The sequence below is a fragment of the Microtus pennsylvanicus genome, chromosome 13 (assembly GCF_037038515.1).
Source record: "Microtus pennsylvanicus isolate mMicPen1 chromosome 13, mMicPen1.hap1, whole genome shotgun sequence".
Classification (NCBI taxonomy): Eukaryota; Metazoa; Chordata; class Mammalia; order Rodentia; family Cricetidae; genus Microtus; species Microtus pennsylvanicus.
Window position 1 is genome coordinate 9165873 of NC_134591.1, and position 72089 is coordinate 9237961.

General features: G+C 41.2%; 1 pseudogene; it reads left to right on the top strand.

Moving 5' to 3' along the window:
* The first annotated feature begins 19698 nt into the window (after window positions 1-19698).
* On the top strand, window positions 19699-20183 carry LOC142834139 (large ribosomal subunit protein eL21 pseudogene; annotated as a pseudogene).
* Window positions 20184-72089: the final 51906 nt, after the last annotated feature.

Below are 72089 nucleotides of genomic sequence, written 5' to 3' on the forward strand. Positions count from 1 at the left end.
ATAGTGTCGTGCACAATGTGATAGTTGAAATTATGAGCTCTGGTTGGATTATGGTATATTCTGAAAGTCAAACCAGTAGGCGATGATCAGTTGTCAGCAGGGTATGAAAGAAAGAGTGGAGCTAAAGCTGTCCCCCAAAGTGTTTGATACAAATCAGGGAGATATTGTCACTACAGCCTCAGACCCAACTAGGTGGAACTTCTCAGCTACACTTCTCAGGAAAAAGCCCTCAGACATACCCAGGAATCTGACTCCTGGACAATTCTAAAATTCAGTCAATATGGCAATGAAGCTTAAGCATCATAAGGACAATGAGAACTGGCTAAAGTATCATGGGTGACCTTGATAAAGCCAGGTTTGATGGAGTGATAAGAACAGAAGCCCAACTAGAATATTACAAGGAGAAAGTGTACGAAAAAGGATGAATCAGTAGTAAAAATAGGTCTTCTCAGAATTTTTTCATGAAGTGGCATCTGAAAGGAGAGAAATTCAGTTGTTTATTTGGGACACCTCTTGACATATTTGTGCCCGATGTGAAGGGACCAGGAAAGAGAGAACACATATGACATCTGTGAGGGAGTAAGGGTGCTGGTCCTTGGATGGACTGTAGAGGAGAGGAGCTTTCTGAAGGACAGGGGCAGTGCAGGTATCATTGGTAGCTAAAAACTAGGTCCTGGAGTGAGAAGGAAGGAAGGGGAGAGGAATTAGAGGTTGGAGGTTGTAGTAGCAGGCTGCTTGTTCTCCCAGCCACCCAGAACTATATTAATTAAATCACTTCTTAACCCATTAGCTCTAGCTTCTTATTGGCTAACTCTTACATATTAATTTAACCCATCTCCATTAATCTGTGTACTTCCATGTGGCTGTGGCTCACCAGGTAAATTTCCCAGCATCTGTCTCAGGTGGGCTTCATGACTTCTCTCTGGCTCCTCCTTCTTTATCCCAGCATTCAGTTTAGTTTTCCCTGCCTAGCTCTGTTTCTTGCCTAGCTCTGTTTCTTGCCTAGCTCTGTAGCTCAGCTACAGGCCCAAAGCTGTTCCTTTATTACCCAATGGTATTCACAGCATACAGAGGGGAATCCCACACAAGATAAAAGATGATATTTAAAGCATCCATGATGAAGAGAGAGAATAGCCCAGAGAAATAAGTCCTGGTTTTCAGACAGCTCGAAAGCCTAGGAGAGTCTGTGAGAGACCCATAATGCTGCATCAGGGAATTCATTCCCTGGATGCACAGTCAGATTCAGCTGTTAATGGGGGAGAAGCAGCACTGAGTAGGCAGAGTTTCGTGTGTGGTTATAGACCTGAGAAGGACTGGAGTAAAGGATTTAGGTTTTGAAGACAAGATACTTGCTTACAAACTCTTGATCCACCACTCACTAGCTGTGCAACCTTGAACCAATTACCTAAACTCTCTGTGCTTCATATTCTTCATCAGGGTCCTAAACAAAAATAACTGTTAAATGGATACAGATGAGATGCTAACTATTTGCATTTGAACATAATAGATTGTGTATATACAGATTTGGGAAGTATGCTGTATATGTGTAAATACTATGTCACAGATAAATTTTTAAATTAAGTAGTCAAATATATACAATGTTTGGACTAGTGTCTGATCAATTACAACTCTCTGTGTTTTTGAGGGAGCCTATTAAGAAAGAAAAGGGAAAAGGAAGGGGAGGAATAGAGAAAATAATCCATGAAGTGTAGCATTTAGAAATAGTAAGAAATCAATACATTTCAAAGAAATCTCATCTGACCCATTTTGGTTGGATACATCATCAGATTTGTATGTCTAATTTATTTTTAGTTTTTTATTCATAGAAAAAATTGCATGTTGGGGTCAAATATCATTTCCATTTTTCTACATTTCTGCTGTCACAGCTGGAACAACTAAAAGTTGGTCCCAAAACTCCCCTTCTCATTGTCACGCTATGTTGCGGTTATGTCCCACAACAGACCACTGTACTTTGAGAGTTGCTTACTGACACACCCTGTGATTGTTACTATTCATTCTCAACTTGACTGAATGCGTGATCAACTAAGAGGCAAACTGGCGAGAACTCCTTTAAGGGATTTTCTTCATCAGATCACCCGGTGGGGATTTGCACCCTAAATATGAATGGCACTTTCTGGAAAAGGAAGGAAGAAGGAAGCTTTGGTTTTTGCCTGCTTGCCTTCACTCTCATTGACAAGTTCACACATCTTGTTGCTGCTACTGCTGCACTCCTTTGCAGATAGTAGTATCCAGTTGTAGGTTTCCAAGGTGGGCAGAAGACTGAAGCACTCTTAAGATGACCTGAAACTCTCTAGGCCTTCAGTCCCAGACTGGAACTGCTTAAGCCCTGTAGACCAAGGAGCTATGAGATTCTATGCTTTCTGTTCTGAGACAATCATTGTTAGACTACCAAACCATACCATGCAAGCCAATCTGATAAATCACCTTTTAATAAACACCTATCTTGTCAGTTCTGTTTCTCTACAGAATCCTGGCTAATGCAAAACCTGAGTATCAATTAGGAGGACGAAATCCTGGTCAAGGAGTGCTGTGCAGAGCTGATTTGTGTAGGAGATTTTTGTTACTACAATTTCACTTTAAAATTAATTTAAGAGGGCAAAGGATGTGGCTCAGTTGATAGAGTCCTTGCCTAGCATGAAGGAGACCTTGAGTTCCACCAAGTATAAGATAAAAGTTACATGGCAGCATATGCCTGTAATCTCAGCACTTTGGGAAACAAAGGCCAGAGAATTAGGAGTTCTAAATTAGCACTACGTACACAGTAGGTCTGAGGGCAGTCTGGTCTACATGAGACCTTGTCTCGAAAAAAACAAAAATGCTTGCAACTCAACTGTGGCCAGACACTTGGAGTTCCAGGAATACTTCACATAGTAGTTAACGAGAGTCCTGTATTTGTTTCCTGGAATCTCTAGGACACCGACTCTGAAGTAGATGTATCCAGTTTCCTCTATTCTATATTGTGAAGCTTGAAACTGGATCCCAGCAGCTGGATGCTCACAGTGGTGCCAGTCATTTTCCAAGATGGTGGGTGCATTCTGGGTAGCATCTGAGCCCACAGCCCTCATAGGGTCTTATGGCCCTTTAGCTGATGGTACCGATTGCTCTCACAGATGGGATTTTACACTAGATAGTAAAACAATGCTATCAGAACAGTGACATATGGGGTTTTGTGTGGACTCATGCCCTTGCAGGTCTGAGAGCCACCTGCCCATTTAACTTTCTCTTCCCACACAACAGTCAAATACTCAAAGACAGATGGAACCTCTTTTGATTGGTCTTACCCAATCAAAACCTATAAATTAGAAAAAGGGATAGAAAAACAGAAGCAACAAAGCTTTTCAAAAGAACTAAGAGATTGCCTCTTCCACTGTCTACACCTCTTTCAGTGCTCTCTGACCCAGCATCAGGCTCTTTTCCACTCAGCATGAGAATGGCCTCATAGCCTTCTACAGTACTGGATAGCAGCTAGTTGTAAGCAGCATCACAAAAACAGGCTTTGAGAAAGGTGCTTACGCATCCTGGCAGTAGCAGTTAGGATGCAAGGTGACAGGACTTCTATTCCGGTGCTCTTCCTACTGAGCAGAATCAGTGTTGTAGAATATTAGTGGTAGACTGGGTGGAGAAAGAGGGAATGAAATGTTTTCCTATGGAAAGAACACTGCCTAGGCAGGTGACATGCCTGCATGCGGTACTTAGGTGTTCCATGTCCTTGAGCAAGTAAGTAGCTTCACTATTTCTGGTCTTGTTTCCCCTCCCACAAAATGGACACAGTGATTCCTACTTTGTAGAGCCCTTGTGATGTTCAGATGAGATGGTGCCTAGTGCATTGTCCTTACAGACTTGGCAAAGACTATGTATTCTGAATATTGACTTTGAATACTGGGCTTCTGTTGTCTGATACTTCACACCTAGCTTCCTCCTGTGCCAAACCACCTCCTGTTTTCTAGATTGACAAAGATGATAGATGACATTTTTATTTCTATGGTTGGACAAACATGTATATTGAACAGATGAAATTCCTTTGCCTGTGGGTTTCTGTTAGCAGTTGGTGAGATCTGAGGCCATAGAAGCTGCAACACTAAAGAATCTGCACTCTCAAGTCAGGAGAGTAATCAGGATGTTCTCAGAACTAGAAGACTCCATGTGTCTATTTCTAGTAGGGTAGTATGGTTTTCAGGAAACTATACAAGTAGGCAATGTCAAGATTCTAAAGGAAAAATAGTGCCGAGACTTCAGAGGCTCTTCTGGTCCTTCTACTAGCTCATAAGCTCCCCGGGGGAGGGCCAGGTATCATTCAGTTCTACATCGCTGGATCCAAGTGTGTTGGCATGTAGTAGGTGCTCTCTAATTCTACCACATCTGTTATCTCATAACTTTGCAATGCTCTTTCACTTTATGCCAGATATAACATCCAACCTCAGGCCTGGCCATGTGTGTTAATCAACGTTTCCTCCCTGTAACAAAAGTAACTGAGGCAGAGAACTTAGAAAACGAAATGGTTTTGTGTTGGCTCCTGGCTTTGTAAGCTCCAAACCAAGATCACAAGTCTCTCTTGCTTCCGTGGGAAGCATGTGGCAGGCAAGTTCCTCATGGCAGAAGACTGGAAGCAATGAGAGAACAGAAGGAGACTGAGGCCCTACAATTATCCCAAAGCACAGGTGCTCACAACAATACACCTTTCTCATTGCAAACTTTCTGTCAGCCAGTGTGAGGGACTGTGTACTAAAGCATCACTGTAAGCAAGGTGAGACTGCTGAGGCACTCATGGGTGGGGCTAGCCTAGAGCACAACTGCTCAGTGCAACCCAAGCAGAAGCAGATGACTCGGCAGAAAGTCACGGAGGTTTTGTGGGAGACAGGGACAAAGCAAAAGTTCGTGGCACCAGAAGCACTAAACATTATTAACTGACGGCGGGGGTCTGAAGAAATGGCTCCATGAGTAAGAAAGAGTGTGTGTTTAAACTCATAGGGGCCTGAGTTTAAATCCCAACATCCACAGGGAAGAAAAAACTGGGCATGATGATGCTAGCACCTGTAAACATAGCACTGTAAGGGCAGAGACAGGAGAATTATCTGGGCACGCTGGCTGCTAGTGTAGCTCCAGACTCATTTATTCCATTTCAAAGGAATAAGGCAGGCAAAGAAAGATATCAGTGTCCTCTTCTGACCTCCACATGTCCCACCTGTGCACAATAACATGCAAACACTTATATGTGCATGTGCCATACATACACACGCAAATAATAATAATAACTGACTTCACATCTCTGTCTCCTCGTCTACAAAAAACATAACAATATTTGTATCTTCCAGAGCCATTTGAAAAGCTAAGTGACTTAGTACTTCCAAAATAATTAAAATAGATCCCATTGTATAATAACCAATTATGAGTGCTTTTTAGATTAACGTAACCAGTCAATAATGATTAACCAATGTGTTTTCTGGTTGTCTCATTCACTTTTCACACCAGTCTTATCGTGTTGGTACTAGACCATTTTTATTCTCAAAATGAAGCCAGGCAGTGGTGGCGCTCGCCTTTAATCCCGGCACGCGGGAGGCAGTGGCAGGCAGATCTCTGTGTGTTGGAGGCCAGCCTGGTCTATAAGAGCTAGTTCCAGGAAAGGCTCCAAAGTTACTGAGAAATCCTGTCTCAAAAAACAAAACAAAACAAAATTGAAACTTAATATGTTTAAAAAAATGTGCACAGTTGTAAAGGGAATGTCTTCATCTAAGCTGTCCCCTAGGGCTCAGGGAACTCTATGGAAGAGGAGACAAAAAAAAAGTGTAAAAGCCTGTGATGGCTTGAATGTAATTAGCCCCCATACCTTCATAGGGACTGGCGCTATTAAGAGGTGTGGTCTAACAGTACTGGAGTAGGTAAGGCCTTATGGGAAGAAGTGAGTCACTGTAGAGATGGGCTTTGAGATCTCCTATGCTCAAGCTACACTCGGTATCTCAGTTTAGTTCCTATTGCCTGTAGAACAAGATGTAGGGCCCTCAACTCTTTCTTCAGCACTAGTCTGCCTGCATGCTGCTATGTCCCACCATGAGGAAAATGGACTTATGTCCTGAAACTTTAAGTCACCCAATTAAATGTTTTCCTTTAAAAGAATTCCAGGATCATGATATTTCTTCACAGAAATAGAAACCAAACAAAGAAAGAGCCGCTGGGAATGGAGGATACCAAGGAAACAAGGTCTTTTAGATACAAGATCAGTGCATATATGAACTAATGGAGACTGGAAGCATCCATAGGCCCTGCATGGGTCTTCCCTAGATGGGGTCTCAGCACTGAGAGAGTGGATATGGCTCCCCATCCCTAACACAGAAGCTATCTCCGATTGATAACCACTCCCATAGGAAACATTAGCTTTCGCTAATGGAGTCAAATTGGGTATAAAAACCATGCTTATGGGCAGGCACCATTGCAGCGGTAAAAGGTCAACACAAAATGAGCTCAACAGTACTTCAGGAGGCTTTTTTTTTTCTACAATGCTTTATCTGTATATTTTTTAAACTTACACATCTTTTGTTTATGTATTATGGTTTCAATTTTGCTTTTTTGAGTTTTCTATGTGTGTAAATGTGTGTCTCGGCATCTATATGTGTTTCTTGTGCTTTTCTTTGGCTTCTTTTCTCCTGATTTTTTTTAATTTAAGTTTTGTCCTATTCTTATTTTTTCTTTTCTATTATTATTATTAGGTGCTTGGTTGTAGTCTACTGAAAGAAATAGAATTGAATGGGTAGAAAAGTAGAGAAGAGCTGGGGGAGGAGAAACCATAACCAAATATATTATACGAAAAAAAAGTATCTCCTTTTAACTTAAAATCATATAAAAATGTGTCCATATATGCAGCATGTAAGTGGAAAGTCAGGATCTGAATTCATGATCAGTTAAATAAAATCCAAGTCAAGAAAGCCAAAAGACCACAGTCACAGCAAAGAGGTAAGAAGTGTAACAAGAGATAAATATGGGTGACTGAGCTATCTCAGGATGAAGACTGTGAAGTCAGGCAGGAGACAAGTCATTCCCTTTTCATTGGTGCTTTATAGGATCATAAAGGGTGAGTCAAGTTTGAAAGACCAGACATGTTGAAGGAAAAGAGAAGTCTGAAAAGATACAATTTCAAACCATATAGGTCACTGAAAATAGAAACTGATATTTTAATATGACCTGAGGAACTATATCACCTAGGTGGAAATTCAGGACCAATGGAATTTAAGGAAGAACTAAATAAGAATTCCACCTCTTGCTGGGCGGTGGTGGTGCACACCTTTAATCCCAGCACTTGGGGGGAAGCAGAGACAGGCAGATCTCGGTGAGTTTGAGGCCAGTTTGGTCTACAAGAGCTAGTTCCAGGACAGCTAGGACTATGACACAGAGAAACACTGTCTCAAAAAACAAAAATCCAATGCCTGAAAGGAAAGGACTCCTATACCCATACTAGAAGATTCTGGAAAATCACATACCAAGGATGATAAAGATAGAGTCCTACTCTGGGCAATAACTCCAATTATTTACCTTTTGAAATCTCTTCCAGCTTACAGCTGATACTTTGAAGAAAACAAATGCATGTATGGATACAGAGTCAAAACCTTCCTGATGAGTGAAATGTCACCTGGTTTATTTCTGACTCCATGGCAGAAAACAAGAACAATTGATGGTAAAACCCTATTTCTTCAGGTAACAAAGATGGACTATGCAGCTGACCACAACTCAAAGGGGTAAAGCACATCATAAAAAAAGGTGATAGTCCTCCATAGATCATGCAAACGACATAAGCTGTCCTAGAACTGACCAGAGAGACTATCTTGTTCCCCCACTTAGACAAGACCTAAATCTCCAAGTGAAACCTCCCTTGCTTCTCTACCTGGCTGTTTCAAAGCTCATCACTCTGGCACTATTAAGCTTGGTCTGGCTACTCTTCCCTATGCCTAACTTTATCTGGTATCTCTATCTTTTCTTCTTGATGTTCTCCAATGGCTACAGTCCCTGCTCTCCTCTCACACAGTCATGGAAGTCAGAACTTTTTCCAGCTCTTTATTTCACTCTATACATCTCATGTGTGTCCCCAGATATCCCTGTGAGGTCTGAGCCACTAAGATGCCAGCAGTTCCTCCATCCCAGGCTGTAGCAAGGCTCTCTCCTGGGACCACAAAGCTTCATATCCCCTCTACCCAAAGGAGGCCCCTGATGATGGAACTTACAAAATAATCCCAGAATTAAGTATTTAAAAAGTTGTTTATTTAAGGATAGATTCATAGATCACAGTCCTGGTTCACATTCCTCTGTACAAATGGGGAACAGGAACAAAATCCTGGAGCAGGAAGCAAGAGAGCTAATGCATGCTTTTGTTCTGCATTTATAATAGAAAATTCCATGCCCAAGTGGGCTGGTATCTTAAAGGCTATTGGCTGAAGGGGCTCCTACAGCACCCCCCACAGCCACACAACTGGGCATCTCTGACTTGACCATTCCTAAACTTACTCTACCTTTTAGCACAATCAGTCACCCTTCTTGGTTGGCACCAAATTCTGGTCCTGTGTAACTTCCTCATCTTCTATGGCATCCAGGATTTCCATCTGTGAAACAATGAAGTCTAAGTACATTACTTTCAAAGTCAGTTCACGAAGATTCTATGATTTTTAATGTTTCTCAAGTTCTATGGTAAAATAATAAAAACATTAATAATAATCAAATTTTATTGAACATTGCATGTGGTAGAACTTTCTATGATGGATTGCTGTAAGTTGCCTCCATAAGGAACTCCCTCCATCATTGTAGAAGATCATGAAACAGGCTAAGAGAGGTTAGGTTGATCAAAGGTATACTGTGAAGTGGTCATACAAGTTTCAAGCCTTCATAACCCAATTCACAGCCTTGGGCTCCAGATAAGAGTCAATCTTGAGTTTTAACCTTGGTTTTTAGTCTTATGACCTCTGTATCCTTGAAAAAAGCTTTGCCCTTTTATAAAAAATGGGAGGTATGATAACAGATACTCTTTAACTTGAGTACAGACTTGTAGGACTGAGGTGATGCCTCAAATACAGTCTGAAGATTTCCCACCCAGATTTGCTTATTCCTCACAATGCTTAATCTTCTTGTGGGAAGACAGCTTCACCACTGCAGGAAAGAGCTATCTGATCAGAATACAGAAAAAAGATTGAAAAGTCAGACTCCAAGGGAACCAGGATATAAGTAGTTATTTGTAGAAAACAGTGTTGAATCAGAGCACATTTTCCTGTCCGCAAGTATAAGAAAAAATTTCTAAGAAGCAATAAGTAGCTGGATTGGGCCTTTTCTGAAAAGGGGCTTCCATCCTTCCCATCTGCCTATCTTTGTTCAGTAAGGGAGAGGAAGACGGCAAAAATTCAAGGGAAGTTCTTAGATACAGACAAAGAGGAGCCTTTGTCCCAACTCCAGCTCAGTAAACATCTCTGCAGTGGTAGCTGAGTTTCAGAGGTCAGAGACCACCTTCAGCAGTGTTTGTTCCCAAGAAGCATTAGTAATTACAGAGAGTCCCTGTGCCAAGAAATCAGAACATGACTAAGAATACCATAGAAGGTCTTTCAATCAGGACAAATGGGGCAGACAGTGACTCACAGTGACCTTCCAGTGGGCCACAACTTATCCTGCATCCATCAGTATCAATAGATGAACCACATCTGGTCAGAGATGCCTACAGTTTCGCTTATTCTGGGACTCCTAGCACTCAGACTCAACAGTATGGTGGGACGCAAATGGATGAAAGGTTGTCTTCTGCTATTCAACAAACTGGGAGTTCAAAACAATGAGCTAAAAGAAGAGGGTGATGTTGACACTCTTATCTGCTTGAGTTTGTGACTTGGAATCAAGACAACTTCATATATGAAGCAGCCCACCTGACCCCAGCACAGGTTTCCTCTGTTGCCCTACTTGCGCTGGTATAACTTCCTCTCCATATCACATGCCCCTTATTGGTCCTCATGTCTACTTAATAACAATATGGGGAGATGAAATACATCTGCTCTCCACTCTGCACCCACAAACATCTTCTATCCAGCTCCTAGAGTGAAAAATCACTTTTCTCTCTTCCCACCTGCAGATGCTGGTTAATATGGATGAAAATGAAATAGTCAACTAGAGAAGACTTTATCCTAGAACTCAGCCCACAGTGTATCTATCTGTTCATTTGTTAATCAGATTGTTTACTTAGTGACCTCCAGACTCCACCAGAACAGATGGAATAGAAAACCAACAAGAGTCATGCTTTGCAAACCTCACAGAACAGACACATCACCTAGGGATCTCGTTAAAATGGAGCCTCTGATTCAAAGGTCTAGGAAGAAGCCCTGGGCTCTACAGGCCTAACAAGCTCCCAGCTGCTATAATCCTGGTGATTCCAGAACTGCACCAAGGCTCCAGTTAGACATGCTAGCTTCAAATCTTGAGTCTGACTCTCAGTAACCGTGTGACCTTGGGGTAGGCTAATTAACATTTTTTGAGCTTCCATGTCATCATTTGTGAGAGGAAAATACATGATTTCTTACTGAAAGTTTGTATAGATGATGATTAAAGATAATTCAACAGAGTTATGGCATGTCATGGGCATTCAGCAAGCAGTAGGGCGAGTGCCTTGGCCAGCATGGTCTCATTACTGCTAAATATGGTGGTGTATCTTTATACCAGATCCCTAGGCGACAGTATGTGAAAAGATAATAGCTTCAGATGGCAGCCACCTATGGGGATCTTATGGAGGTGTTGGACTCTTCTGCTACACCCACTTTGGGACATCTTACTGTCAAAATGGAATCTGCCCACTGCCTGGGATGGTGCCCTTCTCTATGCTCTTCTGAGTTTCTACCCCAACTTGGGAGTCATCTTTATTCACTGTATATTGCAATTAGAATGGAGAGTAATTCCCAGGTAGATCCACCCCTATATGGCAGCCTTAGTGTCTCTCTGTGAAGTTCCCAGAGTTGGTGGCAGCTTTGCAGGATCTAACTATGGAAATTATATATCAGCTGCTAGAAATTAGATTATATTTTATTATGTGGAAGACAAAGGAAAGATGACAACAACCAAGGGCTTGGTGGAAGAGACATGGGTGCATCAGACTGAGATTCAGAAATGAAGCAGCTACTCTGAAAGTTTGCCTTACCAGCCTTAAGGAGCCAAAGAGGACAGTGATCCAGCTCAAGTGCTATCTATCCCTGCTGGCTCTCACTTCTGGGAGGCAAGACAAGGCTCTGAAAACAAGCTACCCCTCACTGGGGACCTCCAGACTCAGATCAAGATTTACCCTTCTGAGATACAGTACAAAACAAAAATTAGTACAAGATCCAGGAGCAGATGGTTGCAAATAGAGTACTTCCTTTTCAGGTAACAACTTGTCTGTGGATAGTAGTCACCCATGTTTTACAGATGAGGAAAGTAAATTTCAAGCAAACTCCTTTAAGACTTGACTGTGTGGAATAGTCAGAAAATGATAGTTAGCTAGCTTCAACTGTCCCATCCCACTAGAAAATATTATTCTATTATAAAACCACTAGAGACCACTCAAGATAAACTCATGACCACTAAAATGTTCTGCCCCTGTTGGCTTTAGCTGTCAACTTGACACAAACTAGAGGCAACTGGGAACGGGAACTCTCAGTTAAGAAACTGCACAGATCAGATTGGTCTGTGGGTATGTCTATGGGAATTGTCTTCTTTGATGATTGATGTGGGATGGCCCAGCTCCCTCTGGACAGCACCATCCCTAGAGAGTTGGGCCTGGGCTGTATAAGAAAACTGGCTGAGCTTAGGCTTTGGGACATGAGTTAGAGACCAACCCAGTAACAGCATTCCTCCACGGTTTCTGCTTCAGTTTCTGCCCTGACTTCCTTCAGTGAAATATGGTGACCTAGAAGAATATGCTGACAGAAACCCTTCCTCCCCTAAGCTGCTTTTGATCATGGAGTTTACCACAACAACAGAAAGACAACTAGAATAGCTTCCAAACAGAAACTTGAAATATAAACCTCTGATATGTTTGTTTATATAAAGGCTGTCCTTCCTTCCATACTGGGTACACTAACTAGAACAGAATCTTCCTTTCTGACTCTATTCCCCTCCACTATTCAAACCATAGCAGTCCTCACAAAAATCCTTTGTGTAACTAGCCTTGTATTACAGTAACTGAGAACATCTTTAACAGGTAAAAGTGAACGAAAAGTTTACCAAAAGAAAATAAAAACAGAGACTTAAATAAATACTGTATCCTCATGTGTATCGCAGCATGATTCCCGACAGCCAAATGGTGGAAGCCGTTCAAACACTTACCCATTTGTGAGTGATAAGGAAAAAGCGTATGCAGTCAGTAGAATGTCACTATTAGAAGGTGTGGCTTTGTTGGCGTAGATGTGGCCTTGCTGGAGGAAGTGTGTCACTGTCGGGGTGTGCTTTGAGGTCTCCTATGCTCAAGCTATGCTAGTATCACAGCTCACTTCCTACTGCCTGTGGATCAAGATGGAGAACGCTCAGCTCCGTCTTCAGCACCTTGTCTGCCTGGATACTGCCATGTCCCACCATGATGATAATGTACTAAACCTCTGAAATTAAATGATTTCCACCCCATTTAAATGATTTCCTTTCTAAATGTTGCTATATTCCAAATGGATGGAACTAGAAAAAAACATTTTGAGTGATGTAGTCCAGACCCAGAAAGACAAACATGGTATGTACTCACTCATAAGTGAGTATTAGATGTAAGGCAAAGGATAGCCAGGCTATAAACCACAACAGAGAAGCAAGATAAAAAGGGGGACCCTAAGAGAGACACACATGGAGGGCCCCAGGAAGAAAAATAGTTAAGATTTCCTAAGTAAACTAGGAGGAAGGGGATAGGACAGAAGGGTTGAGATGGAGATATGAGAGATCAAGAAGATGTCCTATCATACAACAAAAGTATATGCTCAACTATGTTCATAGCAGCATTGTTTGTAATAGCCAGAACCTGTAAACAACCTAGATGCCTTTCAATGGAAGAATGGATGAAGAAAGTATGGAATATATACATATATACATATTAGGGTACTACTCAGCAGTAAAAAACAAGGACTTCTTGAATTTTGCATGCAAATGGATGGAAATAGAAAACACTATCCTGAGTGAGGTATCCCAGACCCAAAAAGAGGAACATGGGATGTACTCACTCATATTTGGTTTCTAGCCAAAAATAAAGGACATTGAGCCTATAATTCGTGATCCTAGAGAAGCTAAATAAGAAGATGAACCCAAAGAAAAACATATAGTCATCCTCCTGGATATTAACCTTCATCAGGCGATGAAAGGAGACTGTGACAGAGTCCCACATTGGAGCACCGGACTACAACCCCAAGGTCCAAATCAGGAGCAGAAGGAGAGAGAGCACGAGCAAAAAACTCAGGACCGCAAGGGGTGCACCCACACACTGAGACAATGGGGATGATCTATCGGGAACTCACCAAGGCCAGCTGGACTGGGTCTGAAAAAGCATGGGATAGAACCAGACTCGCCGAACAGAGTGGACAATGAGGACTGCAGAGCAGTCAAGAACAATGGCACTGGGTTTTGATCCTACTGCATGCACTGGCTTTGTGTTCACCTTACTAGACCTGGAAGGAGGTGGGAGGTTCCCACAGGGCAGGGAACTCGGTCTGCTCTTCGGGCTGATGAGAGAGGGGGAATTGATTGGGGGAGGGGGAGGGATATGGGAGGCGGTGGCGTGGAAGAGACAGAAATCTTTAATAACTAAATAAATAAGTAAATAAATAAAAGAGATATCTTGACAGAGGGAGCCATTATGGGGTTAGGGAGAAACCTGGCATTGGAGCAATTCTCAGGAATCTACAAGGACGACCCCAGCTAAGACTCTTAGCAATAGTGGAGAAGGTGTCTGAAATGGCCTTCCCTCTTAATCAGATTAGTGACTACCCTAATTGTCATCATAGAACTGAATGTCATACATTCAGTAACTGATGGAAGTAGATGCAGTCATCCACAGCAAGCACTGGGCTGAGCTACTAGAGTTTAGTTGAAGAGAGGAAGGAGGGATCATATGAACAAGTGGGGTCAAGAGCATGATGGGAAACCCATAGAGACAGCTGACCCAAGCTAGTGGGAGCTTACAGATTATGGATTGACAGCTGGGAACCTGCAAGGGACAGAACTAGATCCTCTGAATGTGGGCGATACCTGTGGCTTGATCTGTTAGGGGAGGGGGACTGGCTGGCAGTGGCACCAGGACCTATCCCACATGCATGAACTGGTTTTTGATAGACCATTCCCTATGGTGGGATACCTTGTTCAACCCTGATAAGGGGTGTGACAAGAGCTTGGTCCTACCTCAAGTTGGCATGCGAAACTGTTGACTTCCCAAGGAATGCCTTACACTCTCTGAAGAGTGGAAGGGGAAGGAGGGGCAGGGGGCAACTGAGGTTGATATGTAAAATGTAAAGTAAATTTTTCTAATAAAAAAATTCAGAAAAGAGTTGCTGTGGTCATGGTGTCTCTTCATAGCAACATAAATCCTAACTAAGACAAATGGTAAAATAGAATTGTATGAAAACGGCCATTTCAATCGTTTTTAAGCTGAAAGCTCAGTGTCATCATGCATGTTTGCATGCATGTTTGCCAACACCATTGTCTGTAGAAACCTTCACTGAAATTATGTACTCTGCAATAACTGCTAACTCTCACATGACTCAGTCCTTGATAACCATGTCCCACTTTCTGTGTCTATAAATTTGATAAGTCTAGGTACTTCATCAAGCAGACTCAATGTTTATCCTTCTTTTATAGCTTATTTCACTTAGCATAATGTCCTTTAGCTTCTTCCATGCTATATCATACATCAGAATTTCATACCATTTTTATGATAGACAAACATTCTACTGACAAGGTATGCTTTTTTTTAATCCACTCACAGATGGATAAGTTTGTATTGTTTCCACCATTTGGGAAACTGCTGGGAATCATACTGCTATATACATGAGTATACAGAATCTATTTAAGTATCTGCTTTCATTTTCTAGAGCATATCAACAAGAAGCAGAGTTGCTGAGTCATGCTGCATTTTACATTCCAATCAGTGATGCGCATTGATTTCAGCTTGCCCAGATCCTTACCAATAATTATATTCAAAGTTGTTTTTATAATAGCTGCTTCCATTTACATATTGGATGTTCTCCAAAGACCTGTATATTAAAATCTTGGCACTCAGAATCATTCTGTCAGAATGTGCTGCAACTGTTAGGTAAGACCTAGTCAGAGGTCTTTGGCTCATTGGTGGTATTATCGCAGAGATTTTGGAACCCTGATCCCTTTCTGTTCCTCTCTGAATCTGCCATGTATTCTTGCCTTACCATGCTTCCATTCTGTGGGCTCAAAGCAGCAGAAACTAACCTATCAGGTTCTGGAGCTTCCCAACCTGAGAGCAGAAGTAAATGATTTCTATTTACAAATTGATTATTTTGGTGTTTTATTAGATTACCAAAAAGACTAATTAACACAGTGACCATGGTGATGAGTGTGAAAAGGCATCAGGATTTATTGCATTTTCTTGGTTTCTAGTCAAAGTAAACTTCCTTTCATTTTTTTCCATTTGTATGTTTTCTTTGGGGAAAGTCTATTCAAATGTTCTGTAAGTTAATTAATTAGCTGTGTGTGTGTGTGTGTGTGTGTGTGTGTGTGTGTGTGTGTGTGTTGTTTGTGTGGTCATGTACATGCAACGGCACATATGTGGAAGTTAGAGGACAATTTTCAGAAATGAGTTCTTGCCTTCTGTATTAATCCATGCTAACTGATACATGTGTTTCCAACCAATTCTTCTACCACCGTGTGCCATCTTATAGCAAGAAGTGCTGGAATTACAGATGTCAGGTCATCAGATTTACTCATTAATCTTCTAGGTTCTCTTTTATATATTTTTGAGTTATGTTGTTTCTTTTGTTCTTTGGCTATATGATTTATTTATAAATACTGAATATTAAATCTTGTAAGATATATAGTTGCAAGATTTTCTCTTTTTTGTGAATTATTTTTTCTCTTTTGAAATGTAATTGTCACAATGTTTGTGCACAATTATGGGGCACAGTGCAAGGTTTCAACACATATATTCATTGTATAATAGTGAAGTCAGGATTTTTGACCTATCCCTTCAACCATGTAACATTGCTTTGTGGCAAGAACATTCAAAATTTTTTTACAAAACAGGCATGGTGACTTGTACCTATAATCTGAGCACTTGGGAGGCTGAGGCAGGAGAACTAGCATGAGTTTGAGGCCAACCTGTTTTCACAGCAAGTACCCGGCAAGACTAAAACATACAGCAAGACCTTTTCTCAGAAAAGCAAATCCTCTCCTCTAGCTCTCTTGAGATATATAATGTTATGTGTTGAACTTAAGACCTTCTGCATGCTAAACATGCAATCTGCTGCTGTGCTCCACCCAGCCTTCACAACACGTCATGACCAGTGAACTGCCTTTTCATCTACTCATACTATCTTTGATCCACTCATATTTTTAACTTTGAGGAAGTCCAATTTATATTTTTCTTTTGTTGCCTGTGCCTTTGATGTTGTATCCAAGGTACATTGCCAAATCCACTGTCATTAAGTCTTTTTGGTTTTCTCAAAGTTTCACTTCTCACATTTATGTCTGTGTTCATTTCGAGTGAATTTTTGCATACAATATGACTTTAAGGTCCAAACCCAGATTTTCTTAGTACTGTCGGTTCATAAGACTGTCCTTTCACTATTAGGTGGTCTTGGCAACCTTTGTACAAGTCGTAAGTGAGTTCCTACTTCTAGGTTCTCTATCCCCTTCCATCAGTCTGCATATGTCTTTATGACATCACTATGTCATTTTACATTTTCTAATTTGTTGTGCATGTATACAACATGGCATAGTACATGCACAGAGGTTAAAAGGCAACTTTGGGGAATTGGTTCTCTCCTTCTGTGATAAGGATACCAGTAGTCAAAATCAGGTTATCAGGCACAAGGATAAAGCCATCCTGCCAACTCTACTATGCTTTTTCAATGTACAAGTTTCACTATGAGAAAGTATGAGTTCTCCATCTGTATGAGTCTCAGGATAAGCTTATATATTTCTGTGAAAGATGTTGTGTTTGTTAATTTCCTGTTGCTTTGATAAAATACTCTGACAAAAACAATTTAGAAAAGAAAGCATTTATTTTGGCTCTCAAGTCAAAGTTACACTCCCTCATGGTAGGGTTGTCCCAGTGGTGGGATGCTGAAACAGCAGACTGAATCTGCTCTCAGGAAGAATACAGCAACAGGGGCTCCTGGCTACCTAGCTTCCTCCTTTTTATACAGTGCAGGACAGAAGCCCAGAGAAGATAAAAAGTCTTCCCCTCTCAACTAATATTCCCTCAATAACATGCCCTAATTTAAATAACTCCTAATGGCGTGACTGAGGGCTTGTCTTGTATGTGATTACTGACCCTATCAAGTTGATAATCAGTGCTGATTATGACAGATGTCACTGGGATTTTGGATGAAAAAAATTGAACCTGTAGACAACTTTAGACAATACTGATATCCTCACAATTAAGGCTTTCAATCCATGAACACTTGCTTGTGTCTTGTTTAATTACTTTTAGCAACATTTTGCTGGTTTCTAGGTACACATTTTTTATCTCTTTTGCTCAATTTGCTCCTAAGAATTTTGTTCTTTTTGATAGAATTATAAATGGAATTGTTTCCTTAATTTCCTTTTTATATTTTTCATTGTTAGTATATGGAAACACTTGATTTTTTTGTTGTTGTTGATCTTCTCTCCTGCAACTTTAATGAATTTCTAACAGGTTTTAAGGAAAGAATAAGTTCTAACAGCTTTATTGTTTGGTTTTTTTTTTATTTTGGTGGAATCATTAGTGTTTTCTGCATAAAAGAGCATGTTATTTGAGAACAGAGATAATTTTACTGTCCCTTGCTAGTATAGATGGATCTTATTTCCTGTTCTCACCTAATTGTTCTGTCCTAAAAATCTAGTGCTTCAGTAAATAATGGGTGAGTATTCTTGATCATGGAGGAAAAGTTTCAGTCTTTCACCATTGTGTATGATGCTAGATGAAGTCAGAGACATTTTCAATATGCTGAGAAGCAAGTGCATTAATTTTATAAAACTATTTTTAGTTATAACAACAGGAACAGTCAATAAGCACTCTGTATATATGCCAGGCTGTTGCCTGAGTTCTAATTGGTTTTAATAATAAAATCCTGGAGCCAGTATCGGGGAAAATGCTAAAAAAAATCTGAGAGAGAAAGGAGCAAGTCACAGCCACCTCTTACCTTGCTAACTCTTCAGCTGAAAAGGAGCTGAACTACTGTATCTCCCTATCTTATATTCCTCTTTCCACCCAGCCATATCACTTCCTGTCTATATGTACAGACCTCCAAACCAAAACTAGTCATGGTTAACTAGCGGCTAGCTCAGCCCTCCATCTTCAGGCAAGTTTTATTTGCTTGAGTACAAACAAGATATCATCATATTTCCCCTTTTTGTCTCAAATAAATATATGCAATAAGTACAATAACTATATACAATCGATATAGGTAATAAATGCATCAACAATGTCTAATCCATTTGCAATTGAATAATTCAGAGAAAATATTTTATGTCTGTCCTATCTTGATATGTCCAAAAAGTTGTATCTAATTCACTTTCTATTCTAACTTGCATTACCAAAAATATCTTTTAATATCTCTCAATCTTATATATACTCTACACCTCTTTAGTGAATTCCTTTTCTGAATCTGGTAACACTGAAAACTATAACTAAAACTATAAAGTCTTCAACTCAATCAGAGACCTGAAAGGGAAATAATTTTACCTGAGTAAGCAGGAAGTACAAGCAAGGAGCTTTCAAAAAATGTGAAATATGAGAGAAACAGCTGGATTTCTGGATGGTTACCCAAGGTTCCGCTACAAATGTTGGGGCATCATATTTAGCCTACAGGCCTAGCATATCTGACAGAGTTTTCTGTGAAGCAGGATATTATGAAGGGCTGTCCTACCTTGTCTTGGCAAACTTCTGCAGTCCTTTTCTTTGCGTTATGTTTGTCCAGTTTGGACAGCATACTGTCAGCAGTCAAGGCAAGGGCACTTTCTTGCCCAGTGACTTACTTTGGCCACACAGAAAGTAAACTCCATATGGAGTTTCTTCAGTGCCCATCATCTTTTCTGAAGTAGATTGGTGCTGCCAGGAATAGACATGTATCATTGTTGTAAAAAAAAAAATGAAAAGAACCTATATCATTAAAACATCTTAAATGCCATATTCTGTAGACCTCTGAAGTGTTTGAATATGACCTGTCTACCTAAAATATATCTCTGTTTGACCTTGAAGACATACCTAATACAACTAAAAGTTTGATTGTAATGACTAACTACTAACTTGCATTTCTTTATATCTTAATTAGTTGATAATAACAACTTTCATGGACTAGAAATTTGCATTACATTGTTAAATGAGCTGAATAAGTACTATACATTAAACAAGATTAGAAATGTATGTTCAGTATGTTCAATTAATCTCAAATTTGTATCAAGAAACATAGCTACATATCAATGTAAAATATTTAAAACAAATAGTTGCTTTTTTGTTTAAAAGTAGATTCAAGGGTAGCCATCTTTCAGTAACTCACCAAAATGACAAACACAAAGGGAAAGAGGAGGGGCACTCACTATATGTTCTCTAGGCCCTTTAGGAAACATGGAGTTGTTTTTTTGGCCACGTACCTGCGAATCCACAAGAAAGGCGATAATGTAGACATCAAGGGAATGGGCACTGTTCAAAAAGGAATGCCCCATAAATGTTACCATGGCAAAACCGGAAGAGTCTACAATGTCACCCAGGATGCTGTGGGCATCATTGTAAACAAGCAAGTTAAGGGCAAGATTCTTGCCAAGAGAATTAATGTGCGGATTGAACACATCAAGCACTTGAAAAGCAGAGAGACAGCTTCCTGAAGCAGGTGAAGGAGAACGACCAGAAGAAAAAGGAAGCCAAAGAGAAGGGCACCTGGGTTCAGCTGAAGCGCCAGCCTGCTCCACCCAGAGAAGCACACTTCATGAGGACTAACGGGAAGGAGCCTGAGCTGTTGGAGCCCATTCCCTATGAATTCATGGCCTGATGTACAAAAAGAAATAAAAGACCTGAACTGTAAAAAAAAAAAGTAGATTCAATAATCTTTTATTCTATTTCTATATCCTTCCTTTTCTTTTTCAGAGGAACTCAATAATATACATTTATATCCCATTAAATTTGTATCCTCCCTTTTTATCAAAACAAGAACTCTGAATCTAATCCCTTTTGTTTATCTATTTTCTTGACCATTACCAATAATAACTTATAACCAACCACTCTAAACAGTAGCAAATATCCATAATGCAATGAAAACCCAAAAACCACCCACCCACCTCACCTTTTGAGAATGTGGGTGTCATGTTCTTAAAGTTACTTCCTGCTCTCTGGGGGCAGCAGCATCTTTAAGAAACCTTGAAAAGAAAAATGTGGGTTAATTGTCAAGTCCTGGGAGAGGTAGTTGTATCATTTGTTGTCCAGTCTCTATGTAATGGGAAAGTGTAAGAATGCCTTACAGAGAAAAGGTACAAAGCCATGTGGCTAAACATAGTTAAAATTTATGGGTTAATTTAAGTTTCAAGAGCTAGTTAATAATAAGTCTGAGCTAATAAGGCCAAACAGTTTATAATTAATTTAAGTCTCTGTGTATTTATTTGGAACTGAATGGGTGTGGGACGAGGTGGCACAGAAACTTCCATCTACGTATATGCATCCATGGAAGCTAGAAGTCAACTTTGGTTGTTTTCTTTTTTCTTCTCTCTGTCTGCTTTCTTTCCTTCCTTTCTGTTTTTCCTCCTTTTTTCTTTCTTTTGTAAGACAGCATCACTTATTTGGTTTGAGCTCATCAATTAAGTTAGGCTAACTGACCAATAAAACCTGGACACTTCCTGTCTTTCTCCACCTCCCCAATACATGTTTACAGAAACATACCATTAATAATGGATCTTTTTAAATTAGTATTCTGGGAATTGTTTTCAAAGTTTCAATTGTTTTCAAACATTTTATGAATATTCCTACTCTCCAGAATGCATCAAAAACTGTGGTGAAGCCAATAAAACCACAGTATATGCTTAGAGCAGTGTACCCTCTGTATCAAGTTAAATGTATCTTTGGTGATTGTTTGCATATGTGTTCCTTATATGACTGACACTGGTCACAGTGACAATTGCACAACTCAGCAAATAGAAACATCAAGTTAGAGTCTGATGCTGTACAAGTTCTAACTGGTCCTAATGATAAAAACCCAAAGACAGATATCAGGTAACATGCTAAAAGATCTGAAAGAGAAAGATGCAAGCCATAGTCAACTCATATCCTGCTGACTCCTCAGCTGAAAAGAAGGCGCACTACTATCTCCTCCCACCTTATATTCCTCTATACAACCAGTCATATCACTTCCTGATTTTCTTTGTAGACCTCCAGACTGCTATGGTTAACTAGTGGCTTGTTTGCATCTCTGATCTTCAGGCAAGCTTTATTTGTTAGAGTACAAACAAGATATTGCCACACACATATGCACATGTGCACATGCATACATGCAAACATGTATACATATTACACACATACAGAGAAAATACATATTAACAACTAGACTCAAAAGACAAATATCACATTTTTTCTATAAGCAGACACTAGCATCTGAATTTTATACATGTATTTATGTGGGAACAAATGTGGGTCTAGGTTATAAAATAGAAAGGGGACCATGAGGTAGAAAGAGAGGCTTTTAAGGAACTGGTATGTGGAGAGTAATAGAACACACATAATAGAAAAATGGAAAAGTTTTACCAGTAGTAGATGAGGACAAGTGGGATGGGGGATAGGATACAGATGTTTATCAGGAGGATGTCTCCCCCACAAAAAAAGAAAGTATGTATGAAAATGCCATAAGGAAATCAGTTATACTCTATGCTAAGTTTAAAAAGTTAGGGACTGGGAGATAGTTTCATCTATAAAGTTCTTGTCAAATGAGGATAAACACACCAAACCTGCTTCCAAAGACCCATGTAAAACAGCTAGGTATTGCAGCAAGAACTTGGAGTCCCAACCCTTAGGAAAAGAAGACAGCTGTATCTCCACAGCTCAATAGACAACTAGTATAACCTGTCAAGTTCTGGGGTCAATGAGAGACCCTGACTGAACAAAAATTAGGTAGAGGATGATACTCAAAGACAATGGACATCACTTTCTGGCTTATATACACACTTACACAAACACACACACACACACAAGAAAGACAGGGACAGAAAGAGAGAGACAGAGAGACAGACAAAGACAGAGTCAGAAACAGACACACACACACATATATATGCATATATACATACAAAATTAAAATAACTAAATGAACAAGTACACAAAAATGATGTGTAGGATTGGATTAGGTGGGGTTAGTTTGACTCAGTGGTTGACATGGAATGAGAATTTCATACTTATAGATATATTCAACTATTACTCAATGATTTTTCAGAGTCTACAGCTTGTGCTTCAGGTAACAGGGATTCCCTCTGTTGCCTGTTTTAATGTCTCTGTTTCCCTCTCTGATTTCCACATGCAAATCCATTTCAGCAGTTCATTTGAAAGGCTGTACTTGTAGTGTCCTAACAATAGGACTAGGCCCATCCATGTGCCTTGAAAGTTTCCAGAAAAACCACACTGGTTTTCTCTGAACTGTATGTTCTAATCTCTTGTCCCTGAGATTTCAGTGACAAAGATATATCACATTTTCCTATGCAATGGGCTTGAATTATCCCAGGGATAATGAAAAGGTATTTTTCATCTTTAAGTGTTAATGAATATAAATGGGATTCACAGCCCATTTCTTTGCTCTGTTCCCTTTCAGAAATGAAATAATAGAAAACTTCCAGTGGCAAGGGAAATAAGAGGGGTCCCTCGTTCAGTTTTCCCACTCAAGACACTCCAAGAACAGGAAGGACTTCAGAAAGCCCAGTGTCTTTTCTTTTGCCCTACTGCTCAAACCCTCTATAAGTAGCATAGTTGATTCATCTCATGTTAAAAGATACTTAGATTCAAGAAGCTGAAAACCAACAAACTTCCTTCAGAGAATTAAGATTCAGAGAAATCAATATTTAAACTACTTTTCCAAGAGGAACACCCCTCTTTCTTCTTGTGCTGATTTTCCTCACATTAGTCAAAGACAATCCTTCTCTTTCTCTCTACTCATACTATGTTCCACATTATATTAATCATAGGATCAAGAAAGCTATTTCTCTCTGTCATGGGCATATTAGTAAGTGTGCTCACAGTGTTGATAATGGCTACAAATAGTCATTGGAAATGAAAAATGCAGTGTATGTATATACAATGAAATGCCATGCAGTCTCAAAAAGGAAAGATGCTATGAAGTCTCAAAACTCCTGTGGTTTATGAAAAGTATGATTGACCCTGAGGACATCATACAAAGTGAAAAGATAAATACTGCATGACTTCATTGCTTTTTAGTGCCCAAAATGTCAAATGCATAAGAACAGAGAGTAGATTAGTGGTGACCAAACCTGAGGGTGGGGAAGTTGGGGTGGGTGGAGATAAAGGGTTATTCTTCAGAAGTAATATGAAGATATATCTTTAATAATGAGGTAACTACTATTAACTATTTTTGTTTGTCTGTCTGTGGCTGTGTGAAAAAACACTGACCAAAACAAACTTGGAGAGGAAAGGGGAAAGGGTTTATTTAGTTTTTAAGTTTCATATGGATTTGAGCTACCCTTTTTTTCTCTTTCTTTCTTTCTTTCTTTCTTTCTTTCTTTCTTTCTTTCTTTCTTTCCTTTCCCTGTAGCCAAGACAGTTTGTCTGGAACTCAGAGATCCACCTACCTCTGCCTCAAGAGTTCTGTGATTAAAGGTGTGTGTTACTACAATCCAGCAGCTATTTTTCTCATGCAGACCAGGAGCCTTTTTCCTAAGGGTGACACCTTAGTGTGTTTTAAAAGTTTTTTACTGCCCAAAGTGACAAGTCTGTGAGGGTAACTAATACTTTTATTAACTTGATTTTGCATTGCTGCCACAATCTACACAGCAATAGAGAAATGACTATGTGATGTCTTCAAGCTAATAAAATATAACCAGAAGTGATGCGTGTACTTCTTGGAGGAGTCAGAAAGCTGCTAACCATGTCCTCTTTTCTTGCTTCATACATGGTGGATATCTTGTGTCTTCCAAGTGTCTTCATCCCCATATGATAATGGTGAGCAAGACCCCGCTGCCTCCTCATATCAGACAAATGTCAGAACATGAAGTAGACTTTCGTTATTGTAAACCATTTATGAAATGTTTGTACAACACAGCCTAGTTTGTCCTGAAAGATACACTTAGCTCAGAGTTCTGAAGAGTTATCAGACTTAGTAAGAGGAGAAAACATGTATGGGCACAAATAACAAAATACAGCTGGCCCTAGAGCAGAAAAGAGCTTGAGTTTGAGTCATTAGAAAACTATGGGGATTGGGGAGGGGGAGTCTAATCTGTAATTAATATAAAAGGGGGGAGTGGATGAATGAATTAACATAAAAGGGAGGGAGTTGGTGAGGGAAGTAAAATAAAGGGGGAACTGGTGTGGGAAATATAATAATTAACTCTAAATCAGACATCTGTTTTCCCACAGTTTTAGAAACAAGAGATTTGAGATTAAGTGTCAATATTGTCAGTTCTGGTGAGGGCTCCCTCCCTGAATTACACACAGCAGCTTCACTGTGTCCTCACATGTTAGAGGAAGAAATTACTATCACATTCTTCTCTCAGATTCATCATCATTTCATCGTCTTCCTTTTTCTTCCTCTGACATAGTCTTATAAGTAGGGTCCCACACATAATGACCTGCTTGAAATGTCTTTTACAACTTTTAGTTGCAGTGGGGAGACACACCTGAGTCCATATTAGCAGTGAAAGATAAGTCTGAGGAGACACAAAGACATGCCATGACTGGTCTCTTGCTGTGGAAATTCCTTCAGCCAATAGCCTTAAATAGACCAGCCCACTTGGGTGTGATCTCTTACACTATAAATGCAGCCATAAAACTTGTGTGTTCTCTTTCAGCTGCCTGATTCTGTGCCTGTTCCCTGTTCCTGCAGAGGACTGTGATCTCTGAGTCTACTCCTGAATTAAAAATCCTTTATTATACTCAATTCTCACCTAGTTTGGGATTACTTTATAGCATCCACCTTCATCTGGCACCCAACGTGGGGCCTGTACATTGCCAAACATTGGGTGTAACTTTATATGCAGAGACCACTTGTTTGTTTCCTGGCTGCCCAGACCTGAATAATCACATAAAAACTATATTAATTTCAATACTGTTTGGCCAATAGCTTAACCCTATTTCTAGCTAGCTCTTACAACTTAAATTAAGCCATTTCTATTATTTTATATTTTGCTATGAGGCTTGTGGTTTACCAGTAAGGTTCTGGCCAGTGGCTCACGTCTTTCTCCTTTGGTGGCTGCTTGGAGTCTCCCTGACTCTGCCTACTCTCTATATATCTTTTATATATCTTTTTCTAGCCTGGCTATATTCTTTTAAGTCATTGGCCAAATGCAGCTTTTTTTTGTTAACCAATGGCAATAAATACATTCGTAGCTTACAGAGGAGAATCCCACATCAGTCTCTGAAGTCATTGTCAGACCTTAGGATTTTATCCTGAGGGCAATGGTGTTCAATGATTGTTTTTAAGACAAAGAGCATATAGGGAGGTTTGTTTTTAGTCTGATACTCAAATGCCACCTACTGCCTGTTATTTATTCATCCATCAGGTGGCACCTGATTTGTGAACCACCACAGATTGTTTGTAGCCTGACCATTGGTATGGGAAGTCCTTCTTTCTATGTGACACTGGGAACATTACCTGGTAAGCCACAGCCATGTAGTGATACATAGATTAACAGAAATTGGTTAAATTAATATGTAAGAGTTAGCCAATAAGAAGCTAGAGCTAATGGGCCAAGCAGTGATTTAATTAATACAGTTTCTGCATGATTGTTTTGGTGCTGAACAGTCAGGAACCAACAATTGGCCTCCTTACTACAGACCATGAGCCCTAGGGTGCACCTCTCTGTGTCAGGAGCAAGCAGTCCTTGGGGAGTGGGGAAGTTTGAGAAGCTCCCCAAGGGCTCCTGTTCTTCCCTCAGAACATGGCCTGTATGAGGTAGGATTGGGCTTCCTTGTCAGAACGGTGAACAGTGAGTGAGGAAGCCCTCCTATAAATAGGTTAAAATTTGACTGTCTTCATGCTGTGATACAGAGCAGTCTGGGGAAGAAAGATGGAACCTCTGAGTATAACCCTGCTTTCATTAGCTTCATATTCTTCAGAATGGCTATAGTTAAACATTGTTTTAAATCTCGGCTGCTTCTGTGAGCTTCGAGATAGTAATGAGCAAGTTACTTCATTTATTCCATGGAATCTCATTTTCTTTACTTATAAAGTGTCCATGCTAATAACTACATTATATAACTGCTTAGAGAATTAACTCTCAGATGTTTTAAAGTTCAGAGAGCCTGTCCCGTGATCTGTTCTCAGCATGGAATTCACTATCATTATTCTAATCATTGCCATTATTAACACTGAGTCAATTTACTAACTTATTTGAATTAAAATTGAATTTCCTATGGATGTAGTTTTGTACTAGTTTGATGGAAACAAACACATGAACACCCCCAAGAAACAAGAAACCATTATGTAACACTGTCTCATCTGTGATATATGTGTCAGTTCTGAGGTTTCGAGGCATGCCATTGCCCAGATGAAACCAGGCCCTGAGTAAAAAAAGCACAGAGCCTAAGAAAAGAACAGAAGATTTGAGCTTCTGTCTATACGTTAGTGCCCTGTGCTGCCATCCCTACCTCACTCCTCTGGCAATTTCTCTGCTGAAGCAGATCTTCAACTGCAGAAGACCTGCAGAAGTCAAATCCATAACTTTTTCTCATTGATATTGTCTGTGTCAATTTTCTAGCCTGAACTAAGGAGACCCTTACAATAGTTATTTCTCATTAGTTTCTAAACATTCTTCACATGAATAAGGCTATGTATGGCCCTGGTTTGGCCCTACTAGACAGGGAAGATCTACAATCAAGATCTTGGAAATGACTCTAAGCCCATTGTTAGAACTCTCCACAGAAGAAGAGAGTCCTGTATAGGACAGGATCTGTAAGGACTTGCTGAAGAAGAGGAATTTAGGAGTCATCTTAAAGCATTAGATAACGAGACAAAAAGGGAAAGTCTGGGGTGCTGTTTCTCCAAGAGATTTATGGAGGTCACACATTCTGTATGCTATTATGTAGTAGAATGCTGCTCATTCATTTTCTGGCTGCCCAGACTCCTGAAATAATCACACAGAAACCATATTACTTGCAATACTGTACAATACCATTTGGACAATAGTTTAAGCATATTTCTGCCTGACTCATATCCTAAATTAATGCATCTTCATTAACCTACATTGCCATGAGGCTGTGGCTTACCAGGTAAAGGTCTGGTGTCTGTCTCCAGTGGGGCTATATGGCTTCTCTCTGACTCTACCTTCTTTCTCCCAGCATTTAGTTTCGTTTTCCCCACCTAGCTCTGCTCTACCCTATCATAGGCCCCAAAAAGCTTCTTTATTAGCCAATGGTATTCACAGTATACAGAAGGGAATCCCACATCACCTCCCCTTTTCTGTTTAAATAAAAAGGAAGGTTTTAACTTAGTAAAATTACTTATAACAAAAGACAGGTATCAAGCAAGAATTACCATTTAAAATATTTATATCTACTTTATCTTTTATCATAACTAAGAAAATTATAGCTATAACTATATATTCTTCAATGCCATCAAAGACTCCAGAAAGATATAATATTACCTAAGTAAACAATAAGTTCATTGTAAGCAACTTCCATTGTAAGCAAACTCTAGAATTGACAGAGATATCTCACTTCCTGGTCAGTCACCCAAAGTTCTTCTGTACCATTGGGGCATCCATCTTCAGATTATCAGTCTGTAGTATCCAGCAGACTTTCCCACAAAGCAGGAAATTTCAAAGACAGCTCTGCCTATACTGGCAGTTTGTCAGTTACTTTCTTCTGTATCCTACAGAACGTCTCGCAGACTCTTTTATGAAGCAGGAACCCTGTAGGATAGCCTCACCTTTAGCTAAGTTCAGCAGTCATATTTCTGAGGGTCCTGCATGTCCAGTTCATCAAGCAGTCCAGGCAACAGCAGTTTCTTGCCCAAATAAATGGCTAGCAAACTCCATAAGGAGCCTCTTTAATGTCCATCTTCCTCTTGATGTAATTGGTGCTGCCAGGAGCACATGTGTATCACTGTCATGAAAAGTCCTAAGTTCTTAAACATTTTAAATGCCATATTCTGTAGAACTTGAAAGGTTTGACAAATACTTATCCATCTGGAATATATCTCTATATATCTATAAAACCTAACTAACATTACTACAAGCTAGACTATTATAGATGATTATCTATTAACTTATATTTCTTAATTATACTTTACATTTTTAAATGAATTGCACAAATACAATACCTTAATCAAGAGCAGAAATACATAAACACAGTATAACAAAATTGACCTTAAATTTGTATCATTAGACCAAGTTCCATACCTATGCAAAGTATCTCCCTTTAAATGTAAACAAACATTTATAAACAATATTTGGGAATTTGGGTGTAGCTCTTTCCAAACTGATTCCTGCTTTTTGTTGGGTGAAGTATTTTGGGAGTTGTTCACAGTGAACTTTCAGGAAGTCTTGGTCCATCAAACCACATTAGCCTGAAATAAATCCACAGATTCTCATCCTCTACAGAAATGAAAGAAGAACCGCTTTTCCAAAGCAACATATCCTCAGACTCAAATTTTGAAGCCAAGAACCATTTAAAACATGTATTTTGGTTTAGCTTAGCAGTCCCCAGAATCAAATGTCTCTCTACAGTCAAAAAATTCATAGAAAACACAATAGTATACATAATCAAGACTCTCTGTGTATATTCCACCTTTACATGGCTTATTTTTTAACTCTTTTTAATCTATGACTGACTGTACTCTATCTCTTTAAAAATTTTACCTTTTTAAAAAAAATATTTACTTCTTTTTATAATTGTCTATCCTCTTTTTCTTTTCTCTCCCAAGCCTTCATACATTTATTCAACACTATGACCTATTTAGAGGTCTTTTCCAACTGAATTTATCTTTATTGTGTATCTGTAATCCTTTTCGTATGAGACTGCTTCTTAAAATGCTAGGTGCTTCTTAAAAACCTAAGGAGCGACTTTGCTAGGGCAAACTGGCTCTGACTGCTTGCTCTACCCAGTCCAACATGATGGAGGTCCATTCATTGCCTCTGAAACTCTGGGGTGGGAGCCATCCTCACCACGTCAACTCTGATAACCAATTGGCCCATGCTGTCACCAAGTAACTTGCAGCATGTTGCCCATAAATCCCATTTAAATGTTTGGACTCCTGAAAGATCCAGAGTTCGTGCTGGCAGCACATCCCAGAATGCCCTAGCCTCAAAACCACATGGCTTTTTTTTCTGTTACACTGAATGAGGAAGACCTCTCTTAAGGGAGCTGTAGCATGCCACCAGCTGAAAAAATGCAACTAAACTTTATTTTTCTGTGTCTAGGATTCCTTTCCAAACTTTCTCAAGTTTTACATGGATTTACCTAGCACATGTTGGAGCACCAGTTTGTAGTAGTATGTATGCTGCTTGTTCATTTCACAGCAGCCCAGACTCCCAAAATAATCACACAGAAACCATATTACTTGCAATACTATTTGGCCAATAGTTTAAGTATATTTCTGGCTAACTCATATCTTAAATTAATGCATCTTTTTAAATCTGTGTATTGTTATGAGGCTATGGATTACTAGATGAAATCCTGGTCTCTGTTTAGTGGAGCTACCTGGCTTCTCTCTGACTCCACCTTCTTTCCCCCAGAATTCAGTTTAGTTTTTTCCACCTAGCTCTGCTCTACCCTATCACAGGCCCAAACAGCTTCTTTATTAGCCATTGGTATTCAGAGGATACAGAAGGAAATCCCACATAACTATTAATTGGTAAGACTTACATGAGAAACTGCATGTAGTGGCAAATGAGCCAACACTGGAAAAGATCATGAGTTTAAGTAAGATATTGTTAAAAAAAATAAAAAGAAAGATAATTAGATGAGAAAGGGTTCTGAAGACAGAAGAGATGTTGACAATACTTGCTAGGCAACATTCAGTATGTGTGTTCAGATAAGATATCTCAGGACCCTTCATATGCTAATATTCACCATGCCTCTTTCAGAGGACAAAAACACACAGTGTTTGCCAAATGTGTGAGGCTTGAGAATTCATTTTTTCATTATAGAACATCTCTGTTGACTGTTGTACTAAAATGCATACTCTCTATTGAGATTTTGTCAAAGAAAATCTATAGGTTAATGTGGTGATATGTCTTTCAAGAGGATAAATAATCTTCTCTAGAATAAAAGACAGACTCATATCAATAAAGCAAAATCAAACAAATTTTTGGAGGTTCTGTGATGGCTCAACAGGACCAACGTGAAAAAAAAAAGAATAAAAGACAGTTACAAAATGACAAAGCAAGTTGAGGCAGAGCCATTGGTCATTTGGATAAACATCCAAAGAATGTATCTTTTGCACTGCTCTGTGGGCTAGCCTTGCATGTAGATCCAGATGATAGTCACCACAATGTTGTCAACATAAATGTTATCACCTTATTATATCATAGTCTTTATCTTTCCTGTCATTCCCATCAATAATACTGTTGGTCCCATCAACACTCTCGGCAATGTCATGTTCACTACCCCCACCATCAATAATAGCACCAGCACTATCACTACTCATACCAACAGCAGCAGCAGCAGCAGCAGCAGCAGCAGCAGCAGCAGCAGCAGCAGCAGCAGCAGGACTACCAGCAGCCACGCCATCACCTGTAGCAACACAATGGTTAGTACATAACGATCGCCCCAATCATCATCGTCATTATAGTCTCCTCCGAAGAGCTACATGACTTGGAAGTTACACTTCAGGAAAAAACACTAGTTTCTGAGTTGGATATGTGAATTTGAGTCCCAGCCTTATCACTACCTATGTGGATTTGTGACATTTCCAGAACTCACTCAGCCTCTCATTCTCAATTTCCTCACTTGAATAACAATGTATGAAATATAAATTATAAGAATGGAAAGGAAAATGTCCTGTCAATACCAAGCAGTTAGGAGATTCTGTTTTCATTTTTTTAATGCCTGTTACACTGTATGCCTGATTTCCCAGGAATATTACCTTAAAGTCAGAACTCAACTCCTATGGCGTATTTACTTTATGCTCAGTTCTTCATCCTTGTAATGGTCCTACCTCCAAGTAGCATGGTATTCAGATATAGTAAGGGTTATTACCTTGTCCTATAAATGGTGGAATATAATTCAGTCTGTAGCATGGGTATCATCTCAATATCTCAACACCCAACTGCCCTGCAATAGTGAGTAAAATATAATCTTAAAGCCACCTAAGCTCTGTGACTACAAGAGTGTCATCTTCCTTTGCTTGGCATACTTTCTTGTACATGAAATGAAATCATAACTTTTCTTAAAGAATTTTCACTGAAATAATGAAAGTTAAACATTCATCATAAAGAGGCACTTAATGGATGTCCATTCTTCCTTTTCTATTATTCCTTTGAGGTTGACCTTAAAACTGTAGCACACAATATAAGGAAGCTAGGGGGAAGAAAAGCAAAAAAAAAAAAAAAAGAGGAGGAAGAAGAAGAAAGGAGGAAAGAACTATAAAACTGCATAACATTCAAACCATTTTTCCAGATGGAAAAATCTACAGCCTGAAAAAAAATTTACTTGTGCTAGGTGAGAGCTCTGACTGCAGAATAAGGGCCAGAAATCTAAACTACAAGAGCCCAAGAGGAGAATAATCACCTTTCTTCATTTTTATTGTATAAGTGAGTAATAATTTCCAAATGAAAGCCACTGATACCATATCTTAAGAAAGAAAGGGTAGGCAACAGCTTAATGTGTGGGAGGGAGATGACCAGGGTTATCTAACCAAGCAGATGTGCGAAGCATCATTCATCTACAGTTGTCTCCGTTGCAAACAAAACTTTCTAACCAGAGTTACTTCAGTAGCTGGGCCGATGTCCTACAGAAGGCACATGTGCCTCGCATGCATGAGTTGTTATTGATTTCCCCACAAAGGCTCATTTAGGGAAAACATGCAGCATGCACAGAAAAGTTAAGGCAAAATGATAGCTGAACTGCTATACACAAAGGGAGCATGTTTCCATCCATTGGTGGGTTAATGGGACCTTATATAATCCTCTCAGAAGCAGGGTTCTAAGCTTGTTGTGTAAATTATGGCTATGGAAGTTTGGATGCAGGTGGCATTGTGAGAAAAAATGGTCAGCAGACTGGAAAAGGAGAGGCCTGAATTACAGCCCAGATCTGCCGGTTGTTCACTCAAGTTCTTTAAATCAACGCACTTCACCAACACACCATGCAAAGAGCAATGAAGCTGTGTAGAATAATGCTTCCATTTATTCCTCTCCAATGTCTCTGGTACTATGCTAGATATAGACGTGGCTGCAGCCCTCTCAATATGTAGAACTCTGTAGAGCAGGATGAGAGTCGTTGCACGAATTCTAATTGTGGTTAATAATAAAGACTCGAAGTCAGCTATCAGGTGGTAAAAACTGCAGGTTCAGAGAAGCAGAGCAACCAGTCACTAGAGTGACTATCAGTGCTCAGACCAAAGGGGTGATCTGGTCCTCAGAATGCATCCTCAGACTAGCTGCCCCAGACTGCTGCCTCAGACTGACAGCTGTGCCAACTGCAATGAGTTCCTGTCTCTTCCAGCCTTGTATTCCTCTCCATGCACATCCATAACACTCCTGTCTCCATCTCTGTAGTGCTGGGATTAAGAGTCTGTGATCCCAAGTGCTAGAATCACCTTTGAGTGAACTCTGTTTCTCTTTTAGACTGGACCAATTTCATGTAGCCCAGAGTGTCCTTGAACTAACATTTCTTTCTAGGTCTGCCCCCCGAGTCCTTGGATTAAAGGTGAGTGCCACCACTGCCAGGCCTCTAGTGGCTTAGTTCTGCACTCTGATTTTCAGGCAAGCTTTATTTGTTAAAATATTACTACAGAGAGTAAACAAGTAATTACTAAAATATATTTATTTTAAACAATTAGGAAGAGAAATGGTTCTGTACTAGGGTAAGAAAGTGAGAATCAGGGAAGACTTCTATGAAGAAATAATACATCAAATAAATAAGATACGTATTTTCAAGAGAACTCATCAAATGACGCAGTCACCGCTCATTCTCATGACAGCCCTTTGGAGTTGTCACTGAAATTATCCACGGTGTTAGCTACTTTTCTCATCCCTGCAACAGAGCATATAATAGAAACAACTTGAAGAAGGAAGAATTTATTTGATTCCTGGTTTGAAACAATATAGTCCTTCATAGCAGGGATGGGGCTTCTTCACATGTAAATGATCCCGGAAGCAGAGAGACCTCAGGCCAGAGCCAGGGCTCAGCTATTACCCAGAAATCTCATCTCTAACAGCCAACCTTCCCCATCAATAATTCACTTCCTTTTTGCTCCATAACCTCTCAAAACCCATCTACCCAAAAAAAAAGTGCTCAAAAAATGAGCTTATAAGGGACATTTTACATCATATCATAATATCCTCATTGGACAAAAAAAAATGTATTAAAGAAGGCTTGACTAATCTGTTCCTGTTCACACACTGCACAAGTGATGAGCACAGAGAACCTCTGATTTGAACATAGGCTTGTTAGACTTCCAACTTGTATTGTATTGTCTCCACTGCTGAAAGCAACCATCTCCCAGACCACTCTAAGAATACACATGCATGCACTCTTGCTCTTTTTCCCTTCATACTCAAACTCTGTGACTCCTTCCTGCATTAGCTATTTTAGCAATAATGTTTCATGTCAATCAACTTCCAAGTGTTCTGACTTACAACCTATGTGGGTTTTCAGGAATTCACAGATCACTGGTCTTAGTCACACATTGTAAAAAAAGCTGGAACCATATTTGTATCTCTCAACTACAGACTGTAGGTTAAATTCAAGGACACTACATATCTTTATTACAGAGTTAGAGACTACCAGACCAAGCTTTCTTCCATGGTAGACCACAGATGTACAAAAGGTCAATCTAAATCATGAAAGCATTATAAAGTCTCAATTCACATTATGCCCTGCAGAATCGATAGTCAATTCAAATCACATGGTTAAGCCCCCAGTTACTGAAATGATAAAAAGTTCTTTGAATTCTATCAGGATTACTTCAGCGTCATATGGATAGATAAATATATGGAATTTACATTACAAATCTATCATGTCCCCTGACACAACGGTTGTTGGGTTTTATTTCAAAGGTACTAGCAAGATGATTGCTCAATTGTTTTTTAACTCTCAGGAATACTACTAAGCTGGGAGCCGATTTGAATAGCTGCCATTACAAGATGGCATTTGGCCCCAGCCTCGCTTGATAGATAACTCCATATTAGGGTTGCAGTTCTTCCACCGGAAAACAGGGTGAGTGGTTGTGATCTAGCTGCCCACACTTCCCCTGACCGGCAGGGGAACATCCTGGTCTGTAATTGACAAGGATGTTCCCCTGCTTTCTTTCCTGCGGGTGGGTCTCCAGAAAAGCAGTTAAAGTATCAAAGTATCAAAAGTTGCTAGGCAGACTCCCTATATAAGCAGCTATAGTTCAGAGCTCCGGGCCCCTTGCTTTCTGGTCTCCCTACAACCAAGAGGCTCCAATAAAGCGTGATTTGAGAAGAATCCTCGTCTGGTGGCTGTTCCTTCCTGCTGGTCAGGGAACTCGCCGCACTACTAAACTACAATTCCCAAGATTCCTTTCTTCTAGATAAGTCCATGTTGTTTTATCTGGTTAAATGAAACATGGAAAAAAAATGAAAATTAGCCACTCTAAGTATGACATAAAGCCTTCCAGGAAATCTTTCTCCTTTCTTCTCTTCAATGCCAGTTGTCTGGAGTCATATGTAAAGTACAATATGTCCTAGTAACCCATTGGTTGGTAGAAACATGAATTCTCATATTTTTGCTTAAATGAAGAAGTCTGAGAGCATCCCTTTGACTAATATAAGCCATACCAGCCTTCAAAGAAGGAAGAATAAACATTTTCAAGTAAGCCTCTGAAACCTCAGGATTGCATATGAGAATATCCAGTTCTAACAAATACATTGTTTTCCTACTGGGTGGACTGAATCAGATTCTAACTCTACCTTTCTGTTTTGACTTTCATACTGTTTTGACTTTCATCATTCCCCAGCTATGGTTAGGGTTAATCCCCAACTAGGATCCTCATTAAGGAAGATATAAAAATACTCCCCTCTTGATATCTACACCTCAGTTTCTCCATCTGAAAATGTACTAGCTGACTCCCCAGGGCATCTCTGCTTCTGACCACAGTAGGGGTTTATATTTAATTGAGTGAGCTTAGGAACTAAAGAGAGGCAAACCCACCTGTAAAGCTGCAGATTGGAAGAGGATTTATCTAGAAGAAATTGGAATCAAGACCATCAACTAAGCAAAGCCTTCTATTTCAGTGATGGGAAATTATTTTGCATAAACAAAATAGCTATTATCTATCCAGACAAGCCCCATGGGCATATGAGTAAATCCTAAAGAGGGTGAAGATGTTGGTTAAAATCAAAACTAAACCAAAAAAGATGGGCCTGAATTCTGTGACACATTGCATATAGATTAGTTTTGTGCTTCCCTCCCCACCTCAGAGTATAACCCAAAGCCCTCCACTGCCTCTGCACTGCAATCTCCGCAGGCATAATCCTCTTCTAAGGTTTTGTAGTCCACAATCCTTCAGGTAAACTTTTCAGCTGAAGTAAAGAGTAGTTTCTATCCAGTGACTGGATAGGACACACATGTTTCTTGATGCATAGTGTTCTGACTCCTCTCCACTGATCATTAGGGAGAGAAATCTAAAGAGTAGAGATTTGGGAGGACAGGCACCTTTGGAAGAGAGAAAATGGAGAATAGGCCAGATTAATAAGGAAAGAGGTCTTCCAAGTGGGCACAGAGGGGTAGAGGGATTAGTGCACAGAGTCCTTTCAAACATAAAAAGGGTGTACACTGATATGGCAGTAGAAGAATCTGCTGGACTCATCAGACATTTCTTCAAGGTCAACAGTCAAACCTGGCTGCAATGAGGCTCCTGCATCACTGAGTATCCTGGGTGTGCCATGGTACATCCTTAAAGTATGATGACCCCTTCACAAAATAGCTCACGTTTTTAGATTATGCTGCAGAACATGATATACCAGACATGTTGTACCTGGCAGAGAGTAAGTGCCCGATAAGTTGCATAAAGTTAGTGGTGGTGCTGATAGTGAGTCATGATTGCACCTGATTTCTTGGCTTTGTACTGTCTGCTCTCCCATCCCAAACACACTAGTGTTTTATTCCTCATCTGGCTTTACAGAACTGGAGTTATTGACATCCTTCCATTGAAGCAAGTTGAGATATTGGGAGAGAAGTGGGACAATTTTTAACTTTGGCCTTGACTCTTGTTCATCTTGAAGACATGGTATATTGATGGTCTTCTAAAGTGGCTATACTTACCCAGATAAGAAATCAGGAAAGCAGCATGCAGCTTATGCTGATTACCACTCAGCTCACATTAAAATAAACTGCATAAAAGTACCAACTTATCACCCCTCTCTTGTCCATACAACTTCAAAATGTGCTTTTGTAGTTCTTCTCATTGAAGAGATGAGTCAATTTTTCACTACTTTAATCTGGTCCCATTCAAATGAATTCCTTAGAATTAAGTAGATGCAATAGTGACTTTGCATGCTCATTCTTGGGATGCTACCATTCTGGCAAGAACATGCTTAGACAGGTCTATGGCTCCCACAAGATGAATGAGAGATACTAAGGCCCAAACATACCCAAATATATTAAGTCCATCTCACTCAGCTAGAGCAGAGACCTCAGCCACCCACGGGCCCATGGTGTCTTAGAGTTACTAATTGCTGTGATAAAGCACCATGATCAAAAGCAAGTTGTGTAGAAAAGGATTTATTTGGCTTATGGTTCCAGATCACTGCTCCATCATTTCCCAAAAGCAGGATGGGAATTCAAATATGACAGAAACCCAGAGGCAGAACCTCATGCAGAGGCCATAGAGTGGTAATTACTGGCTTTTCTCCCTGTGGCTTGCTCAGCTCTCATTCTTGCAGAAGCGAGGACCACCAGCCCAAGTATAATCACGAAGAGGTGGTTCCTCCCCATCAATCACCAATTCAGAAAGTGTCTTACAGCTGGGTCTTTTGGAGTCATTTTTTCCAAGTGAGGTTCCTTCCACTCGGATGACTCTAGCTTGTGACATAAATCTAGCCAGTACATATGAGCAGTCTGGCCAGCATCATCTCAGTCCAGTCAAGGTAAAGTGAACTCCCAGTATCCCAGCACATGAGTAATAAAATCTTACATAGCATTAGGTTTTAGAGTTACCTATTATGCAGCATTATTATTTTAGTGGTAAATAATAAGACACACATGAATAGAGAGCCATTGGCCATGGCTGTCTGGAATGTAACATTAAAGATTCAGAGTTCACATCAGAGCTAAGCAGTACCACAATGAACTTGTGGTACCTGCCAAGAGATGATAAAATAGAGAAACCACACATAAGAAATACATTTTGTCCCTCTGAATAGCATCTAGTAAAATGGATATTTTGGTTGGAGATAATTTTTCCATTCTCTGAACTCAAACTTCCAATAAGAATTACAGTAAAAAGGACGGTTAAAGGGTTTGTTTGTTTACTGCAAGTAGCCTTGAAACGATCAGTCTCAAGTTAGCTCTTTGTAGTAATTCTAGTGCTATCTATTGATCACTTTGTATGTGTGTTCATTCATTGTTTTCTCTCCTCTTGCCCCTTTCCCCTTCTCTCCACATTTTCTTATTCTTTTTACCTTCAAATCTTCTTTCTTTATCTTCTCTCCTCTCTTCTCTCTCCCCTATCTCCTTATCTCTCTTTTACAGCCCAAGCCTTGGACCTCGCTCACTGTTCTATGTGAGCTTCCCTCCCTCCATTCCTCCCTTCTTCCTTCTCTTTCCTACAGCTGAAGAATTGGGTTTCATACTAGCATCCACATGTTTGTTTATAGTCAGACACCAACTAGAAACTTACAGATGAAAGACACTAAAATGTGTCAAGACTCCCTAATACAGCAGTTATCAATAAATTGGTTATGATCCCTCTGGCGGTTAAACTACCCTTTCGCAGGCATCTCATATCAGATATCCTGCATATCAGATATTTACATTATGATTTAGAACTGTAGCAAAATTACAGATATGAAGTAGCAACAAAATAATTTTATGGGTGGGAGTCCCCAAAATTTGAGGAACTTTATTCAAGTGTTGCAGCATAAGGAAGGTTGAGAATCACTACCCTAATATTATCTTATCAAGAGGGAGCCAAAAATTGTGCAAAGAATCTGCTCTCCAAATTTCCAGAGCTTTCGTAGTACAAGACCAACCTTATGACACTCCAGACAGTTTAATTCATAGGTTGAGTTTGAAGATGACAGAATCTGTTTAACATAGAGATGACCTTCCTAACAACTAAAATGTCTCGAAATAAAATCATAAAGGCTTGGGAGATAAGAAGCCCTTTGTCATATGAAGCATTTGGAGAAAATCCTGAGAAAATCACTTCTCCTTTGTATAATGTCTCTCTTTTTTAAATAGTAGGTGATATTAGATTCATTTGTTTTTTTTTTTTGTTAGAAACTTTCTTTCAAAGATTTACCTAACAGCTTTGAGTAAGTGATGGACTATACACACAGCTTCATACCATGCCCAGGAACATTTGCAGGTCAGTAGATTTAGGAAGTTAGGGACCATGATATGAATAATTTTTTAAACCATTAGTACATGCTTTCAACCAAATTGAACATGCAATAGCAGACACATAGAAAGAATAAAGAATATGCTACTTGAAAACACAATAAAAGGAGAAAAGTAAAGATGAAAGTTGTGGTGGTTTGAGAGAAAATGCCCCCAAAGAAAGTGCACTAGTAAGAGGTGTGGCCTTTTTGGAGGAAGTGTGTCACTGTGGAGGCTGACTTTGAGGTCTCTTTTTCTCAAGCATCCCTCAGTGTGACAGTCAGTCTACTTTTTGATGCCTTCTGGTCAAGATCTAGGCAGCACTATGTGTGCCTGCAAGCTGCCATGCTCCTCATCATGATGATAACAGACTAAACATCTGAAACTGTAAGACACCATCTCAATTAAATGTTTTCTTTGTAAGAGCTGCCATGGTCATGGTATTTTGTTGCAGCAATAGAAAGCCTAAGACTGAAATCATACACATTTCTGATCTCTAGATTTTCAAGGCAGAGAATTCTTGTCATACATTATTTTCCAGAGAACCAAATTAGCTCAGGTTGGTCATGATGCTAATTTTCTGTCTCAGATCATTAACTGTTTAAAAGACATGTTGGATTGTTGGGCTCCTTCTTTGTAGCATGATAGAAAATTGAGTTGTCTCTTCTAAAGAAGTTATGCATCACAGACACTCTAAACTCCAAAGTTCAACCTGTTTATCACCAGCAAGAGCACATTTCCCACTTGACTAGACAGCAGAGACACGTTTCTCCCAGCCAGTCCCAAGGCTCTTATATCAGAAGTGAAGGGCCAGCTCTCATTTACCTGCTTCTCTTTCTTGTAGAAATAGAGTTTGGATATTGGAAATCAAAATATTACTTTGCCTACAATTTGCTAACCACAGTGTTGTCTCACTCAGTGGGCTTCCTAAGCCAGAAACACACTTAGACTTGAACTCTAAGAACAATTAGTGCCATGGTTCTCAAAGTTGAAAGGAAGAAAATTGTGACTTCCAAATTTGACTCTTCAGTCCAGTCTTCTCCCCTTAAGGAAAAGGTCATTTATCAAACTTACTGTTGTGCTTTTCTACTGACCATAACACAGTGCACTCAAATATCTCCTTCAGATATTGGTTCTTCAGTGAGGGACATCTTAAAAATAATAATGCTTATGTTTGGGCTATGTTCTAGACATGTATCATCTCCCTTAATAAATAGAACATGCCTCTGAGTGGATATGATTAGTGTTCTATTTGATCACATGAAAGGAAATTAATTATGCCACAGCAGCAAATGATAGTCCCGCAACTGAGTGATAATGCTCAGTTCTCTCTCTCTCTCTCTCTCTCTCTCTCTCTCTCTCTCTCTCTCTCTCTCTCTCTCTCTCTCTCCCCCCCCCCCAGAATTCAATGTCATGAAATAGTGCTACCCACAGTCACCTCAAGTAACCCTACCTAGAAATTTCTTCATAAAAGTATCTGGATGACTCTAGATACTATTAGGTTGACACTCAATACTAATTATCATAATACTATAAGCCAGAAAATTACAAGGTATCTTGAGAAGTCTCCATCACACCCTACATGCAACCCATTACAAGAGCAAGTGATTCTTCTTCAATTAAATTTCTCAACAGTTCCACCACTACTATCCAGTTCAAAACAACCACCATCTCTTACCTACCAAACCTTTCAAATTTACTACCCATGTTTCACATCTGCTCCCAGACACTACCACCAGAATGACCTTTTCAGGATGCCCAGTGACATGTGTACTGCCTTCCTGTTTAAGCCCCTTTAATAAACATCCATTAGACTTAGAAGGCAGACTAAGCCCATGCAACTCTGCAAGATGCCTTGTCATGTGTTCCCCAGCCTGCCTCTAACCACTCTGAACTCCACATGAACTTAAATCCCAGAAGGTCTTTGAACAACTAAGATGTTCCTTTAAGACCAATTGTACACTCTATTCCCACTTGCTGGAATGTTTTCTGTACCCCACAATTGTCATCCACTTCTTCATATCAACTCATCCTGCAGAGTTCAACTCCAAGGAACCTTCCAGAAGGAATCTTTTATTGGACCTTGCTCTTCATCTGGCCAGATCTTCTCTATAGATTACTGTACCTTTTTATGCTTTACCTTCTCATGGTTAAAAGTTGAAATTTGGACATTTATTAATATCTTCACAACTGTGTAGTCTTATCGTCTAGGTGACAGCCACACAGTCACCATTCAGTAGTCCCCCTGACACAGGAGTTATGTACCAACCTTCAAGCAAGAGTTGTTTTAGCAGTGACAGGGGCTTTAGTAAACAGGTGCTATAAAAAATGGCTTACATATTATCCGTGTACATAGCAGAAAAGACAGGTGAGGTCCCTTGGCACAGATAATAATACAGAGGGAAGATTCTTAAAACACCTTGGTGGGCAGTATGAGAGGAAAGTGGTAAGTGTGGATGAGAAAGGCTCTCCTTTGGTTGTATATTGCACAAATTTGTGATTTCTAACAAGCTTTTTATAACAGCTCACTCACTAATAGAGCTGCTGCACTAAGAAAGCATGTCACCTCAGGTCTGAGAAGACAGTTAGCAAGAAAATCTATACACCCCTGGAGAAGTCACATGCAGAATATTGCATTTCGTTCAGGGGCACCTCATTACCAGGCCAAAGCAGACACATCGGAGAGAGTTCAAACTCAAAAAAGGGAAAAAATTATTAGGGAAATAGAGAAATTGATCGAAGCAGAGAGATGAAAAGAAATGCATGTTAGGTGGAGGACAGGGCGGGGTTAAAGAGAATCTAGGGCAGCAGCCTGCAAGCCTTATGCAGGGGATGAAGACCTAGTTGAAAGGAGTCTTAGGATGGAGTGTGGAAGATGGACCTGGTACAGCTAGGAGCATGGGATAAGGGAAGAGAACATGTATGGAGCTTCTGGGAATTACGACTGAGTCTTTCCTTTGATCACAATTGCCAGGATCCACATGGGAATTTGTACTTCAGCCAGAGGGGCTGGTAGGCATCCTTTAAGAGACTCATCAGCCACAGAAAATGTGGTAGGGGAACAGAAAGTGCAGACGAACAACTTTACAGGTCAGGCAGCTTTGGATTTGATCCCTTTCCTTGTTCCACAGCTGTGCAGTGATGAGCAGAATACTCACCCTCTCAGGTCTCAGCTTCCTCAGAATGCTCAGCACTCAAGAATGTGCACCGCTGGCTCTCAGCATCTTGAATAGTCATCACTGGCCTCTTGTAGCCTGCTTTTAGCTGTCATGAAGCTTTCCTAGCTTCTGACTAGAGGCCTCATTCCCTCTGCTGACCTCATCTTTCTTTAGTCCATTCCTCAACTGAGTCCTACATCTAAAGAGTATCCACTACAGCACCCTTCAGACCTGGTGACCCAGAACAGCTTTTCTTCCTAGGCAAGAGTTTGAATTCAGACTGGAATCTTTTCTGGAATTCACCATCCAGTAACTCTATAAACACAAGCACATGGCTTACTTTGTCTTGGCCTTAGTGATCCATATGTACAATAACCTGAATGAAATCTAACATTCTAGAAGAGTGCAAAGTCTCAATAAGGTATGTGTGTGGGATATTGGGTACAGAGTCTGACATCCAGATAGCTGAGGGCCTCTGCTCTTTTCCTCACTCCATCTGTCAACCAAGCTCAAGCTAGAAACCCCCAGCATGCTGGGATCCTCCTCTGTTTGTATTGAGAACAATCAACTTATTCAACAGTTTCTAGGGACACTGTCTCCTCTCCATCTCCTCTTCCATGGTCTTCTTGCCTGGACCACTATTGTAACTCTAGGACATATTTCTACCTCCCTTGATCTCTACCATCTACTGTGTGTCTAGAGACTAAGACTCCTGGCGAATAATATTGAAAACTAAATCCTTGAAATGGCTTGTCAATAACAGCAGAAGATGTGACCTCATTATCTTGTCATTTAGGAATGCTGACTGGACCTGGACCTTCCATCATTCCTATGATTCTTCCCATCTGTTCCTTCATTCTCTACCAACCCTTCATATGTACCTAGGGATGATATTGCAGTCACAACTGATTTCTCATCATTCCATGAACATGCTGCCCCATCACCACAGTACCTCCTTCCTTTAGCGCTCATATCCCACCACCAAGAATGACCCAACTCTCCAGCAGATCACCCACCATCCAGACTGCTTCAGCCCTTTGTTTGAACTGTAATCATTCGTTTTCGCATTTAGAAATATATGAGGTACCTGCTTTGTACTTAATATGAAGTGTGTCATTTGGAATCAGGAGATGAAGCAGTTTGCTCCCCAGCTAATCTGGTAGCTCCTTCTGATCAGGCACTGGATGAGCCCTTACATCTTTGGGTTCTGGAATGGATGTGTCATGAAATGGATCATGTTTCTTAGATTCAGAAGGAAAGATGACACAATGCAGTGTCTTTCCTGAAATGAGTGTAGTCAGATGAACTAATAGGAACAGCCAGAATTGAGCCTGGAGCCAGGACTTGGTGAGGCTGCATTACCAAACTCAAAAGTCTCTTTTCATCTTATGAGCAACAGGGAGCTTGGTGGACATGCTCTCTGTGGACCAATGATGCCTTTGCCTATTTGTTACTTTTCTGGAACATTCCTTCCAGGATTCCGCACCTGAATATGCCTCATCATCTTATAGAAAATAGCATTTCTCTAGGAAGCCCTTTATATGTTCCTATACACCTATCAGACTATGAATTGTGGTTTGACCATGGACTGATGCTATATTAGTGTGGCTGAACTAGGAAATCCAAAGAGAATGTACTATATTTTCCACTGGACACTCAGGCAAGTCAATGACTAGCCCAAGATAAAGGGAGAATAAAAGGGAAGGAGCAAAAGAAAGAGCACTTTTCAGACTGGAGCACTAAACAGAGCTAAAGGCTATAGGGATAATGGATTTAAGCACAATAACATGAAGTGTCTTAGGAAATCTTTGCAGTAATTCAGAAAGATACATAGCTACAGTTCATAGGGGTTTTACATTGTGACCTACCTCCCACCCCCAAGTTTATATACTAAAGCCTTAACATTTGGTTCCTAGCATATTAGTATGTGCCTGTTGTTAGAGAGAGAACATCAAAATGCAATTAGTCCACATGAGGTCATACTGAAATACCTGAAAATCAGTGAGCTTTTTGACAAATATGACTAGTGCCCTCATAAAAAGAAAGATTGGAAAGAACACCTCGTAGTGAGAAAAGTATTGACAAGATTTATGACACAAAGAGTATCTGTAAACCACCAGAAGCTGAGAGAGACATGTGGGAAATACTTCTCACAGCCCTCAAAAGCTTCTCATCTAGTTATAATTTGATTACTGACTTCAAGTCTCCAAATACCATGAGATAAGACATGTCTGTGTGTCAGTCCTACGTATGGCACTTAGTTATAGAAGCCCTCAAAAACTAACACAAGAATCATCTGCTCCTTACTCCACGTGAGAAATCACCATCCACCTCTCCCTAAGGAAAACCCCACATCTCCCTAGGACCTGTTGCTAGATTTTGATCTGGCAAGCACTCATCATGGAGAGAAAGCAAAGAAAACAGCAACGCCTCAGAGCTGCTGGGACAGGAATTCAGAGCCTACATTTGCCTGGAAGAAGAGCCCTGCCTGAGCTATTCAAGCTCTGGCCCCTTAGGGGTGTGCCTTCAGGTTTAAAGCACCAGTAGCTTCACAGAGAAAGAGACAAAGGCACCATGGAAAAATTGCCTTTTCTCGTGGGATATAGAGGCTTTAACTGAAGGATTCTTACTCACATGCTCTAAAGAGGCATCTTTGTTTTCCCTATGCTTCTCACAACTACTCCTCCAGTCGCAGAAGGATGACAACATCCCAGACTGAAAATTCCCTTGGAGATGAGGATACCACCAAGATCACCCAGGTATCTACTTAGAACAGTCTGGTCCTGGGGACTGCGAATGTCATCAATATATACCAGGAAGAGAGGCAGATTGTGGGAGGTTCTAAACTCTAAACCAGCCCAGTAATTTCTAAACTGTGACTTTGGAGTTTCAAGTCACCTCTCTGAGCTTCAGGATATAACTGGAAGACCTAGAAATAAAAGTGGTGTAACAGCATGTGCTTAGCAGGTTGACTCAAGATAGCATGATATATATAAGGCTAGAAAGAACTGAAGACAAATGCAAATGACCCAGACTCAGTCTGTGGTTTTGTCCCTGTGTTAGGCTGTATGACCTTGGGTGGCTGATGCAATGTGAAAGGCTGTGCTGCCTTCTCTTCAAATAGAGCCAGCTCAAAATCATGGGTGAGTGTCAGAGGTGCTGCAGAGAATGGATCTGGCTGAGGTTATAGGTGAGTGTCAGAGATGTTGCACAGAATGGATCTGGTTGAGGTCATGGGTGAGTGTCAGAGACATTGCACAGAATGAATCTGACTCGGTGGCCACCAATGTTCAGCACTCTGCCAGTGTTTGTTGTGCATGTTTTTGATTATTAGGGAGTATTGTGGTACCTGAAGCTGGTCCAGGACAGCCAACAGACTGATGGAAGAGGCCCACATACTCAGAGAGATGGTTGCAAAGGTTCCCCTCTCCCCTAGTGAGATCACACAGAAGAACCTTACCCAACACAAGAATAGGGAACATCTTTTAAGAGAAAGGACATTAGGATGATCCAAGGTTACTTGTGCAAAGAGAAGGGCACATGTCTGAAGCAGGGCATGACCTATCCCTAGACCTATCTATACATGGCCCCACCAGGCTCAGTGTAGACAAATGGAATGTATACTTGAGTATGCATTTTTGATACTTGAATATCTCAGAGAAAAATCTGAAAGGCAAGGGAAGCTTGAAGAACCATTTTCACAAATTTGAACTTTTTCCTAAGGACTAACAAGAGCTTCTGAAGTACCATGAAGGGAAAATGACAAGATCTAATGTTCACATTGGATGGAAAAAGCTTGACCCTGAATAGGTGATGTGGTCAGGACTGAGGAGGTCATGGGGCAACCAGCATTTCTAACCATAGGCTTGATCATCCACCTCCCTGAATCCAACATGGGATCTCTGGGGAGGAATTCAGGAGAAAACAGCAGACAACGTGGACCAGAGACTGCATGTGAGGAAGGGAGAAACAGCAAAATCAGACCTTAAAACATCCTGATGGGAACCTACCGGAACCATCCATGCTGTGTCCAATAGCTTCCTGAGAAACAAATGCAGGTTCATTAACAGTTTCTTTAGGCATGGATCTATTGGTTGCTCCTTTAGATTGAGGTTACCAAAGGCTGGGGCTCATGTGTTAAATGAGAATCTCAGACTTTCAGGCACTGTCAAAACCAGCAAAGTCAACTATCTCACTTGACCAGTGAGGTACCTGAGGCAGAGAAGGGAAAGGACTTTACCAGAAGTAGAGACCAGGATAGGCTCTATCCCAGACAATTCAGTCCGCATATCAGCTCCAAACTAGGTGCTGCCCACGCAACCAAGACCACAAGTGTCATTGGTTAGTATGCAAAGTATCCCCTTAAATGGCTCATTTGTTGACTTGGTCCCCAGTAGGTAGATCTCTTCACTGAGAGGTGATTGGATCATATGTTTGGCCTAATTCAATTTGTAAAATGATTCACAACTGAATGGACTAGTGGGAAATGGGTATGGGGAAAGTAGTCTTCTCTGGCGTAAAGGGTTTCTGGGGTATGCCTTTGAAGGGTTCCTGAGGATGTAACCAATCTCTTCCCCTCTCTATCCCTGCTTCCTCGTTATTGTGAAGGGAACAGCCTTATCTATCAGACATTTCTGTCATTTCTCCACAACCAAAACAATGGATCCAGCAGATCATGAACTAATCCTCTGAAGCCATGAACCCAAATAATTTGTTCTTCCCTAAATTGTTTCCTCCATAACTTCTGTGACAATGATTAAAAGTCGAATAATATGACACAAGAGTACATCTTGTTTTGGCCATTCTTAGGCTCCAGGTACCCTTCTTTCTGGTCTTAATCCAGTACACATGCAAGTAAATTCAAACTTCCTCCACTTTTTTTTTTTTTTGCCAAGCTTAATATAGTTCAGACTAACCTACAACTCTTAGTAGGTATGGAGAATAACCTTACATTTCTAATCCTCCTACCTCTACCTCGCTAGTGCTGGGATAACAGGTATAAGCCACCACACTTGGTTCATAGGTGCCAGGGATAGATCCCAAGGTTTTATTCATGCTAGACAAGGACTGTCCAAATTGAGATATGTCCCCAGGCCTCCATTAATTCTTAATAAACGGATAGGCATACTCAATGTATCTTCTGTTTTATTTTATTGTTTTATTAGTATATTAATTATAAATCACAATGGATTTCACTGTGGAATTTTCAAACATATGGAGTTTATTTCGATTATATTTAACCCATATTACTTTCTTGTCCTCTTCCTACTCCCATTGAGCCTCTTCCCAAATGGTATTCCTTCTTCTGTTGTCTTACCTTTTCTTTAATTATTTTGGGTGATCCAGAGTGTAATTAGGCTTAGTTATGGAAGCATATATGAAGGATTATTCACAACAAAATGAGCACCTTACCAATGGTTATATCACTGAAGAAAACAACTCTGCCTCTGCCAGCAACAATTAACTCCATTATCAATATCGAGGGATAGTTATTTTTGGACCTACGCAGAAGGTAGCTTGAGCTTCTGGGTCATAACAAGCATTGAGTTCAGCATCTCTCTGCAAGTGCTTGCAATAGGAGCAAGGCACTCACATCTGAAACTTGGAGTGAGTGCTGTGAATATTGAATGAACCGCGGTGCTTACCCCAGTGCACAGCAAGCAGAGAGAGACTGGGAAGGAGATGTTGGGGGTGGGGGTAGATGCCATTGCCTCCTGGGTTCACCTTCACCATCTCTGCTTTAACACCCAAGAGACCTCCCCTTTTGGGAAGCTATCTTTCCTTCTTATCAGCCTCCCTTCCATTCTTCTCATATTCAGACATGTTTCCTACTGACTCCACAGCCATTACTAACAGGGCAGCTCTCCCAAGCCAACCCACAATAGAGAACAAAGCAGCAGCCGCCACATGCAGCCGCAGCTGCCAGCACTGGGAGTGAGATCTTCTGTCAGCTTGTCCTGAAATTCTTTTGGAAGTTTGACAGGATTAAGGGGATTAATACATTAAAGCATTATTACAGCATTCACCGGGGATTTTCAAAAGACTTTACACTCTGATCTATTTGTTCTGTTACATAAAACTCGCATTAACAGTCTGATGGCAACAGGGAAAAATATCTGTGAAATCAATAACCTTATTTTTTGGTAAACACATTTAGCAGGCTGAGCTGGTCATTAGGGCCTGCAGACCCTCCCACAGTGCACATCAACGAAATTACCCCTCCAGAATCCATTTGACAATTAAGCCAAGAGCCTGCCTAAGCCTTCTAGGCCACTAATGACAGGGGGCAGGAGAGAGAGAGTGTCCACCTCCTGTCCTCTGGGTTTAGTCCTCTCCAGCCCTAGACCCACTGACCCAGAATGCAACTAGGAATCCTTCTCACTAGACAGAGAGGAGGCTGAAGAGGCAGCACGTAAAGAAGGAATGGGTCTGGCCCTGCCCTGCACTGCATTCTGGATTTCCTGCACAGTAGAAGAGGCAGCGCTAGAGAAGCAGTGGGGCATGGTGAGTAACACAGGTGTAGACTCAGGACAGATGGCTGTCTGTCCTTCTGAGGGTGGAAGCAGGGCCATCAGTGCACTTGATAATTTGTTCTGTTGGCTCCTGTCGCTGCAGCACTTGATGAGCATCAGACATTATTCTGAGCATTTCATAAGCATTCCTGTGCTTAACACTTGCAGTATAAACTTTTGAGGAGAGTTCTTTTGTTTTCATTTTGCAGATAAGAAGACGGAGAGAAGAATGGAGAGATAGCTCAATCAGGAATGTATTAGGATCTAAGTTCAATCCCCAGAATCCATGCAAAAGGCTTAGGAATGCAGGGGAAGCTAGTTGGTTAGCCAGCCTAGCCTACTTGACAAGTTCCATGCCAATGAGAGACCCTGTGGAAAATACATGAATAAAAAAGACAGCATCCAAGGAGCAAAGCCTGGCGTTGTTCTCTGGCTTCCATGTACTCACATGTCCACACATAGAAAAAGAAGCAAAAACACTGGGTTTGACCAACATCAATATTTAATTTTACTGGCATGTATGTGTATTTGCCTGTATGAGTTTATGTGCACCAAGTAGGAACAGGAGACAGCACAAGCCAGGAGAAGACTCTAGATTCTATGAGACTGGAGTTATACAGAGTTGTAAGCCACCACCGGGGTTCTGGGAACCAAACATAGGTCCTCAGCAAGGCCAGTAAGAGCTCGTAACTGCTGAACCATTTCTTCAGCACTTTGTTCAATATCACACAATCATTAAGTAGAAGAATTAGGATTTGTACCGGTTTCCTGAGTCCACGTGAGGGGCTGGGTTTCTATATACAGAAGTTATTCTGCTAACAAATATTTGAAACATTGCCCCCACACGTTGAGCAGTTACCAAGAGTCTTAGATACTCAACCTCACTCAACCCCATCAACATCAATATTACTATATTCCCATTTTTATACAAAAGGACTGAAACTCAAAGAGGTAAAGATGGATGAGGCCACATGACTATCAAATGCTGGAGGTAAGAGTTAACACCAGGCCATCTCATACCAAGACTTGGGCTTAGAAACACACAATGTGTGAACTTGTTCAGACACTTGGCAATTAGCAAGATTCTTGGTGGCCTGCCCTGGCTCCTAGAGATGAGAGAGGAGAGATGACATAGCCCCGGGACAGGTCAGCCAAAGCACTGTGCTGGAATCTCTCACAGAATAAAGGACAGCACTGGGCTCAAGACCTCTGGATGGAAGCTTCGTTGTTCTGATAAGGGTAATGATCAGTGTAATCCCAGTTCAGCCCAGAGCCTGGCTAAGATCTTCATCAAATGACTTCTACTTTAGAAACAAGGAGGCCACGCTCATTGAAATCAGGTGGCCTGTCCAAAAGCACACATTTGCTGCATGTCAGCTGCAATCTGTACTAGCTTTTCTCTTTAGTCTCTCTCTTTCTCTCCCTCATCAAAGGTTTTTGCATTGAGCTGGGTAGTGACATATGCCTTTTATCCCAGCACTCAGCAGGCAGAGGCAAGTGGATCTCTGTGAATTCAAAGCCACCCTGGTCTACAAGAAGTAGTTCCAGGACAGCTAGGAGTCTTACACAGATACTCTATCTCAAAAAAAACAAAAAAAAAAAAAGAAAAAAAGGCTTTTGCCTTTTCTTTCCCTGCCATGCACACATACAAGCATATGTGTGTGTATACGCATATATATATATATATACATATATATATATGTACATGTGCACACAAACAAAATGCAAGTATATACATGCACACTCAAGCTTCGACAATCCTGTATCCACCATGAAGATATTCAAGCATGCACCCACACACACACACAAGCTTTTGACCTTCCCCTGGCTTGCTCCTCTTAAGTTTGTTTCTTCCTACTCACTCTGAGTCTCACCACCGCTGCCCCACTACCCCTAGGAACCTATTTGTCCTCAAAGCCAGGCTCTATCATGAGGCTTTTTGCTGCCCTTAGTTACTGAGGTATGACAGTGCCCTACATTGTACTTTCCTTCTCTTTCTGGAAAGAGCCTCCTAGACCCTGGACTGTGACTTCCCATTTTTTCTCACCTGTAATTTGCTACACAGCATTAATAAATAGATTCAGAATTGTGAGCTCAGGCTATCATTTTGTGTGTGTGTGTGTGCGTGTGCATACACACACACGCACACACACACTCTGAAGCTCACTTATTGAGATATCTAATTATGTTTTCACTGTTAATTATATTAGTCACCTATTGTTGTATAACAGATTATACCCCAAATTTAGCAGCTAAAAATTGCAACAAGTGTTTTATTATCTTACACTGTTTCTGTGAGTCAGGAGTCAAAAACAGCTCACCTGAGGGGCTACAGCTTGGTCTCTGGGGAGGCTGCAATCAAGATGTTGCCTGGGCTGCAGTCATCAGCTGCAGGATGGGGCTGGAGTATCTGATTCCAAGATGGTACCTTCACATGATAGATGGCAGGAGGTCATGGCTGCTGACTTCATGGCCCCCTCCAGAAAGCAACTAAAGTAGTCAGATTCCCCATGCATGCTCCAGAGAGGACAAGGAGAATGAACATTTCTTATGGCCAGCTTGTATCTTCACTCCTTCCACATTCTCTTCTTCAGAGCCAAGCCATCAAATTCAGCCCGCTCTCAAAGGGATGAAGCTGGGGCTCCACCTATTGGAGGTAAGAGTGTCAACAAATTTATATCCTTAGAGTAAAACAATCCTCAGTCCTTCCCCAACTCACTAACCTCAAGTCTTGGCAGGAGGAAGCACAAGCAGCTGATGCTGAGAAATGGGCAAGCTCTCCAATGCTGAATGGGGACAGGGATGACGGTACCCTGACCCTGCCTGCACAGATGGCCTCTTCAGTAACAAACACTGCAGACGCCCACAGAAAAGGCCTACACCCCATCCACTAAGAAAACTCTAAAGGACTTAGAAGGACAGATAGACCAGGCCTGACCACAATATCCTGAGGCAAGAAGTGGCCCAACAGCAACAAGCAATCAGTAAACTCATTTCTAGGTGTCAAGTTGGTTAGTCAACCCTACTCCTGCCCATTCTGATATGCTTACAATAAACTCTATTGGAATGAAGGCAACATTTTTATCAAACAACACCAGAAAGCAAGGATATGGATGGAAATAACTAATGTTTCCTCACTCTCAGATGTGTGCTAGGCAACTGATACACACAACCTCATTTAATCCTCTCGCGACAATTCTTATTCCCACTTTATAGATGGAAAAAAAATGGAGCTCTATCAAGTGCCAGGAACACGCAAAGACACTGAGACACTGAATAAGTAGTCCAAGGCCACACTTTTAGTTGCTGTGACTCAAATTTCTGACATTTGCAATCAAAAGTGGATAGGGCTTATTTGGTTCAGAGTATCAAAGAGTCCAGTCTACTGGTTTTTGCTCTCTTTGTGAACAGCATCTCCTGGCTGCAGGAAAATATGGTAGGCCAATTAGAGCACAGACAGGAAGGGACAAATAACAATATTGTAATCTGCTGGCCTGGTCTGTCACCTGGGTACTCTTTCCCTTTAAGAGACAAGCCCCGCCCACTCCCCATCTCCCCATTCTGCCATGTCAAGCATCTCTCAATCTCTCTCTCTCTCTGTCTCTCTCTCCCTCTCTCTTCCCCCTTTTCTTAGAGATGCACCTTCTGCCTCTCTCTCTTCTCTCTTCTCCCTCCTTTCTCCCATCCCCCTTCTCCCTTTCCTTTCCCCTTCCATAAACCACTAAATAAACTCTATCCCCCAGCTCTCTCTGCATGCCATATCTATCTGTCTCTCACTGAGGCCTCAGATCACCTGCCAGGGGACCTACCGAGGCCTTGGGTGACCCACCACTGCCCCTTGTGGGACCAGCCTCAGATCACACAGATGTCTATAAATGATAGCAAATATTCTTCCAAGGAAGTACCCTGCCTCCCAGACTTATTTCTTCCAGGTAAGTCCTATAGACAAAAGCTTCTCAAACCTCAAAATAGTGCCACAAGCTAGAGAACAGTCTTTTGTCACATAAGAATATGAAGGAAGTATATTTCATATCCAAACATGAAGGGATAGTCATGACCCCAACATTAGTAGATAAACACATAAACACACACAAACACAGTATTAGTCTGTGCTGTGATAAAACATCATGACAAATGTAATTTATAGAAGAAAGCTTGCATTCGGCTTATACTTCCAGAGGGATAGAAGTTTGTTTTGATGGTGAGGCTCAGCAGTGAGCAGCAGGAGGAGGCTGACAGCTTACATTATGAACTATAAGCATGGAGTGGAAAAAGCAAAATAAGCATGTGTTCTTGGTCCACTTCTTTGTTCCTGACTGCTAGAACCTGGACAACTCATCGGGTACCTGTTGATTTTAGTTCATATCTATAACACTACTATAGGCCTAGGCATATGGACCAGCTCCTGTCCACTGATGAAGATACAAGAAAAACTCTCCATATGACATGCCACCCTCTTCTTGTAAGAAAGCCCCCACTTCTCTTCTGCCAGATGTCATCTAAGCCTATCTGATCACTGTAGCCCCCAGAAGTGCATGGGGAGAGTTGGGACAGGAAAGAGCAGAGAAGCCCCTGAACCTCACAGAGAGCCATGGCTGCTGCAAGCAGAAGCAGCAGAGACAGCCACTGTCAGCTCCACAGAGCCAGTGTGTGGTAATTTGACAGGATTAAGAGGATTAATACATTAATGCATTATTAGTGCTTTTACAGAAGATTTTCCAAGAGTTGAGCGCTGTGATCCCTATGTCCTGTTATATAAACCGGCAGTAATTGCCTTAATTGGCCAATTGTTGCTGATGGAAACACACGGGAAACACGCATGATTATTTTATAGCCTGGGGTTCAGAGTTTGACCACAGATCCCCACTAAACCAGGGAGGTTTGGGGAAACTGAGTCTGGGTATAGCCACCTAAACTATTTGCTCAACAGGAGGTAGAAGATAGACCCATATACTGGAGCACAAAGCAGCCACTATCCAGATTCCTGTCTCAGCCATGGTGCCGCCTGACTGTCCCCACCCCCAGCTTCCATTTCTACATCTGCCAATGTGGACAGTAATTACATCCACCTTATGATGTTGCCAAGAAAAAAAAAAGCAATTGAGCCACTGTTGATGAACATGCTTTGTCAACTGGAGAGACCTATGTTCATGGGAGGGAGGGTTATGATTCTGTTGGATGGAGTGAGTGGAGGTTTTTTGCTTTTTGGTGTTTATGTATTGGGAGAGAATAATAACAACCCCTGAAGGGAGAGTGGGTGGGATATACAGAAGGCCCTGGGAGACAGCCATGGTCAGAAGACAGGCGGGCCAGCTGAGGGCAGTTAGTTGTGAAAGAAGCCAACATGCTCCAGGCTCCAGCATGGGGGCCCAGACACTTTACCATCTCTCCCTGGCTTCAGCTGAGTGGCAGGTCACACAGGAAGTTGCCCAGTAACTGTGGATGCAGCCTCCTTAGTGTTTAATTTGCTTTGCTAATTACCCGCCTGAGTTGGACTCCCCACTGGAGGTGTGAGTCTGCAGCTTCGTGGATGAGAATAATAATAGAACACCAAAATAGCAGCCTGGAAAGGGTCCTGAAAGATCTTTTACTAGAAACAAACAAACCTGATATCTTTTATCTTCTCAGAAAGGAGGGTGCCAGGGGTACCCATGCATTGAATCTAGGAAGGAATGATCCAGGGGTTTAGGATTCAGAGTTAAGGGTGAGTCGCAAGGATAAAGACTGGCAAAGAAACAGAGATGGAGGCTGATACAGCAGTTAGACAAGATGATGGGTAACAATCACAATAATAAAGCAAAGGAATGACAGTTGTGTTTTCGTGAAAAGATGTGAGACACCTAGACTTGGCAGCTTAATAAGAGGGGCAAGATGTTATAGACAAACATTTTTTGATCCCTTCACTAGAGACATGTGGTCAGATCCATGCTCTGTCCTCCGTGTGTTAATGTAATCATGTGACAAGCCATGGCCAATGTTCTGGGCCGTGCAATGTGCTGGGCTGGTGTGAAATCTTCTCCCTTCTTCTACTCTGTCTGGTCCTGTGAACTGGCACCTCCCCGAATAGCTGCAGTGAGCACACCGCCTCCTGACAACCTGCAATAACATAATCAGGAGCAAGCCCTCACCATTGTAAGCCTCTGAGAATCTATAATTTGTTATCAGAACATGACCTGGTGTATTCTAACTGATACCAAAGACTTTCAATGTTATGGCTAGGTATCAGTGAGCATCATCCTAGGAGTCCAGAGGGAAGGCCACTGCTAACAGACTAGAACACAGGCTGGTCCCTACTGGAGAACATTCCCAACATGGTCCAGGAATTCAAATTTGTGTCCCAACACCACAAAGTTGCAACCCAGCTGTGACCCTAACATTTCACCAGGATGAAAGTTTGATCAACTGGGACTACCTTTTTGTATGACAGAGATTGGAAGTTTCTTGTCCAGTGGCTCAGGATAATTATTTATCAGTCAATACAGATTTTTCTCCATTGTATGGAAATTGCATGCCAGGAAACTACACATTAAGATACACATCCCAACCATAAAAGACTTCTCCCATGGTCTCAGTGGGTAAAGTCCCTGCTCACAAGCATGAGTTCAGATTCAAAAGAATCCAGGTGTAGAGATATAGTTATATATCTGACCCTAATTTGGTGGGGTAGAGACAGGTATTTCCCCAGAGGTCACTGGTCAGCCATTCTAGCCAATCAGTGAGTGCCTGTTTCAGTGAGATACATTGCATCAAAAGATAAAGTAGAAAGTGATCAAGGAAGTCATGAGTTGCTAGCCTCTGGCTTCCACATACATGTGCCCATACTTGAATATAACGCACACACACTTGTACTAAATGGAGGCACACACGCACCCCACAACAGCTGTGCCATTCACCATAGGGAGTATCAGAGTTAATGCCTACTACTCTTGTAATATACTCAAGAAACTATTCTTCCTATGTGGTTCTAGATAATGAGCTCATTCACAACCCATCAGTCCTTTCATCACTACCATAGTGCCTGAGCACCCAGTTCACTGCTAGCAAAAGTATCCATATTTTTTTTTAAAAAAATCCCAACAATAAACCTTCTCTGCTGTCAGCCAGATTTGTTGCCTCCAACCATGAAACGCGGTGAAGACTTTGGAGAGTTTGCTGAGAATTTAACTTTTGCTTCTGGGCCCAGATGCTGCCAGAGAGGAACCCTGTATGTTTTACATATATTAGTCACACCACACACAGTCCTGGATGTTGGCCACTGGAACTGGCCTCACATTTTAGCACTTGCATCTGGACCAGGCAGATAGAAACCTAGCTATAATGAGTTTGCCCCTTGCCCATGACATTTGTGCTTTGTAGGGGGGAAAACGAGAAAAAAAAATTTAAATCCTAAAGTCTGTTTGCTTTCAGCACTATAGCTGTGATGAGGTCCAGGAGCCTGACTAGGATTTAAACTTAGCTTCCCAGTCAGCCCAGGAGAGAAGTTAGCGATGAAGCGGGTGTTTTTCAGCATCTTTGGCATTTGTGTCTAAATTTGCATTTTTCTCTTAAAACTAATAAATTACCTGGCCTGAAATGAAGGCAGAGCTCTCAGGACAAATGTTGATGTCTTTATTGGTGACTGAACCTCCCTGTGTGTAGGCACTAGGTTACCAGGTTACCTACTGTGTGTACCATCTCTTTCTACCTCCTGTTAACTCTTCAAGGTAAGTGTATCAATTCTTTAGGAGGAAAGACATAAACAGGTGCTAAGAACTGAGAAACGCCAGTGATGGTAAATCAGTTTAGCCAACCTATGATCTGTGTGTGTGTGTGTGTGTGTGTGTGTGTGTGTGTGTGTGTGTGTGTGTAAAAGCTAGAAGTCATTCTCAAATGCCCTCCTAAGTTGCCCTCCTCTTTGTTTTTGAGACAGGATCTTTCCCTGAACCTGGAGCTCACTGATTTTCGTAGGCTGAGTAAGGAAACCTTGGGGATACACTTGTCATCTATCTTCCCAAGACTGCAATTGTAAGTGTGCGTGATGTTACGCCCATCTTTTATGTGGGTTCCGGGGATTTCTTCATGCCTTCACAGTAGTGCTTTACTGATCAGCTCACCTCCCTAGCACTCAACCACGTTTGTTCCCGATACCACCCTGCTTTGAATCCACGATTAAATTCACATCTTCAGAAAATAAGTGTGACATACCAGTATCTTGAGAAACAATATATAGCAGGAAGAAAATAGGTTGTAGAACTGACCAGATCTGTGATCAACTACTGAGACCATTATGCATGGTTTTTCCTTCTGAGTGTCCTTTTCACAAGGGGGTACGGGAGAGGAACAGGATACAGTGATAGTTATTACATAAATGGATAAAATGGTCCTGGTAATTTCAGCTAAGATCAAAGTCTAGGAAGGAAGGAAGGCGCGATGCTCTGATGGAGGCAGGATGGTATCGAGCTCTGTCAATTAGTTTCTACACTGTGGTCAAGAGAGGACCTCACTGAAGAGGAGGTGTCTAAGAGAGCATTTGATTAATATGAGAAGCTAAGAGTGGAGCAGTCCAGAAGAGAGTACAGCAGGCATGACAGCACTGGTTGAGGAATTTCTCCAGGGGCTTTAAGGAGCAGAACAAAAGACCAGTGGATAGCTTGATTTAGCCAGTCCTATATATACATATTTCAAAATATAGCATATACTATGAATGACTATTTTTTTCACCATAAATATAATGAAAATGTTCAGGGAAAGGGACAACAAAGAGAAAGGGGAGGTCAGGAGAGATAGGTACAAAACGTCAATTTTCATAAGGAAGAGATGGGTGAGTCTACCTTAGAACTACTATCTCTTTGTTCTCAAATTTTAGCAACTAAAAAGTATTCTAGGACAGGGTCCTTATACCAGTGAGACTGACAATGATAGAACAGCTGATCTTGGGTCCAGATAAGAAACCTATGACCAGTAATGTATGTGCGTGTGTGCATGTGCACACGTGTGTGCTACGTGCATTTGTGTAGATGCATGTACATGTGTGTGGAAGCTGTAATTCAGTGCTGACAATCGTCCCCAGTCACTCTTCATATTGTGTTTGGATACGGGCTCATTCACTGAAACTCTCTGAGTAAGCTAGTCTGGCTAGCCAGCAAGTTCCAGAGATGCACCTATCCCTTTCACTTCCAGACTTTTAAGTGTTCAGGCAAGGAGCTCAGGTTATGAAAAGAGGAAGCTACTCCTTCAGAAACTCCAAACTGTGAATAAGGAAGGATAAGAAGAGAAGGCTAGTGGACTGACTGTCCCTGGAACAGGTAGTGGTACAAGGACAGACAGCCTTCTTCAGTTTACAGACCAAAGCATTCCTTTCCAGGAGCAAGTTTAGAGAGGCAGAGGTACCAGCCGAGACAATGGCTCAGGAGATAGATGACAGTAAATTTAAGGTAGACACAAGTTCAATCAAGCCCCCTAAAATGAATGTTGGCAAGTTCAGGAGGCAACAAAGTGTGGGATTGGGAGGGGGTGGGAGGTGAGGGTGCAGCAGAACAGGTTGGGTAGCTTCTGCCAGACAGGGTGAGCTACGCTGCTGATGAGATTGCCACCCCATAGCCTTGACTGAATAGAGCCCTCCACCAGGCCCCCGCCACAAATGGACTCATCTGACAGTGGAATGAGTAATGAGTTCATTAAACCTCAAGTATCTGTTCCTGAAAAGATGAATGTGGCAGGGAAAGGCAAGGTGCATGCTAGTACCTGTTTGTGGCTCCCACAGCGTCCTTGGCACCAAGTTTAATGTGGCCACCCTGCTTTGAGCTTCCTGTAGCTACCCACAGCCTTCAGACTACACCTTGATCATGGCACTCAAGGTTTCTGAGGAGCTGATTCCTAATGATCTCTTAGAGTCACTCTCCTCCCGTCCTGGGAAACCCATCCTTCCTAGCCTCCTGATGCTCTCCACTAACACCAAGTCATGACGTGCATATTCCTAAAATGTCCCTTCCCTTCCTATAGATATGCTCAGGTGGTGAACTCATAGTTACTCCCCTGCACCCTGCTCCCAGGCTGTGTCCTCTATAAAGTGCTCCCTGGGCAGCAGAGTGACCATAAATTCTCAGTGTTATTATGAATTAAGAAGTCCTATTGTGAAATCAACCAGTATGAACATCCATTACCATGTAGGAGGGGCCAACCCTTGTGTCAGCAATTGTCTATGTATATGGAGGAGGCTGGTATGAAATAGGACCATCAAAAACAGGATGCTATGCATGACAATTCTGGTTTATATTGCATCCAAAGCACCCTCCTGAACTCCAGTTTTCTAGTTCTATGGATACAGATGAAAATGCATAACCTTGTGGGGGTGAGTCAGCCAATACTTATTTAGTGGGCTTTAAAAGAAGTTACATTAGAATTTGATGCACAATATCAGAAGATAAAGAGGAGCTCTGACATTTGAGATGAATGAGTGTTGGTCAACCTGACCCAGTCCTACTCCTGACCAACCCTGTGACCTTGCACATGTGACCTTACCTCCCAGCTTCATTATTCTCATACTGAAATAGAATGATAAACTCCCATATGCCATAGGGTCATTGGGAGAGTCCTAAGCAGGCCTGCTATTCAGGGTCCTCAACAAAAGAACAATTTGGGTGGAGAACAAGTTGTTGGAGGCAGAGCAAGAGTTTGTGGATATTAGCAAAAAAGCCTAATGTTCCCCCCTTTTTATTCATTCATTCTTCCTTCCCCTCTTCTTTCTTTTCTTCACATAAGAATTTCACATACCATGCCATGTTGGGGGAGAGGTTAATAGTAGTAGGCTTCCCATTGCTTAGCAGGCTAGTAAGTTGATTGGTTAGGTGGTTGACTGGTTGATTGGTTAGGTGATTGACTGTTTGGTTGATTAATTGGCTGGGTAGTCAGTTTGTTAGGTGTTTACCTATCTGATTGGAGACTAGTGAATTTATATGCTGGGCAGCAAACTGGCTGGTTATTTGGTTGGGAAAGGAGGGTAAAGAGAAGAGAAGAAAATATCCAGGCAAGCCTGGCGGTGGTGTCGCACGCCTTTAACCCCAGGAGTTGGGAGGCAGAGGCAGGCGGATCTCTGTGAGTTCGAGACCAGACTGGTCTACAAGAGCTAGTTCCAGGACAGGCTCCAAAACCACAGAGAAACCCTGTCTCGATAAACAAAAAAGAAAATATCCAGGCAACTTGTGGGAAGACCAATATCTTTCAAGATATACTTGTCAGTGGGGATCACCCAGGAACTGACCAATGTGTGTTCAGAACAAGGTAGATATCATCCCTTCTCACTGCAAGCAGTAGCCACCTCTATGACTACAAGCCCTCTGTATAATCCACCATGGTACATGAGTGGATTTGGCGAAATCAAAGAGTGGGCCTGAGATCTGTACCTTGAAATAAGAAAATGCAGATAGATAGAAAGAACCTGCAGGAAATGAGCTTGCTCAGTAGAAGCAGAACATAAGATATTGGTGCTATAAAGGAACTGAGCCTGTGATCACCAGTCCATAACATGAGGCACATAAACACACACACACACACACACACACACACACACACACACACGCAGCTCCAGAAACACAGAATCACTGGGGCTGGCTGTGGGTGCTCCCCATATCATGCAAGGAGGCTCCAGACACTGCTGTCATTACTCAGGAGCAGAATGAGCAGCTGAGGAATGAACTTGTTGAGAAAACAGCTCTCAGCATAATGCTGTGCACACACACCAGCCAATGACCATTGTAGCCTTAAGTCTAAACAATGGGTTAGAACGAGAACAGACTCTGGAGGGCATTCTGACCATACCTTCAGACACACCTCACACTGTAGGCAGCAGTGCAGACCTTCAGGAACAGAACAACAACAACCAACCCAGCAGCGCAACTGACAATGACGCTGCTCAGGCTGTGCCAGATCTGCCTCTGGGTTTGAAGTGCCGTCTTCTGTTTCTTCCTGTACTGTATTATCTTCAACTTACAGTGTCTTTTGTTATTTTAGGCTCTGCTTTTTTATGTCACCTAAAACATGGAAACTTCTTCATTCCAAGCTGTATAGTTTTCCTCTGTCATGTTTTTTAGGCTTTTAAGATTTTGCTAGCATCTTTCAAATTTATTTAAAAAAAGTAACTAAAGTCCTTGGAGCCCAGCCACATTACCTACAACCTTTCACAATTGCAGCTTGTAAGACAGACTGCATGCTTTAATTCTGTCACCCAAATCTTTCATTATATACACCCCCACCAAGTATAGTGGTGAGGTCCTTGACACTGGAGGCTTGAACTCTGATCACAGCACTACCTGTCATTCACTGAATGACAGTGAACAAGCCCCGCACCTTTTCTGTTGTGGGTGAATTAAGTTACTTAGAGAACCTAAGCCAGTATCTTCCAAAATGGATGCCAATGTTTAAAGAATATCCTGGATGACTGATTTCTTGGGAGTGGAGGATGTCTCTTAGTTGAAGTGATATAAGGAAGGAGATTACTAGTCCCTGCAACCAAAAGCCTGGAATTCCCTCGATACAGGTGGGTGGAAATTTTGTATCCATCCATTGCTTCAGTCAACATGTGGAATGACTTGAAGATCAACACTGAAATGAATTATGGACATGTGTGGCAAATACAGGGCAGTAATGAACCTGAAAAGTTGATGGCAGGTATATATGAACCTTAACTCTTTCCCTGCATATCAGTCAGAATTCTCCAAAGAAAACCTACAGAACATGCAGTGTCCCTGCACTGTAATGGCTGGATGGAAATATCTCTTTGTTACATTTATTCATCCACTGGGAGGAGAAATGCATAACGTGGCCCACATATGGAGGTCAAAGGACAAGTTATAGTAGTACTGATTCTTTTCTTCTACCACGTAGATCCCAAGGATTGACTGAGTTCAAGTCATCAGCCTTGACTCGCATCTTTAATCAACGATCCCCTCATTGGCCCCTCAACCTGATTCTGGGGCTTTGTGATGACCATATAACCAGGATTCTTCACGTTCATTGTTCAGTAAGTTATATAATGTTTGAAATAGCTTGTTGTAAATAAGCCTTGTGTGAAATCACCCAGGCTGGATTAAAGCATGGTGGTCCCTCAGCTAGGGGCATTAAATCAATTTATTTTCAATGCTTGATTAGTTATTAGGGTGTAACATAAGTTGATTGGGGGGGTTTTACGTCATATCATTTAAAATCATTTGTCTTATAGTCTATTCAAATATATCTATCAGTTTATAAATATATAAGAGAATACTTGTTGCTTGTGTAATTATGGAAGCAAGAAGCCCTACCATTTGTCACCACTTGTCACCAGCCAGGCAAAGAACAGGGGAAGCCAGTAGCATGAATGGGACTGAGTCTAGAAGCCTGGAAACCAGAAACCAGTAGTGCAAGTCTGAGTATCCGAAAGTGCAACAGCACTTTGATGGTCTGAGGGACCTTTGATGTCTGAGGGCAGGAGACGGTGTGACTCTCAGCTCAAGAAGAGAGTGAATTCTCCTTTCCCTGGCCCAATCTCTCTGAGAACCCCATGCACTGTGATACCTACCCATGCTAGTAGGGCTATCTTATTGGACACACAGGTGCAAATGGTGATCTGTTCTGGACCCACTCTTGCTGCCACACACAGAAATAATATTTTACCAAGCATCCTTGGTACCCATCCTCCCTGGTTGGTATAGTAGGAGAATGTGACATCAAATTGTAAGACCAAACATGACTGACAAGGAAAAAAAAGTCAATGAAATTATTCCTAATGATATCCTGCTATCCTCATAGGACCAGTGGAAACCCAGTCTTCACAGAGGCTTTATCCTGCAGCTGATGAGAGCAGATACAGAGACCCACAGCCAAACATTAAACAGAGCTCTGGAAACTCCACAGAAGAGGAGGAGGAAGAATTGAAGAAGTCAGAGGGAATGGAAGACACCAGAAGAACATGGCCCACATGCTGTAAGACAATGGTTTTACCCTGTAAAGATTTGTTTCTTATACTTGTTTAATAAAATGCTGATTGGCCAGTAGCCAGGCAGGAAGTAGAGGCAGGATGACTGGGCAGGAAGTAGAGGCACAGCAACAAGAACAGGAGAATTTTGGGAAGATGAAAGGTCAGTCTGTAGTTGACACCCAAACACAGAGGAAGCAAGATGTGACTGCCTCACCAAAAAAGAGAACCAAGCCATGGGGCTAACACACACAAGCATTATGGGCTAATATAAGTTATAAAAGTTAATAAGAAGCTTGAGCTAATAGGCCAATCAATTTATAATTAATGTAGGCCTCTGTGTGGTTATTTGGGACTAAATAGATGTGGGAACTCATGGGACAGAAACATCGGTCAACACCCACAGACTCAACTAAGCAGGGCTCATGGGGGTTCACAGACTAACATGGCAACCATGAAGCCTGGATGGGTATATACACCAGGTCCTCTGCATATACGCTGTGATTCTTTAGCTTGGGCTTTGTTGTTGTTGCTGCTGTTGTTGTTGTTATTGGTGGTGGTGGTGATCTCCTAACAAAAGGAGTAAGGGTATCTCTAACTCACTGTCTGCACATGAGACCTATTTCCTCCTACTGGATCCCCTTATTCGGCCTTGGTATGAGGGTATATGCCTATTCTTATCGCATCTTGTTATTCGAAGTTTGGCTGATATCACAGGGAGGGCTGCTTTTTGTTGAAGGCAATTGGAGGAGTTATGGATCTGGAGAGAAGGGATGAGGAGAGCACTGGAAGGAAGAGAAGAAGGGGAGGCTGTGTTTGGAATGTATTGTATGAGAGACAAATAAATAAATTTTAATTTCAGCTTTGTCGTTCTTACTAACTATGTGTCTCTGTGTGAACCACTTCTCTGAATATCAAATTTCTCAGAAATAAAATGGAAATTAAAACTCTTACCTTATGGCATTTTGCCTTGGTCCTGGACAGCATGCATCTCTTTGATTTAAAGCAGAACTCTGAACCTTGCTCTGCTCTTTGGTCTCATGAAATGTTCTATGCCCTTCCAGAGGAATCACACAGACAGAAGCAGTAGAAACAGTGGATTAAAATCCTTATTTCCATCAACTAAATGCACACAGTAAAGCTGTTTGACTCAAGCTCGGCTCTCTTACTCAGAGTCAGCGGTCCTGACACATAGTGTATAAATTTCCTCCAGAAAATGAGCTGCCCTAACCAGTTACCCATGGGGAGAAGAGAATTATGGCACACAGGCCCAAATCACCCAGTCTGGATCTAAAATTGTTATCCTGAGAGGAACCTGAGGAGACCAAAGGGTTAGGTAGGCTCTGTGCTGTGCCTGGGGCCCACAAAAGAGCCAGCTGTATCTTCCTAGTATGTCAGGCTGCACAGGGCCCCTTACCTATACTCTCCTCACACACTCACACTATAGTTCTTATCCACTCCACCCCAGAAACACTCTGTTTCCGTAAGTCTTGTTTCATAGTATTAATCCCCATGCCTTGCAACAAGTTTTGTTCTGACAGTGGTGAAAACCAAGATTCCTCAGCTGGCCTTCTCCTCTAGAGCCACAGGAGATGGTTTCCTGTTACACACACACACCTCTTCTGCCATGCTGCAGTGTTGCACTGGCATCTCACCTCTTTCTTCAAATTCAGTTTCAGTGTAACATAGTATCTATCCCCTAGCATCCATGATACCAGAGAAAGGATGATTCCCTAGCAATTCAGTCAATACAACCATGCAGACACTAAAGAATGGTACTTCTGTGGAGAGTCAGAGCTTGAGCCCTGACAGCTTTGGTAAACCATGTTTGGCCATCCATCTCTAATAAGTAATTACCCTAACAAGTAATAGCAAAATGCAGGAGGAGACTTTCTGTAAGCCAAAAAAAGCAACCCAACTTTATCAAAGTGTATTAATAAAAAGGTGTGGAAACTGATATAAAGACATTGGGTGGGAAAAGATCAAGGACAATGGATGAGTCAACACAGAATGAAGAAGTTTAATACACATAGCAGAAGGGTAGCTGTGACCAGCTGCTATTCTAATATATGAGCATTTTCTCTCTTCGTGCAAGCTGAAAAGATCAACATCACTTTCTGAGATTAATTTGACATAAGGCAATCTAAGGAGAAAGTTTTGCTGTATCCCTGATGGAGGACGTGCTTTGGGTCAGAGTTCATGCAAGGGACTGCCATAATCTGCCCTTGATCCATACTCAACCCCTTACATTGTGTTTAGTTTAGTTTTGTTTAATTGTTTAATTTTTTTGTTGTTTTTATTGAGCTATATATTTTTCTCCACCCCTCCCTTTCTCCCCCTCCCCTCCTATTCTCTCCTATGATTGCCATGTTCCCAATTTACTCAGGAGATCTTGACTTTTTCTGTTTCCCATGTAGATTAGATACGTGTATGTCTCTCTTTGTTGTCTAAGTTCTCTGGGATTGTGAACTGTAGAATGGTTTTTCTTTGCTTTATATCTAAAAGTCACATATGAGTGAGTACATATTATATTTGTCTTTCTGGATCTGGGTTACCTCATTCAATATGCTGTTTTCTAGATTCATCCATTTGCCTGAAAATTTCTAGATGTCATTGTTTTTTCTCCTGTATAGTACTTTATTGTGAAAATGTACCACATTTTCTTTATCCATTCTTCGGTCAAAAGGCATTTAGGTTGTTTTCAGGTTCTGGCTATTACAAATAATGCTGTTATTTAATCATACCAGGAGACTTTTTAAATGTGGCTCAAATGAGGTACAGGATGATGTTCTCTCCAGCATACATCCACCCAGAATTACCAAACATTTCATTTATTTATTTTGTTCTGGAAATGGAGTCTAGGTCTTCAGATATGCTAGACAGGTCCTTTCCCACTAAGCTACATCCCCAATTCTCATCACTTGAAGCTGTCAGCAGTTTCTATGAGGGGCTGATCTTTGGAGTTGCGAGATGCCATTCCAAGCTCTCAAAGACTCATGCCCTATAAGGTATATGGGCTACACAAAACTTTCCCATTAGGACTTTCCAGGTTAACTGAAACCTCTGAGCACTGCGGGTACACATAGAGCAGAACTGGAGGAACTCACCCATTGCTGTGTTATTCTTCTCAAAGATCACTAACCCAACTCAGCCCCTTGCATCTTTAAGGCACCTTATGACTATGCCTCACTAATACAACAATGACAAAAGAGATGTGTATGTCACCATCTTGCACAGCCAGTAAAGAAAGTATACTATGTTGTCTCCTGGGTGAGTGAGGTGAGATCCATATGCATAAACAAGAGCATAGGCACAAATGGAAGGAGTCTGGGTCCCTGAGTAACTGTCAAGCAGAGCAACCCTCATCCCAAGTGGTACTGTGCTGTGAACAAAATCTAATCTTTGATTCAATACCAAGCAAAGGAAATACTAAATTTTCTAGAAGTCTAAGTAAACAGAAAATGTGTGCATGCACACACATACAGAGAGATAGAGCAATTTCTGTCCCTCTAACACACAGAACACTAACAGATAAGTTAAGGATAGAAAATGACCTGTCTTTATGCATCAGTGTGCTTACTATAGACAGTGTAGCCTACACAGAAAAGACCTTGTCTTAAAAACAGAGATGAACCACTCCTAAGGAATGATACCCAAGTTTGATCATTGTGCACAATCACCTCTACTCACACCATTCAAACACATAAGCTACACAAAGGAATAGTTTGAATATAGCTTTATGAATAGCTATTGAGGAAAATTCCATGATGATTATACATTATTTTATAATATTATTTTATTTTATGTGCATTCATGTCTGCATGAGAATGTTAGATCCCCTGGAACTGTAGTTACCGACAGTTGTGAGCTGTCATGTGGTTGCTGGGAGTTGAACCTGGGTCCTCTGGAAGAGCAGCCAGTGCTCTTAACCATGAAGCCATCTCTCCAGCCCTGTTTTTATAATATTAAATGTGCACTTAAACACAAATTAAAAGAGTAAGGAAGAAAGTTGATCGAGCCCTGAAGACAAAGTAGAGTCTAAGAGCCCAGTCTCCACAGGGTTTGTTCTCTTGTGTTAATCCTTTGAAAGAAGCAGCTATCCTGAATGGTGAATGATGGTGTAACTGAAGAAAAACAACAGTAGCTTATATCAGAATTCCAATCAACTCAGGAAAATGACAATTCCACAACAGCCCTGTAATGGCCAATTTGTACAACCGCATCTGTAGAAACTTAGATTCCCATCACTTGTTAATCAAATTGTGTTTGGATAACCAAGTTAGGGTTTCTTGCTGAGCTTTCTCCAAAAGCATCTGCTCTCCCGCTAGCCACAGCTCCCTCACTTGGCCCCCTCTGTTTCTGCTCTACGTCTGTTTATGTCTTCCTGGTTTTCAATTTCTTAATGATGTTTTAACGAGATGCCAGTTACACATGCAAATTGGGAAGAGGCGACATTGAGAGATTGCTACCTGGTGGTAAATTTATTAAAATCAAGGCAGTTTTAATAAGTTCCTTGCATATGCATCCGCCTCCATGTCTGCAATATTAGTTTGCAATTTTTTTAGCCTTCTTATTAAAACAAGTGATTAAGGGAGTATAATGTAAAGTCACAGGAAGAAAAATCTAATTGTCTCCTTAGCCTTAGTCTTGTTCTCCAAAATAGAGCATACAAGAGTAAATTACACTTTTTGACATTGTCCAACTTGATCTATCTCTTGAGACCATCTCTTTCCATCTTTTTCTTCATCATAGCCATCTGTACCATCACAGCCACCATTTATTAAGTACCTAACTCAAGATGACATACCTAGACTAGATGATAAGCTTCAAATTCAAACCCTTCAGCATCTGAGACTTCTGTTTACTCTTCCATCTTCAAATTTTCTTCCCTTCTTTTGTTGGCCTCCTGCCCTCCTGTTTCCCTCTTAGCTCCTGTCCATGTTTTCTTTTTCTCTTTCCACATTTACTTTCCTCTCCCTTCCTTTGCTGCCCTCTCCCTTCTATCCTTCTCTTTCAACATTGCTACCCCTCACTCCTGCTACCCGTATTCATGATCACAGTTCTGATCACCGCTGCCAGCTAACAACTTGTTTACCCATGTCTCTGACCACTGATCTGCACACAGCTATTCCCACCACATGCTTCCTTTGTTAAGATTTATTTTTATTTTAAATTATATTGCCTATATTAGAGGGCATCTACACATGGGTAGAGTTGCTCATAGAGGTCAGAAGCAGGTGTTGGATCCCCAGGTGGAGTTGCATGCTGCTGTAAGCTGCTTGAAGAGAGTACTGAAAACCAAACTTAGGTCTTCTGCCAGAGCACTGCATGCTTTGAACTACTGAACCATCTCTCCAGACAGGACATGAATCTTACACTCCTCAGCAACTCCAAGCACAACTCAACTTCTCTCCACATCATCCCTTACCCTCAAATTGTCCTTTAGACAAACAACACACGAAACCCAAGATTTTTCTACTTGTGTGTTTTTGACACCATGGAGAAGAAATCCCCAAAGAGTAACATCCATCTCCTCTCCACCCTTTGCCTGCTCCTGCCTCCAGGTGTGTAGTTCAGACTCATCTCTGAACTTTGAAGAAAAAAAAAACACCTCCAGGGCCTATGACCTCTGTCAACCACTGCACAGTAAGAAGATCTTCCTGGCTCAAAAGCACATTCCCTAATCTCAGCTTGAATGGTCATAAAGGTGGATATCCTTGTTTCAAGGCTGCTTAGCCTTTGCTTGATTTCCCAACTGGATCAAAACTTGAACAAACAGGTAGACACTCCAGACTTTCCCTCTCCACTCACTGAAAAAAAACAAAATCACAGAGTCCCGTCAAGTTGAATTTTGGAATATTCTTGCATCTACCCCTTCCCATTTCCACCTGAACTGTGAATGTCTGTGTTGTCAGAGGCTGGATGACCAGACACTAAATAATTACACAGAAACTGTATTATTACAATACCATTTGGCCCATTGGCTCATGTTTCTTATTGGCTAGCTCGTATACCTTAAATTAATCCATGTCTATTATTTTATATTTTACCATGAAGCTCGTGGTTTACAGCAAGGTTCCAGTGCATCTGTCTCCTGCCATGGCTATATAGCATCTCTTTGACTCTGCCTACTCTCTCCTCCTCTATCTGCTTGGAATTCCCACCTGTCCTATTCTGTGCTGCAATAGGCCCAAAGCAGCTTCTTTATTAACCACAGCATACAGAGGGAATCCCACATGACACCTGGACTGGGGTTCTGGTCTGGGATTCTTATCTCTCACTTGATTTATCAAGATGTTCTTCCAGCATCCCTGCCTCTGTCCCTTCTCACTCCCTTCTCAAGCTCCCTAAACAGCTCTAAGTTGAAGACTTTCTCCTAGTGGTGGCTCATAATGAGATCGGAAGTCATTTGTGGCATGCTGGAGATCTGATGGTAAGGACAGAGTTCTGTGCTTAAAATATTCCTGTGCATCAGTGGTGATCAGTTCCACTGCCTGGATCTAGGAAAATGCCCACCATGTATTAGACATTCAGTAAAACTTTGGTAAATATATTGTTTCACTGGGAAAAATACTGAGTGGAAAAAATACCACAGTGAAAAGTGAAGTCAATGTCAGGTTTATCAGTTGTTGTCCTAACCATGGGAAAAAAAATCACTTTTCTTCTGAGACCCTGTGTCTCATCTGCAGAGTAGGATTATATTGTAACATGCTTATCATGGATGCATAGGGTCAGGAAATTCTACCTGAGCTTAAACATCAAAACTCAGGTTCCTCAAGGACTGATGTCTTTAATTTGAATCATGGCAGAAGCATTAAGAGGATCGATTTTTATATGAAAATTGTCTCTAAATGGCTGCAGCTTTGTTCTCAGTCAGGAGTTTGTGATGATGCATTTCAACTTCTATTTGTGTGCTTGATTTGGTGCTGCTCTATGTACTGGCTGCATAAATTTGATTTTTATGGAATTTTTAATGTTTGCAAACAGTATTCTTTAACTTAAACTGTCTCTCTGCTTAAATGCCAACCATTAAATACACAAACTAGCCACTCAATCTCCCCCTTGCCCCCGCGTCCAATACATACAGCCAATTCTTGCTTTTGTGTAAACTCTAAAAGCCGTTAGAGAAAAGACAAAGGAACAAAGACAAGCTGACCTATAAGCAGGGTGGCCCTAAAGAACATTTCCCATGTAGCACCTGATCTCTCTTGTTTTTATGAGACAGGAGATACAGTCTTGTGTAATCCAAGGTAACATCATATTCCCTATGTAGCAAAGGATAATGAATTTCAGATCTGAGTCCCTTCACCTCCCAGGTACCAGGGTTACATACACACACCACAATATTTTAGGTAGTCCAGATCAAATCCTAAGCCTCATGCATGCTAAGTAGGCATTCCACCAAGTGAGCTACATCCCCTGTCCAAACTCCTCCATTCTTTTAACCAATGGAAACCAGAAGTTCAGAGAGGCAAAAAAGCTGCACTCAAGATTACACAGTTAAGAAGAGAGGCACATCTTGGGTGAAAACCTGGGACTTCCCTGGTATGTGTTGCTTTCATTGGTTAATCAATAAAGAAACTGCCTTGGACCTATAGCAGGGCAGAACTTAGGTAGTCAGGGAAGATGAAACTAAATGCTGGGTGAAAGAAAGCAGAGTCAGAGAGACACCATGGAGCTGCCAGAGTCAGACATGCCAAATCTTTGCCAGTAAGCCACTGCCACATGGCGATATACAGATGAATAGAAATGGGTTAAATTAATGTAAGAGTTAGCCAATAAGAAGCTAGAGCTAATGGAACAGGCAGTGTTTTAATTAATATAGTTTCTGTGTGGTTATTTTGATTCCGGACAGCTGGGATGAACAAGCGGACTCCTCCTACACTTCCCTCTTTCTGCTTGTCTGTAACATCCACATGTTTCCCTGGAGACATGGACCAGTGTTTGGCATGTGTCAGAAATAACAGAACATGTGTTGTGTGGAAAACATGTTCAAAGCAGGTAGCCACCGTGCCTGTGGGACTTGCCATCCATATGTCTTTTGTTTCTTTTTAAAAAATGTAGGTGCAATTGGTGATATTCCTGTCTCTGAGCATTACCCCATCCAAAGGAAAGGTAGAGGCAATCTTGTCTTTAAATGTAGAATGGCTTTTCCCTTTGCTTTCCATCTTTATAAGCAAGCATTGGTGTGTGTGTGTATGTGTGTGTGTGTGTGTGTGTGTGTGTGTGTGTGAGAGAGAGAGAGAGAGAGAGAGAGAGAGAGAGAGAGAGAGAGAGAGAGAGAGAGAGAATGCCTTCACTAGGACATATAAATCACATCAATTCCTTCTTTATAACTTCTTAACAGCAAAGCAAAGTTCAATTTCACATAATTTAACTCTCAAGAATGGATGAGTTTGTAGAGCTTAATTCATATCATGGATGAAGGTTTCTAGGCAGGAACATTAGTGACCCTATGCAGCAACACTGGGGAGTCTCAACCCAGGATAGATGCTGGCTTCTCCATGGCTGGATGAATGAAGCCCCTTTAGTTAATCTTCCTTAGTCTTTGTCTTCTAGCATCTTCAGGGAGTCAAGGTCACATGCAGTTAGGGAAGAACTGCATTAAATGACTAGGAAGAACAGTTGGGTCTCAAGTGAGGGTTAAAAGATACTCTCTAAGCCATCCTTCTGGCATGGAATGTTGCCGATCAACAAGCCTGATCTAACTAACTTTTGTAATAGACAGTTGATTTCTGGTTTTTGCCACACAATGATGGTGGCAGTTTTACTCAGGAGACCTCTATCTACAACTGTGCCTGTATGTGTGCATGGGGCACCCTCGTGTGTCACTCCCAGAAGACCACCTACTGACTTTGAAATAGAGTTTCTTTTTGGTCTGAAGCTGATCTATTAGGCTACACTATCTGGACAGTAAACTTCCATTTGGGATTCACCAAAATTAAAAGTATGTGTAGCCATACCTGGCCTTTTAACTTGGGTTCTGGGGATTTAATGCAGTTCCTCATGCTTGCAAGGGGAACACTTTACCAAATGAGCCCTGCCCGCAGACCTTTCACAGCTAATCTCTTTAAGCATAATCTTCGAAGTTGATAGACCCAAGTCCAGGTCCCTGGGCAAGTGACTTCCCATTTCAGAGCCTGAAATTCTCCATCTACAAAGGTGATTGTGAGAATCTGAAAACACAGCTTTTGGTTATCAGTTCAGAATAAGGACTCAATAAACATTAGCCATGCCTTACAGTTGAGCTCCCTGTTTATAAAGTTGGGAAAGAAAGCGTCTCACAAATGTCAAAGAATGTACTGCAAAGCAAGTCAATGGTGACTGAAGTCTATAGCTCCATGTGCATGCAATGCTGGAATGGACCACAGCTCTGATAACTGCCAGCAAATACTCCCCAACCCTATTCTTGCATTGAAATTTTTAATTCCATT